At 36.6% G+C, this 72,089-nt stretch overlaps 1 protein-coding gene across 3 annotated transcripts; it reads right to left on the bottom strand.

Annotated features, from left to right (window-relative positions):
* Positions 1–24,598: 24,598 nt before the first annotated feature.
* Positions 24,599–59,894, bottom strand: LOC149568371 (UDP-N-acetylglucosamine transferase subunit ALG14-like protein). Of its 3 annotated transcripts, none has more exons than XM_089821312.1 (5): positions 59,613–59,894; positions 44,198–44,337; positions 29,525–29,671; positions 25,507–25,566; positions 24,599–25,333 (listed from the first exon to the last, which is right to left on the bottom strand). In XM_089821312.1, the coding sequence occupies exons 1-5, from the start codon at positions 59,755–59,757 to the stop codon at positions 25,157–25,159; spliced, it is 669 nt and encodes a 222-aa protein (XP_089677438.1). In that variant the 5' UTR covers positions 59,758–59,894; the 3' UTR covers positions 24,599–25,156. The 3 variants fall into 3 exon arrangements, with proteins under 3 accessions (XP_089677438.1, XP_089677440.1, XP_089677439.1); XM_089821314.1 differs by having other exon boundaries at positions 59,698–59,894; XM_089821313.1 differs by lacking the exon at positions 25,507–25,566.
* Positions 59,895–72,089: the final 12,195 nt, after the last annotated feature.

Genomic DNA, 72,089 nt, shown 5'->3' with positions numbered 1-72,089 from the left:
AATGGGTCAAAGAGGGTCATAGGTCACCCTATGACCCCCTTTGACCCATATGAACGATTTTGAATATGTCCCTAGGGGTTTGAGAACCCCTAGGGACATATGTCGTCATTTAATGGGTCAAAGAGGGTCATAGGTTACCCTATGACCCCATTTGACCCATATTACCCATTCGAATATGTCCCTAGGGGTCCTAGGACCCCTAGGGACATATGTCGTCGTTTAATGGGTCAAAGGGGGTCATAGGTCACCCTATGACCCCCTTTGACCCATATGAACAATTCGAATATGTCCCTAGGGGTCCAAGGACCCCTAGAGAAATATGTCGTCGTTTAATGAGTCAGAGAGGGTCATAGGTCACCCTATGACCCCCTTTGACCCATATTACCCATTCGAATATGTCCCTAGGGGTCCTAGGACCCCTAGAGACATATATCGTCGTTTAATGGGTCAAAGAGGGTCATAGGTCACCCTATGACCCCCTTTGACCCATATGAATGATTGGAATATGTCCCTAGGGGTTCTAGGACCCCTAGGGACATATGTCGTCGTTTAATGGGTCAAAGAGGGTCATAGGTCACCCTATGACCCTCTTTGACCCATATTACCCATTCGAATATGTCCCTAGAGGTCCTAGGACCCCTAGGGACATATGTCGTCGTTTAGTGGGTCAAAGGGGGTCATAGGTCACCCTATGACCCCCTTTGACCCATATGAATGATTCAACTATGTCTCTGGGGGTCCTAGGACCCCTAGAGACATATGTCATCATTTAATGGGTCAAATGGGGTCATAGGTCACCCTATGACCCCCTTTGACCCATATGAACGATTCAACTATGTCCCTAGGGGTCCTAGGACCCCTAGGGACATATGTCATCGTTTAATGGGTCAAAGAGGGTCATAGGTCACCCTATGACCCCCTTTGACCCATAATACCCATTCGAATATGTCCCTAGGGGTCCTAGGACCCCTAGAGACATATGTCATCGTTTAATGGGTCAAAGGGGGTCATAGATCACCCTATGACCCCCTTTGACCGATATGAACGATTCGGCTATGTCCGTGGGGGTCCTAGGGACATATGTCGTCCTTTAATGGGTCAAAAGGGACCCCTTTTGACCCATTAAATGACGAGATATGTCCCTAGGGGTCCTAGGACCCCTCGAGACATATATCGTCGTTTAATGGGTCAAAGAGGGTTATAGGTCACCCTATGACCCCCTTTGACTCTTATATATTAATAATATACATATTAATAATATACATATATATTAATAATATACATATCAATATAATTATATATATATATATATATATATATATACATATACATATTACATTATTATATTTAATAAAAATATTACGTTATTATATAAATATATTAATAACATACATATTAATATAATAATATTTATAATATATATTATATTTAATAAAAATATTACGTTGTTATATAAATATTATATTATTATACATATTAATATAATAATATATAATACATATTACATTTAATGAAAATATTACGTTATTATATTTAGTAAAAATAATAATAATATATATTATATTTATAGATTGTAATAAGATTAACATAAGATATTATTATATATTACTAGATTATATCTTGTATGTTTACATTACGTTATTTTATATATATATATATATATATATATATATATATATATATATATAATATATTAAAATATGCCTTTACATATTAATATAAGTGAAATAATTTAAAAATAAAAAACTAGAACGTTTAAATCGAATTTCCCTCCAAAATTTGAATATTTTTGGAATTTGACTACCGAGCCATATCGGATATCCGATTTTGAATCGGATATCCGATCAGGCTTGGTATTTACCAAGCCTGCCCGGTCAACCCCAAAGACGTGTTTATAGAGAGTTTTAGTGATACTCAGACTTCGGGTAGCCGTCTGACAATGTTATTTTGATCGAAATTGAATGAAACGAAATGAGTTTTTTAATATCGCTCTCTAGATTCCATCAATATAATTTTTGTCAAATTCTGAGTTCGATAAGTATTTATTAGTTAATTATCAATGAAGATTATTGTAAAGTGCTTATTGACATACTGAATGAAAAATAGCTATAACTTTCAAACGGTATAACATTTTTTAAATCTAAAAGTTGCATCACATTCTATACTTCGCCTAGTATAAGAAAAAAAGAAAAAAAGAAAAATTTGATCAAATTTTCTATTAGTTAGGGTGGTCAGACACGGGACTTTTTTTAATCCAAAATTTTTTTGGTAGAAAATTCATATTTAATTATTTATTTGGAATAAAAATATCAAAAAATATGCGTCACATCCAGGCATGAGTCTAGTTTTCATATCTATAATTATATTAAAAAAAATTATGATTTGATTTTGATTAAGGTGGTCAGACATACACCTACTTTTTATTTTCGCCCTGAAATTTTCTTAGTACTGCATTAAAATTCAAACTTTTGACCAATCAATTATTTTTTTCTCCTGATCAAGCCTAGTAGTTTAGAAACTACATTCAATTTTCTACAAATTATTTTCTTACAACTTTTTGATATAAAGTCCATAACCACTTCAAAATTATGTGTCAAGTTGACATAAACCTGATTTGCTGATTTTTCACTGCCACTTAAGGCCATAGTTTGGTACACCATGATCTTGCACATACCCTTGAGCACATTCAACAAATTAAAGATTGGAAAATTTACTTCTATTTAAGATAAACTAATTTCATTACAAATCTATTGTGTATCTATCCCCTTTAAATATTCATTTAAAATCATCAAACATATACATGATTGGAATTTGTAACACATATACAGTGAACAAAAATATTTTAAACCTTGTTTAGATTAATTTAACATTATTTCATTTTGGTAAGGCATTCAAATCTAAATAAAAATTTTAGTACAACATCCCCTTACTACATCAAGAATCATGTGTGTGTGTGTGTGTGTGTGTGTGTGTGTGTGTGTGTGTGTGTGTGTGTGTGTGTGTGTGTGTGAGAGAGAGAGAGAGAGAGAGAGAGAGAGAGAGAGAATATTTCAACAATTTAACTTAGTTTAAGTTTTTCTATACACATATAAGTAAACTTGTTATCCTATAGGTTTATTTTAAAATTTTAAGTTGTCCTTTTAACCTTTAAGATTTTCTATAAAGGTGGATCTGTATTAGGGGCATGTTGGTTAGAGATCTTTTCATTGTGCTTTGTTATTTCCCTCCCATTACTTCCCCTTACAAGGTCCATGGTTTCGAGGGGGACCCTTATGGTGACCTCAGTGACTAGATTGACAGGTTCTCTACCCTAGGGAATCTAATCATTTTAGGGAAATTCAATACTCACACTAGGAATCTTTAGACCCCTTTTCATGATCAGTGGACTGACTCTATGTGCACTTCCAAGTTTGACAAGGATGCTCTTAATCTACAGCATTCCTCTGAGGACATTGAGGGCCCTTTAACATGGTATGGTTAGCACCTCCTTCAGCTTTGTGAGTCTTCCTCTCTTGTGGTTCTTAACGATGTCTATTGCTTCCTTGATTCTGGTCATTTCACCTACTGGCCCCATTGTGGTAGGGCTAGTGTTGTTGACTATGTCATTTCTTGTACCTCCTTCATCCCCTTCATTAGTCACTTCTTTGTTTCCCACCTTCCCTTGGCAGACCACTCCCTTCTTTGTCTCACTCTCCATGCCCCTCTTCTCAACCCCCTTTCCTCTCCCACCTTACACCCCCACCCCCTTCCCTTTGGCTCTACCCTCGCCCACTTGCACCACCTTCTTCTTCATCAATGGCAATCTTGACCTCTTCCTCACCCACCTTTGGCACCTCCTTTCAGCTACTCCCTCACCAACCTGCCTTGTGCTTCTAGCATATTTGACCTTATCTCCATGATAATCCATGAGTCAACCACCCTCTCCCTCCCTCACTCCTCTGTCACCCTCGATGCTCGTCCCTCTTGCCCTAGTTCTTGTGCTTAGAATCAATGGTTTGATAATGATTGCAAGTCCTTCCAATGCCTACTTCATTCCACACACATTGCTCTAGATCCCTCCTTTCTCCTGGTCAGGCTCTCTTGCCATAGCTTTCTTCACTGGAAGAAGTGTCTCTTCTACCTTGAGCAATGCAAGTCTCTCAACTCCTCCCTTCGGGTCTCCGCGAAACCCTATACAACATCCCTAACTAGCCCCCTCTTTTCTTCATCTCCCCCCTCCATTTCCACATCTTTTTGTCTCTACCATCTCCTAGGATGCTAGAACCATTAGTTGTAGTAAGGTTGCTGATGAGGAAGGTTTCTACGTGGAACTATTCAAGATGGGGGTCTCGGTTCTTGGATCGTCTCTTTCTATTCTTTTCAATAGAGTGGTTTGCACTGGTTTTTCGCCTTCTTGGTCTAACCATGTTATCCACCTGATCCATAAGGTTTGTCTAACATATGATCTAGGTAACTATAAGACTATTATGATTAGGCATATCTTTGCCAAAATCTATGCCACAATGCTATGTATCGCTCTCACAAGACAGTTGGACAGTTTGGGTTGCAGGGCTAGAGGTCAGACAGGTTTCAGAGCAGATTTTAAGACTATCAACCATATTCTCACCCTTAGGGCCATTATTGAGGAGGCTCAGCACCACTCAATGAAAGTTTACTGCTACTTTGTTGACTTTTGCAAAGCTTTTGATTTAGTCCCCCAAGCAGTGTTATTTCAATGACTCAAAGATATTGGGGTTTCTAAGATTCTTCTCATTGCCAACATGAGACTTTACCAGAGTTTTGTTGGATGTCTTAGGACTCCACAAGGCTTATCTAACTTCATTCAGAGTTCTATCATTGTTAAGAAGGGCTTCCTTCTTCCCCTATGCTTTTCAACATCTATATTGATGAGCTTGAGACTTTCCTGAGGGGCTTTTCACATCCAGAGGATGGGTGTTACCTTCATGGGGCTCAAGTGTCCATCCTTCTCTTTGCAGATGATGTAGTGCTTTTTTCCTCCTCACCTGATGGGTCACAGTGGCTTTTGGATGGTTTGGCCTCCTTTTGTGATTCTTGGTAGTTCGTGGTCAACTTGGGCAAGACCTAAGTTAAGGTTTTTAATAGCTTGAAGACCTTTGATCGCCAATTCTTTTTTAGGGGAACCAAGATCAAGAGGACCTCCAATCACACCTATTTGGGCTTCTTTTTTGGGACAACATTTTAGTTTGAGACTAACCATGATGCTGTGAGTAAATAAGGAGCTAGGTTTATTGGTCTTGCTTGAGCGACAATGCTTCAAACACCATTTTCAGGACACTACGTCTCAGATGTCTATCTCAGACTCCTTGGTTAGACCTACTATCCTTTATGGTTCAACCAGACTGGGCTTCGGTGGAGAGAGTCTAGACTCTCCTTCTATGGCACCTCATCCATTTTCAATCGACTACTCCTACTAGTATTATCTTAGCCAAGTTCAGTGCTCATCCCTTCAGACTCTGCACAATATTTGATCTATTTTGGTTACTTCAAAGACTTAGAGGTTTTGTGGACTCTATTGATGGAAGATACTATTATTTGTACCTGGCTTACTATTCCTCATCTTTGATTGCTACCTCGGATCCAACTAGTCATGCTCGTTGCTAGTATGCTCAAGTCTCTAGGCTCCTCAGCACTGTTGGTATTGATATTGATCACCCTCCCACTTTTCAGTATTTGTTGGACATGTTTTCTCATGTCCTTCCCCCTCAGTCAGAGTTGAACAAGATTACCAGGATGGACATCTACAGGATGTGTATCCAAGTGACTTGGGTCAACCCGTTGGGGGGTCTTTGTCCTTGTATGGCCTTCTATGCAAAGCACTTTATTGACATCTAGGATGGTATCATTGTTCATCCTTATTACTCTTCTCAACAATGGCCCCATGCCTTATACAGTTGGGTTCCTTCCGAGCAAGTTCTCATCATCTTTGACGAGATACATTTTATATTCTACTGTCACATATACTATGAGATTAGAGGGAGGTTTCATAGTTTTTTCAGAGAGTGCAGGTCCTTGTCCTCCTTTTTTAGGTATGAGGACTAGTGGTGCCTTGCTCTTTATCTATAGGAGGCTGTCCATCTTTGAGATTTCACCCTTCGGGAGTTATCCACCTCTAGGTTTGCATCTCTTTATTTGCTTATTACTTCTTTTTTTTCACTCTAGTTACCTCTCCTAGGAGAACCAAGCAACCTTGATGCCCGTCCACAGATACTCACACCAGATTGAGGAGACCATGTAGAGACCATTTGCACCACTAGCAGCTATGTACCTCCTCTCTCCGACATCAGGCTTGGATTTCTCTACACACAACTAGTTAACCTTCTATCCTAAGCTACTTTTCCATGGTTACGAATTGTTGGTTTTGTAGTTTCATAACACCCTTTTGTTGTTTTTCCTCTTTCTTTCCTTCTTGCTCTGCTTGTTTCCATTTTATTTTATTTTGTACTTGGACACTATTTGGCGGCCTTGCTTCCTTCTAGCCCTTGTTTGTATTTTCAGTCCCTTAGACCCATTTGTGGTCTCCTGTTGGACATTAATAAATTATCTTATCTTATAGCTAGATATAGCTTAAAATATTTTCAAAATAAAGTTCATTTAACTAAACTTTAAACAAACATATTCAAGAACATTCAAATGCGTTTCAAAATAAGTATTTTTTACATAAAATAAACATAAATCAATAATTATTTGAGGATTAAAGGTTTGAGTTTAAGCTTAGTAAATTTAAAGGTTTAAGTTCCAAGTTTCAAGTTTGAAGGTTGAAGGTTTAAGTTTGAAGTTTCATGGTTATGTTTCAAGTTTTAGAATTAATATTCTATTTAAATAAAGGCTACATTACATTACAAATAAAAGTTTAGATAAACTATTTTTAAAATATTTTTCCTACATAACATTACAAAAAAAATGACACTTTCAACTAATTACAAATTTAAAAATTAGATTTTAACTATTATATAAATAAATAAAAAAGGGTCCCTACCTAGTACTCGACTAAATGTCATCACTTTTCTCTCCTCTACTCTCTTAGTCCCTCAATGCTCAAATGAGGGGCTAAGGGTAAAATTTAAGGCATATATGGTGCCAAGGGGGAACTCAACCGAGTGGGACTTGACCAAATCCTACTCGGTTGGGTCCCCCTGGGTACGTCAATGCCAAATGGATCCTACACGGACTTAGTTGAGAGGGACTCAACCGAATTCATTGAGTTATCCTAAACTACAAAACTTGATTGTGTTTTTTAAATAGGTATCCATCTTCGTATAATCAATAGGGTTTTTACCCCCACTTTAAACTTTTTTCACATTGATGGTAGTAACACATTCCTTAAAAATGATCAAACTTTATTACTTTTCCCTTTGGATAAGATGAAATTGTTTGTTGGTAGTGCAACTAGAAAAGAAATTACCCACTTTAAAACAATAGTGGAAAACTATAGAAGATTTTTCTTTTTTTATGTATTGCACCCAAACAAAAGGTTTGGATGAAAAAAGTAATTTGAGTGGGGAGATCCTTGATTTACTTCAAAAGAAAAGAAAAAAAAGAGCAAAAATAAAACAATTATTAAAACTTGTGAATGAATTTGCATACAAGTGTTGGCCAAATGTGTGTGATATAAGCATAAAAGCTTCCTCATTTTAGTAATTTGAAAGGCAACCTTGACATTGATAATCCACATAAGAAACATGATAGAACTCTCACTCATAGGAAGAAAACTCAAAGACCACTTTTTAGAACAAGCATCATTCTATCCCAAGCACCAAAGACCATTAAAAAGATCTAGAGCAATCATCAAGAATAAATAATTTTTAATGAACAATTGTAATATAAATATTATTTGAATATATAAATAGAACATTTAGACAAATAAAAATAGCATGTAGCTAAATTTTTGAAACCAACAAACTTTACTTAGTGAACCTAAAGTTATATGAAAATTTATACAGCTTGTAAAAAAATAAAATTGAAATTGAATTATCATTTTTTTTAATACATTTATTTAATCTTGTTAGGAATAAGGTGTCTCAACCTTGTATAATTCCTATTCTTATTATTATTTGTTTTGTAAAATGTATTTTTGCAAATAATATGTAAATGTGAGTGTACATGTCTAGTTGGCATGTTGATCACTTACATGTGTCGGCATCTTGAAGTGTGTGAAGGAGATCATGGTTGAAATGGTTATGACGGATTCCTATGACGCGTAAGAGCTATTTAAGGAATGAGCTATGATAGGTGCAAGAGCATCTTATGAAATGAGGCCTATTTGGGCGCCCAAGAATGAGTGGTTGGTGTGTGTAAGAGAATATGCCAAAAATAGGTTGGTATGATGGATTCCCTTACACTTCTCTTGTGACCGCTATTTTTGGCATATTCTATGACAAGCTGTCATTGTCTATTCAAGGGATGGACACCCTTTTCTTGGTATTGGATGTACATGTGGCATTGTGCATGTTTCTTGGTGGTTGAGCCATGAAAAATGCCCAACTCCATTATGGGCATTTTGTTGGGTCTTAAGATGTTCATAAAATGGGTATTGCATGTTGTAATGCAATAGTGTGATAGATGAAAGTTTTCAGGTACTGAGGTGTTGTTGGAGTCTTCTATTGTTGATGTTGAACTTGCATTGCAAGTGTATTGTAATCTTGTGTTGAAGATAATACATTGTGCAGGTTCTGGAGGGGTGGGGTTGTTTTACCAAAAGGTTTTTCCCCACCGGAAAATCTTTGTGTTATGTGTTCTTTCTCTATCTAATTTATGTATGCATGGTTGGTTGCAATAATGTTGTATACATGATATTGAATCTGTAAGTGTAGAAGATTTCAAAAGGATTTGCACCATACTTTCCTTATGAGATTAGTGTAGGAAGTTGTTTCCACACCTGAGTTTCCTTAAAAGTGGTATCAGAGCTTGATCAACTTTTGATCCTAGTTGTTGGGTAGGGTTTTTTTAGCTAATCTCAAGTTGAGTGGGAGTCTTGTGCAGAGCATCCTGAATCTTATTGCAGATTGAGATGGAGAGTTCATCATATGGAAGAAGGGAGGTGGAGAAATTTAATGGCACTAATTTTGAGTTGTGGAAACTCAAGATGGAAGACATGTTGGAAGATCGTGACCTATGAGAAGCGACTACAAGTGCTACAAGACCAGCAACTATAACTCAAGCAGATTGGGATATCAAAGATCGTAAAGCTAAGGGTCTCATAAGACTCTGTTTAACCGATGCAGTCCTTCTGAATGTTCTAGATGAGAAAACCACATATAGTTTGTGGGAGAGACTTGGGGCCGTGTATCAAGCCAAATCTCTGGTGAACAAGTTGTTCCTAAGGAAGAAGTTTTATTCTCTGCGAATGGAGGAAGGTGGATCCTTAACGGATCATTTAAATGCATTTAATCTACTGGCTGCACAGTTGACATCTGCTGGTGTGAAGTTAGAGGAGGAGGATTGTTGCTACAAAATTTTGTGTTCTTTACCGGATTCATGGGACCATCTTGTGATGGCTCTTGGAAGCACATTAGTCACCTTCAAAATGGATAATGTGGTGTCTTCGCTGCTATCAGAGGAGATGTGGAGAAAGGCTTCCGTTTCGAAAAAAGAAGCCCTTGTTGTTCGTGGGAGATCCACAGAAAGAGGAAAGAAAAATAACAATAAGTCTGACAATAAGGGTAGATCCAAATCCCGTGGGAAGTCAAAGACTTCCAATAAGTCCAAGGCAAAATGTTGGAACTGTGGAAAGACTGGGCACTTCCTTTAAGACTGTAAAGAGCCTAAGAAGAAGAAGAAAGCCTCAGATTCTGGTTCTGAAAAATCTCAAGAAGATGGTGATGCATTCATTGTAGCTTTGGCAGCCCACCCATCTGATGATGTGTGGTTGGTTGACTCAGGTGCATCTTTTCACATGACCTCTCATCGAAACTGGTTCTCAAGATATGAAGAGTTCAATGGTGGAAAGGTGTACTTGGGTGATGATTCTCACCTGAAGATAGTTGGACACGGAAGGGTCACTATCAAATTTCCTGATGGACGAGTAAAGGGAATCAATGGAGTTATGCACACTCCAGGCTTGGCACAAAACCTATTATCTATAAGTATGCTGAACGATGTAGGTGTGCAAGTTGTTTTTCGAAAGAAGGATGTAAGATGATTAGAGGATCGATGGTGCTTGCTAAGGGTACTAGGAGAGGTACTTTGTTTCAGATAGATGCATGTATTCCTCTATGTAACAGTTCTTCATCCTCACCATCTGAACGAGCAATGAAGAATTCTATGGTTATTGGTTCCGATGGCAATGTAAACACTTTGGAAGGTAAGCTTCCTGCAAAAAAGACAATGTTGTGGCATATGAGACTTGGCCACATTGGTGAGAAGGGTCTCAGAACCCTGAAAAAGAAAAATCTCGTTGAGGGGTTAAATGATTGCAATCTCGAGTTTGACTTCTGTGAACACTGTGTATATGGTAAACAAAATCGTGTTCAATTTTACTCTAGTTCTCACAAATCTTCTGATGTTTTGGATCTTATTCATTTTGATGTATTTGGTCCTGTAAAAGTTCCTTCGATCTCCAAGTCTATATTTTTTGTATCTTTCATAGATGATTATAGTAGAAGGACATGGATTTATTTCCTTAAAAGTAAGACACAAGTCTTTAGTCGATTCAAGGAATTTAAAGCCCTTGTAGAGAATCAGACTAGTAAGAAGATTAAGTGTGTGAGAACTGACAATGGTGGTGAGTTTTGCTCAGCAGAGTTTGAACAATTTTGTAAAGAACAAGGTATCGAGAGGCATAAGAAAACTCCTTATACCCGGAGCAAAATGGAGTTGCAGAGAGAATGAATAGGACACTGATGGAGAAGGCTAGGAGTATGCTTAGTGGAGCTGGTTTAGAACAAAGGTTTTGGGCCGAAGCTGTGGCCACTGCTTGCTATCTAGTTAATAGATCTCCTACATCAGCCCTTGTTGGTAACACACCCATGGAGGTGTGGTCTAGTAAGAAGCCTTCAATTAGACATCTTTGTGTTTTTGGTTGTGAAGCTTATGCATATGTTCCAAAGGAGAAAAGATCTAAGTTGAAAAACAAAGTTGTTAAATGTATTTTCATCAGGTACAGTGTTGGTGTGAAAGGATAAAGCTTTGGGATCCTGTGACTAGTAAGGTGTTGTATAGCAAAAATGTTATTTTTAGAGAGCTAACATCTTCTCCTATTGTGCTACAACCAGATGAAAAAGAAAAGAAAAAAGATGTTGTTCAGTTGCCTCCTACCCCTGAGAAGACTAAACAGAGAGACCATGTCGGGTCTAATGATGAGGAGAGCTCTAGTAGCTCTGATAGTTTAGAAGAAGAGGAAGAACAAACTCAACCTTAGCCCTTGAGGAGATCCACGAGAGAAAGAAAGCAACCAGAAAGGTTTGGTTATTCTATGTTAGATTCTAGTTGTGCTTTTGCTTTGATTACTAACACTGATGAGCCTAGATCTGTGAAAGAGGCTTTGGGCATGGAAGATGCAGGTTCCTAGATTGAGGCTATGGATGATGAGATGGCTTCATTAGAGAAAAACAAAACTTGGGACCTTGTACCTTTGCCTAAAGGGAGAAAACCTGTTGGCTGTAAATGGGTGTTCAAGAAGAAATTATGTGCAGATGGTAGTGTTGAAAGGTACAAAGCTAGATTGGTTGCAAAGGGGTATTCACAGGTAGAGGGAATAGATTATGGTAAAATATTCTCTCCTGTTGCAAAGTTGACATCCATTAGATTTCTGTTATCTCTTGCTACATCATATGATTTAGAGATAGAACAGATGGATGTGAAGACAACTTTCCTTCATGGTGATTTGGAAGAAGAGATTTATATGTCATAGCCTGAGCACTATATTGTTAAAGGTAAAGAATCCTTTATATGCAGATTGAAGAAATCTCTATATGGTTTGAAGCAATCTCCTAGGATGTGGTACCTTAAGTTTGATGCCTTTGTGTTGTCAATTGGATTTGTAAGATCGAAATCAGATCATTGTGTTTATTTCAGAGTTGAAAATGATCGCCTTCTTATTGTTGCATTATATGTTGATGATATGTTGCTATTTGGGAAGGGTAAGGGTATGATTTATGATTTTAAATCTCAGTTGTTAGCACAGTTTGAGATGAAAGATCTTGGGGAAGCTAGGTACATCTTGGGTATGGAAATCAGTAGAGACAGGTCTAACAGAAAACTTTGGTTGAGTCAGAGTAAGTATGTGAAGTCTGTGTTGGACAGGTTTAGCATGGCAGATTGTAGACCACTATGTGTTCCTATTCCTGTGGGAACAAAGTTATCTATAGATGATTGTCCAAAATCTTCTAGTGAGGTGGAGGACATGAGTAGAGTACCTTATGCTAGTGCAGTTGGCAGTCTTATGTATGCTATAGTCTGTACTAGACCAGACATTGCCCAAGCAGTGGGAGTCCTAAGTTGGTTTATGGCTAATCCTGGATGGATACATTGGGATGCAGTTAAGCGAGTATTCAGATATTTGATGGGTACATCAGATTACTTCATATGTTATCATGGTAACTCTTCTGGATCTCCGCATTCAGTTTGTATTCATGGGCTTGTGGATTCAAATTGGGCAGGTGATATTGATTGCAGGAGATCCACCAGTGGTTATGTGTTCACTATGTTTGGTGGTGCCATCAGTTGGATGAGTAAGCGACAACCTATGGTTGCTTTGTCCACTACAGAAGCTGAGTACATGGCTGCTACTCATGCTCGTAAGGAAGCCATTTGGCTTAAGAGATTGTGTTTTGATGTTGGTGTTGATGCAGAATAGATTACTATTTGGTGTGACAGTCAGAGTGCTATTTGCCTTGCGAAGAATCCAACTTTTCATGCCAGAACGAAGCACATTGATGTGCAGTTTCACTTTGTGAGAGATATGGTGGAAGATGGAAAGGTAAATTTGGAAGAGGTAGATACTGTGAAGAATGTTGCAGATGCATTAACGAAACCAGTGGGCACTGAGAAGTTCAGATGGTGTTCGGAGTCTATGGGCCTTTCGGCCTATAACGGTTAGTTCCTGTTATGTTCCTGATTGCTCTTACAAGGTGTTCGACAAGTGGGAGAATGTTAGGAATAAGGTGTCTCAACCTTGTATAATTCCTATTCTTATTATTGTTTGTTCTGTAAAATGTATTTTTGCAAATAATATGTAAATGTGAGTGTACATGTCTAGTTGGCATGTTGATCACTTACATGTGTCGACATCTTGAAGTGTGTGAAGGAGATCATGGCTGAAATGGTTATGACAGATTCCTATGACGCGTAAGAGTTATTTAAGGAATGAGCTATGACAGGTGTAAGAGCATCTTATGACATGAGGCCTATTTGGGCGCCCAAGAATGAGTGGTTGGTGTGTGTAAGAGAATATGCCAAAAATAGGTTGGTATGATGGATTCCCTTACACTTCTCTTGTGACCGCTATTTTTGGCGGATTCTATGACAAGTTGTCATTGTCTATTCAAGGGATGGACACCCTTTTCTTGGTATTGGATGTGCATGTGGCATTGTGCATATTTCTTGGTGGTTGAGCCATGAAAAATGCCCAACTCCATTATGGGCATTTTGTTGGGTCTTAAGATGTTCATAAAATGGGTATTGCATGTTGTAATGCAATAGTGTGATAGATGAAAGTTTGCAGGTACTGAGGTGTTGCTGGAGTCTTCTATTGTTGATGTTGAACTTGCATTGCAAGCGTATTGTAATCTTGTGTTGAAGATAATATATTGTGCAGGTTCTGGAGGGGTGGGGTTGTTTTACCAAAAGGTTTTTCCCCACGGACAAATCTTTGTGTTATGTGTTCTTTTTCTATCTAATTTTTGTATGCATGGTTGGCTGCAATAATGTTGTTTACATGATATTGAATTTGTAAGTGTAGAAGATTTTAAAAGGATTTGCACCATACTTTCCTTATGAGATTAGTGTAGGAAGTTGTTTCCGCCCCTGAGTTTCCTTACAAATCTTTCATCATAATAGTTTTAAATCACTTTATTTTAATTTTCTACATAATTTTTTTTAGAGTAATTAGAATAATATTAAATTCTAATGATAATATAATTTGTAAATAACAAAAATATTTTCTTTTCCAAGTGGACTTTACAATCTAATAATGTCCTACAAATTTTTAAAAGATGTTGTAATTATATAAAGAGTCAATAAGCTTGAGGGATAATATTAGTTGTACAAATTGTAAAATGTCTAAAAGTAAATAATTTGTAATTACTAGAACTTAACATTTTACAACTTATAAAACTAATATTATCCACTAAAACTAAGTGTTATGTATGACTTCAATCACAATAGTCAACAATTTTATGCATTGTATCTACTAACTTTAATAAATGTAATAGTTACATTAATCAATTGTATGACTATAACATATTTCAAATTATTCACATTATGCTAATAAGGATATATATATTTAAACACAAAAAATTCTAAATTTAAAATCTTATGTAGTAAAATTTTATAAATACTTTCAATAAAAAATATAATTATATTTGTAAGAAAATATTGCTATTGATTATTAATAATATTATAATATTTTGTTTTTGTTTTGTGTTTAAGTATTCTTACAAAAGATTTTGAAGTGAAAAATTCAATTTAAAAACTAAAATAAAATAATTTAAAACTAAAGTAAATAAATGTATTTTAAAAATATATGATAATTATTTTTTAAAATAATTTTCAAATACTTTTTTTTCGCAAGTATAAATTATTTAGTTGAACAAACTTTTTATTGAAATTTTTTTAATGGATATGTTTAAATAATATTTATTTCATTACTATCTATTAAAAATTTATTGAAAACAAAAAAATTCACAAAGAAATAAAAAGGAATAATGAATCAACTTCACCTCATAAATAAATTACAATGAAATACAAGTTGATAGTCATGTATTTGTTCCAGGGATAGAAATAACAAGGAATAAATAAATATTCAAGAGAAATAAAAAGAAACAATTTCACATGATAAATAAATATAAATAAAAAATCAAGTTGATAGTCATGTATTTATTGCGGGATAAAAAGGACATTTATGAGATGTTGATAGATCAAAACATAGCTCTGATACCACTACAGGTGTTCATGGTGTCAAAACACTCCTGCAGCAATTCAAACCACACAACTTTAGCAATAGTTGGACCATAGGCCCTAGTGTTAAACACAACTTTGATACCACATAGGAAAAACTATCTTCACAACTCGGTATGGACATTATGAGTTTATCGTCCTACCTTTTGGTCTAATGAGCGCACCTATAGCTTTTATTAAGTTTGCATATGTGACATTGTGTATGAAAATGCAATCTTTACATGTGGTATCAAAGTTGTGTTTAACACTATAGCCTATGGACCAACCGTTGCTAAAGTTGTGTGGTTTGAATTGGTGCAAGAGTGTTTTGACACAATGAATACTTATAGTTGCACTATAGGCAATGTCCCTTCTAACAACATCAATGTTAGAAGAATCTTTGAATGAGAGAGTTCCTAAGATAAGTTGTTGCCTTTGCAAAAAAGAGAATCAATGATACATCTTTCTATTTGACATGAGCTTAACAAAGACAACTAGGTGAAATGACCCAATACGTGAACACCTTCCAATGCTTGTGATAGAAGTCGATTTGATACTCACACTCATTGATTTAACATTCACACTTGATTTAAAATATCCAATTATTTTGACAACATTGCACCAATCATCGTGGCTTCAAAGTTGTTCGAACAGGTATGACTACCCATAATAGAATGAAATGCACATTTAGTTGTATAGAATAACAAATGATGTGAATTCACATTAGTTGTGCAACTATGGGTACCCTTTTTGCACAACCATTGGTCTTACTTTTTATTTGGGTGCTTGGATATCTTGGAAAAAGGTATGCTAATGTGGCATATTTGATTATGCAAACTTGAAAACTTAGTTATAAGCAGATGATTTGCCAAAGGAGTGATTTGAAATGTTCACATAAGTTTTTTGATAAGCACGAAGTTAGAGTGTTCAAGTATCGGGTCCTCCCTTATATCAAACTTATCACTTGTAGGTGGCTCAATAAACAAAGTAACAAACTTACTCCCACCTATGCAAGTACCCTCTCCATCAAAGCTAACAACCTTCTTACAACTCTATCTAGATTCTCTCTTGCAACCTCTGCAATAGGAGTAGCAAGCTCATACCAATTAGAATATATCCTTAAAGGCAATCCCTTTGTGAAATAGGCCACCAACCTCAACACACAATTTAATGGGATGCTAACAAGGATCGCTTACGTCATCCTGGGTGTAATTTTGATCAACCCTAGACATGCAAATAGGACTCACAACAAAGTTAAAAGGAAAAGCTTCATCAAACTCTAAAATTTTTGGGAGTTGGAACATAAAATCCTTGTTTAGGGTAAGCCTCAAGTCCAAGCTCTTGCAAAGATTTTTCTTTTAAAACAATAGAGTGACAACATGCATTGACATGGTTTGACTACTTCCATTACAAGAAGTGCCATCATTACCCAGATTGGGAAAACAATAAAAAAATGTAGTTTATTTAAAATGTTGATCACATGTTCACCCAATCACAATCATACGCATCATTGTCCTCAATAGGGTTGTCATCTTCATACTCGCCATACTTATCTACACCATCTACACTTTTGCAATGTGCAAGTCAAGCTAGCCCTCCCCTACATGCACACTCATTCTTGAACACGTGTAGCCACAATCAACTTATATATATATATATATATATATATATATATATATAAAGTTTTCCACATAAAAAATTAAGCATTTCCTTGCTACAATTCAATTATATAGACTATGGCGGTTTTAATTTTTTTTACAAGATTTTGTACCACTTTTAATATGAAATTTAGTTAAGTGACCAAAATTAAGGTGCAAATCCATTTATATAGAGCTTGAGATGCAACTTATCATACACATACAGCTTTTTTTTATGAACTTGCTCTATGTTTCTTTCAATATCATGTAAATGTCTTTTCCATAATCTCTCATTTCCAAGTTAATATTTTGCTTTTAACAAGTTATAACAAGACCTTTCGACTTCCTGTTTGGGTCCGCCTGCCGCGACTTCCTTTGGAGTTCTAGCGTGAGGATATCTTGCGACAGATTGCCACTGTGCTCGGAAAGCCGACTGCTATAGCCCACCAATCTATGGACAAAAAGGTTATTTTCGATGCTCGTATTTGTGTTGAAATTGATTTAAATAATCCTTTGCCAGATTCTCTAAAAATTTGTCTTGGCTCTTCTTGTTGGATCCCTTCCATTGCTGCCTTTGTCATGTGTATGGTCATTTATAGCATCAATGCCCTCAAGCCTCCAAAGGCAATGGTACTCTTGTTGGGTTTTTTGGCCCAAGGATGGCTAATGATGGTAAGGGGAATGGTCAAAATGTTAGTGGAAAAGGAAATGCTTAGTCTGATAGTGTAGGTAAAGGGAAAGCTCATATGAATACTTCAAGTCAGGGGCCAGGGCCATCCAGTTCTACTGGTCCTGATAAGGATGGTTTTATCCCGGCTCGAAACCGTGCTAAGGAGCAGGCTAAAAAATGATCTCATCTAGATCGGCAAGTGGACTCAGGGTTTAATCGTTTTGAGGTTCTTGACAATATGGTTTTAGAAGAAGGTATTCCTGCAGAGGCTCAGGGTGCAGCTACTGGTTTAGAGGGGAGGAATTCTACTCTTAGTGGCAACCAGGATGTTGTAGTTCAGCATTTTCCGGAGACTTCTATTGGCCCCGAGTCTAGTGCCCTTGCAGTTTCTCCTGCTCCACAGGAAAAGGACGTTCTTCTGGCAGATTGGTTAAAGATGTGTTTGCCTCTAGTAAAGGAAAGGGATCTTCTCTTGCTTTGGACCTGATGCAAAGACCATTTAAGAAAGTCTCTTTTACTACTCCCTTAAGAGTTGGGCGAAAGCAGGATCAAGAAAAAATTAAACTTACAGGAGATTTATTGGTAGAGTTTGGGGTTGTCAAGACCTTGGATGAGCATTTTCCCCACTCTACTCAATGATTATTCTCTCATGGAATGTGAGGGGGTTGAATAGCATCCTCAGACAAAAAGCTATTCACGATCTTGTGGTTGAGCATTCTCCGGATATCCTTTGTATCCAGGAGACCAAGCTTTCAGTGGACTCCATGTTTAGATGTGCTCCTAACATTTGGTTTCTAGGCCAATGTCAGTGTATTGGTGCTTTGGGGAGCTCTAGTGGTCTTGCCATCAGCTGGGATCCTAGGAAAGTTACGCCACTTTACTGGGTCTCTTGCCTCTCGGCTCTTTCAATGGTTGCTTCCTCTCTAGAGACTGGAGAGATGATTCTTGTTACTAATGTATATGCTCCTATTGATCTCCCTAGCAAGTCTAAGCTCTGGGATCATATTAAGCATGTCAGAAGCTGTCATCCTTTCTTGCCTTGGATTGTGGCTGGAGACTTCAACTCTGTTCTCAATTTAGAGGAGAAGAGGGGTGGACTAGCTCGCTTGGGTTCTTCTTCTGAGCTTCTTTGACAAAATATTGATCTTTTACATCTCTCTGATGTCAAACCTCTCAATGGGATCTTTACTTGGAACAATCGAAGGGTTGGTAATGATGCTATCTCAGAACGCTTGGACAGGTTCCTTATTTCCTGCTTTTGGAATTTTGGTTCTCTTTTGCTCTCTTTTGAAATTCTTGATTGGAGAGGTTCTGACCACTGGCCTATTAAGCTCACAGCTAGTTATGTTGTTGTCCCCAAGAACCCTCCCTTTAAGCACCAGCTAATGTGGCTTCGAGACTCTTTCGTCATGACTTAATGGCTCACTAGTGGAGACAGGGAGGCCCTACCTATGGCATTGCTATGTTCTCCTTCTCTAAAAAACTTCAATTTGTTAAAAGGAAGTTGAAGCATTGGAACAAGAATTGTTTTGGTAATCTCCATATTATGAAGAAGAGGACTCAAGATTGTCTTGATGTTATTACCAGGCAGATTCGGGATTTGGGTTTTTTCGAAGCTCTTGGCATTGCTGAGTCCCGAGCTTCTGCTGATTTAGCTGAGTGGGATCTTAGAGAAGAAATTTATTGGAAACAGAAGGCTCGAGTTGACTGGCTTCAAGAAGGGGACAAGAACACTGCATTTTTCCATAAATATGTGTAGGCTCGACGTAACAAGAGTTACATTTCTTCTCTTGTTACTTCTGATGGGACGCGTCTAACTTCCTCTCAAGCTATTTCCACAGAAGCTATTCAGTTTTACTCTACTCTGTTTTCAGATGATTTACCTCCAACAGAGATTGAGGAGAATACTATCTTGTCTTGTATTCCCTCTGTTGTGACCAGGGAGATGAATGATTCTCTTATGAGGCCACTTAGTATGTCTGAATTGGAGGGGGTGGTCTTCAACTTGCGGAAGGGCAAAGCTCCGAGGCCAGACGGTTTCCCTGTTGAATTCTTTTAAGAATTTTGGGATATTATCAATCATGACATTTTGGATGTGGTTCAGGAGTCCTTTTCCAACAAAGAAATGCTTCGGGCCTTGAATGCTACTTTCTTAGTCCTTATTCCGAAGAAGGAAGAGGCTAATCAGTTGGACTTTTTTAGGCCCGTTGCTCTTTGTAATGTGGTTTATAAAATCATCACTAAGCTCCTAGCAGAGAGGCTTAAAGTTTTCCTTCCTATGGTTATCTCTGAGGAACAAGGAGGTTTTGTGGCAGGAAAACCAATTTTGGATGGGGTGGTTATTGCTTCTGAAGCTATTCACTCTGTGTACTTCTAGGGAATGTGCTATGTTTATTAAGCTTGATATGGCTAAGGCTTATGATAGAATCAATTGGGATTTCTTGTGGAAAGTTCTTCTTGCTTTTGGCTTCAGTCAGGATTGGGTTAGATGGGTTCTTAGCTGTGTTACTACTCCTTCCTTCTCGGTCCTTCTTAATGGTGAACTGACAGAGCTTTTTGGGGCTTCTAGAGGTCTTCGTCAGGGAGATCCCATCTCGCCTTATTTGTTTATCATTATGGCTGAGGGACTTAGTAGACTTCTCAAGTTTCATGTTTCCCAAAATTTGATTCAAGGATGGCAATGGGGAAATGGTTTGCCTACTCTTTCTCACCTTCAGTTTGTTGATGATACTACCCTTGCTGGGAGAGCTCGGATTCAGGAAGCTAAAGCCTTTCAGCTCACCTTGGATACTTATTTGATTGTCTCTGGGCAGAAAATTAATGACCACAAGTCCTCTATTTTTTTCTTCAACACTCTTGAGCTAATCCAGTAGAGGATTGCTACTATCTTGAGATTTCAAATTGCGTCTCTCCCTCTGACTTACTTGGGGGTCCCTATTGTGGTGGGTAGACAGCCTAGGCTTTTCTGGCAAAGCTTGCTTGACAAACTTCGACAAAGGGTCAATAATTGGACTCACAAGTGGCTTTCTACTGCTAGTAGGGTGACACTCCTTCAATTTGTTATTCAAGCTCTTCCCATATACAAAAGCATGGTTCAAGCTGCCCCAGTGTATTTTCTTAAGGAATTTGATGCCCTCTCCTGTCAATTTCTTTGGAGTGGTAATTTGCAACATACCAAATTGAGCCTCATCAATTGGGATATTGTATGCAAGCCAAAAAAGGAAGGAGGCCTTGGCCTTCGGTCTGCTATCTTGTGTTGTCAAGCTCTTGCTGCCAGACTCTATTGGCGTTGGTGTACTAGTCAGTCTCAGCTTTGGGCTTGTATCTTGTCACACAAGTATTTACTTGGTGTTGAACCCTTGGAAGTTTCGAGGTTTTCTCTTGAGGGAAGAGGCTCTATGATGTGGAATACCCTCAAGATTGGTGCTCACCTGGTCAAGAGAAGTTTATTTTGGATCTACAACAAAGGCACTAAGGCTCTATTTTGGAGTGATTCTTGGAATGGGCATCCTCCTCTCCTTTCCTCTCATCCTCACTTGCAGGCTCTTTGTGATTCTTTCCTTTCTGCTGGATGGAATAAGGTGGCTCATTATAAGGAGGCTTTTAACATGGGCCTTGCTGTGGGTTATAAATGGAAGAATTCTTCTGATTGGTCGCTGGGTGGCTCACTGGGAGATCGGTTGGAACTATCTCAGATATTGGCTTCTAGGGAGTGCAACTTGTTGCAGGAACCTGATGTTTTGGCTTGGGAAGGTGCTTCTTCTGGTAAGTATTCTGTTTCTTTTGGGTACCTTGCGCTGACGAAGCAACTTTTTGGTGAGGTGGAGGTCTCTTGGTGGAAGAAAGTTTGGAATAGTTTTTCATGGCCTAAGTGTAACTTTTTCCTCTGGATTTTGGTTTACAATCGTTGTCTCGCTTGGGATAATCTCTGCAAGCGAGGCTTCCAAGGGCCTTCCATCTGTGTTCTTTGCCACAATAGTGAAGAGACTGTATCTCACCTTTTTTTCCAGTGCCCCTTTGCCAAACAGATTTGGCACCTCTAGTGGAGTGTGTGGGGATGCACGTGCCAGCATGTGTCGTCTTTGTCTGAATTCTAGGACCGTTTGGGCCATTCCCCTTCCAAGTCTTCTTTTCTTCAAGTTGCTTGGACTATCGGCCCTTCCCTTATTTTATGGCATGTTTGGCTTGAGAGGAATAGGAGGATCTTTCATGATTTGCAATTTGAGATCAGGCACCTGTGGGGGAGAATTGTTAATTCTCTTCAGGAAACACTCCTTGCTAAATGTGACATTGGTGGGGGTTTGGATCCTATTGATGTTGGTAATTACTCTCGCCTCTCCTTTTCTCTTCAAGGTTGCACTCTCTCGATCCCCCACACCGATCCCCCACACCCGCTCTGGGAATAGAGCTAAGCAACACTCTCAGCGTGTTAATCGTTTGGGACGTTGGTCTCCTCCTAAGGCGGGCACTCTTAAAATCAACACTAATGGTTCTTCTCAGAGAAATCTTGGTCCAGCTGGTATTGGGGGAGTTGGGCGTGATAATTCTGGTGATATCCAATTTCTGTTTTCTATTTACAAGGGTTCCCATACTAATAACCTCATGGAAGCCCTGGCTATCTTGGTTGCAGTGGAACAGTGTTTGTCTACGTGGCTGGAAAAGAATCATCTGTGAGATTGACTCGCAGGTGGTTGTGAACTTATTGCATAATAAGAACCTTGTGCATGTGGATTGGCATTTGGCTCTGATTATTCAACAAATCATTCAGTTATGCAATTTTCTGGATTCTGTGTCCTTTATGTATACCCCTCGTGAGTGGAACACTGTGGCTGATTGTCTGGCTAAATGGGGCTCTGAGCAAGAGCCGGCTTGGAACATTCTTGATCTTAGGATGCTCCCACTTGATTTATCTCAAATGTTGGTTCAACTTGTGGACCATGATAAAGCTATGTAGTTTTCTTTGTTTCTTGTGTTGTTCAGCTCTCTTTGATATTCAATAAAAAATTTACCTCTCTTTTAGTTTAAGAAAAAAAAAAAGATCTTTCGAATTCTTAAAAAATAAGTGCACTAAAATTGACTCTAAATTTCACTTCTTTTATCTACATGAGGAGAGATTCTTTTCATATTCCTGTTCTATGCATTTTTTTTAAAACAAGTTTATAACGTTATGTTTAGCTTAAAAGTAGAACATTTAACAGAATATGCTTTTCCTGTAATATAATCAGCATGGTATAATTCACAAGTGAAAAGTTTTAAGTTTATCATCTAAATAATATTTGTCTTTATTTATCCATTTATGGAGCATGGGGTAGTCTCATACACTAAAAGCCGTCTATTTACTCAAACTTAGATCATCCGATCTTATGGAGTAAAATGAATCCAGGTATACAAGCCTTGTTTGTAAATTAGTAGTACAGTTTGACTTAGGCGCCTCTTGCGAACTCATATGATAAAACCATCTGTTGAGTTCAAACCAAATCACCTGATATTATGACCTATAAAACGAACCACATCAGGATCTATTGCTCTTCTACCGGTAAAACTCAGCAGGATTGAATTCTTTTAACTCATTCTAAACAAACGACACGTAAAAGCACGAGATACACGAAAAAGGAACAATATAATGAAAAACTTCAGGAAACACAGGCGGGTATTAAATGTCAGTGGGAATTTTTTAGTGCAGCTTTATACATAACGAACATAAGTAAATAGAATTTAGAAAATGGATCAGTCACCTAACTTGAAAGATCACAATCGAATACGCAAACAAGAAAAGCAACACAAGAAGATCAAAGTAGGTTCAGCTTGGTTTCCTGAATGTAACTTGAAAGAGTGAAAGAGCAAAAACGTGAATTTACGAGCATGAGCGAAATCACTGTTAATAAAGTAGCGAAATAAATCTGATAGTAATTAGAGGGATAAGCTCAGGGAAAGAACCATTGGCACCATAAACTGCGCATTGAACAGAGGAGCGGGCTACAAACATTAGGTAGATATTTTCAAGGAAAGCATGATGAGAATGAAGCATCCATACCTCCTAGACCAACCAATTTGACAAAAGTAATCTCCGTGTCACAATAGAAACGTTCACTATTGCCCACTGTATCTGATTCAGAATTTTTCCCACAAGTAGTGAAATGAAAATAGAAAACAAGATGTAAACATAATCACCAACAATCCTTCATCCCAGAACTAGTAAATCAGTACCTTTCAAAACTAGTCCGATAATAGCAGCATCGTCCATATACATGAGCAAAGTAGCCCGTCACAATTCATGACTATATTTTTTAAACTTCAGACACACAAAATAAAGAACCACTAGTAAACTGACAATACGCCCTATCCAAAGACCATGACAGAAACTCCATATCAAAACACCCATAAATCAATTAGAAGTTATAAATACTTTAGTCATTGTTTGCAAAATATGGTCAGCACAGTAAGTGAATTGTAGGATATCTTCAGAATGGATGACACTATTCAGATTCCCATTTTGACAGCCATAGATACACCATCTTTTACAGCTAACATAAAAGGAGTTTAAAAGAAATATATTATTTAAATGAGATGGACTGATGAAACTTGTTCAGAATCATTAAGCTAATAATGCCACAAATCAATTGAGTTGCACTAAATTGGGTTAGTCTGAAAATATCAACGATTTATAGACAATTAACAGTTGATAATCATAGCTTTTGAAAACTTAATTTCCGAGAATAAAGTAGGCAATTCAAGTGACCGAATACACCAGAGTAAAATATTTTAACACCAAATCCAATATGATACGAGTTCAGAATTTGGATGTATGAACACGCATATGAAGAGACACATCCTCCCCAAAATCCTGTGATGTTTCAGATAATTTGCATTTTCAATGATGAATACTGGATTTAGAATTTTCACAACTGTCGTATTTTTAGTCAGCTTCTAATGGTCATTGCTTGATTACGAATTTCACTAATAATAATCTAATTACAACCGTATACGATACAACACAGTTATCTCTAAAAACAATATCCAAATTACACCTAGCAAACTCGAAAAAGAAGCATGTAAAGACCAGGTCCCAGAGATGAAAGTGAGTTGAGCTGTCCAATAAAGAGTACCGGATGTGGCAACGCAAGTGGAAACACAGTAAACTGCATCTTAGGAGAAGACATAAATATACCCAGTATCATCAACTCCAAAATGTTCAGTAGGTTGTATTAAATAACGTAAATGAATCAGAACAATTTCCTTGGTGGTAAAGCAGGAAACCATCATTAGCAGCAAAGGGTTCGCCAGTATTGTCAAAATTATCACAAACTGGCAACCTTCTGCAAAGCAATTGTAATATAATGCTAAAGATCAAATTATATTTCTGCTCCACTCAGATTCCTGGTTGAGTTCATTACTAATTCAAGAATATTCATATTGTTAAAAAATTCCATAGATTTACTTGTGATTGCACCTTAGTTTGAACCTTGAACCTTATAAGAACCACAACTGTTAAAGCATAGTCCAGAAAAGGTCTCTTATAACCCTATATGTTCATCATAGGATAAAAATAGAGAAAACCTGAGGACCAGCTTTCAAAATGCAGAGTTTCAACATTAGAAACATTGTAACATGTAGCTTTTAGAGTTGGAAAATTAGATGAGAAGCACTAAGGTGGCCTTTTGTGTCAAAAATCAAAGTATTATACCAATCATTTTCATTCCTCCTTTCCCTGTCAACCACGAAAGGAAATTGGAAACTACATTAGTCGTCCCACATAGTGAGCTTTGGGATATTTTTGCTTCAGTTGTGGCCATTGGACAAATAGCTGATCAGCCAAATGTAGCTTGTATAACAGCCAGCCACTCAGAGACAGCTTTTTCACTCTCGCAATGCTTTCAACGTAGAATATCATTGCCCATTTTATACCAATGACCTGATATAAAAAAAAATTAATTAAATCGTAAATTTCCCCAGGCAACAATCACTAACAAAGCCATTCTTGTAAGTAAACCAATACAAACTCAAAGAAGATGGAAACGTTTCATAAATGGAATGTGTGCATACTAACATCATAACCACAGATAAGCAAATCTATAAGTTAGCTACCTTCAAACAGAATCCAGCTATGCATAAAGGGATGCAAGTTCCTGGACCATTGCACAATATCTGCCACATAACAAGGCAGAGTAAGCTTCTAGCCAAGGTTGCTTACTACCTCATCAACATTTACGTTCAAGAGAATTTATTTTAAATATGTTCAAGTAGAGAAAAGAGGTCCAGGTTCTCAATGGCAACCAGATCCTACCACAATTTTGATGTGTTTTTTTCTGTGAATACGTTTAAAATGTGGTTACCAGACTTGGAGTCAAGCTCAGATTCAGCCAAGACTTGCCAAATTGAAAAAACCACGAAATATAGAAAAAAAAATTAGCACGTTAAGCTTTTATTATGCCCTTACCAATAGACAAACTTTAAAGACATGGTAAACTAATTCAATAGAGCCACTTTGACCACAACGGAAGAAAACATCAATCAAATAAATACAAAAGCAGCTTTTAGCTGAAGGAAACATTTTTTTTTCATTATATCATCATAATACAAATATTGTCAAGTGTATTCAAAACTCATGGTTATAAGCCTACACCACTCATTCCAGCATCTGTAGCCACAAAGGAAATCCTGTGTGGGTGTTTAAGAAGGAATTCTTGATAACAACGCAGCCATGATATCTGTCTATGTATCAGTTACACCAACATCCAGAGAGTTTGCTTGTACTATATCCTCCTCTACCATGGCTACCGCCTCTGTCTCTAGATCTATTTGATCCACCCATGCAAGGTCATCCTCATTGAAGTTAGGATCTTCAACTTAAAAGACCCAATATATCAATGAATCAGCCTCCTTTAGAGTGGTGAGCGATAAGTCACTATGCAGAAGTTGCTTGTGATGGAAGTGATCTGTAATGTCCCCACTACTAGAGTTTAGCTTGGGACAAGTAATCCCTACAAAAGAAATGTTAGAATTAAATAAATAAATACTTATTTATTATATTCTACGTGTAAATGCTACCCCGATTGTAACCCAGACCTTGAGGACATCTCCAGATCAGGTTTCTTAACCCTTAGTTGTTTCACTGTCTTCTTTAAAATGCACCCCCTAAGGTTTCTTCTTGAAAGGGACATCATCTATCCAAGACCTATCACATATGCATATGTTCTCATCAGAATATTCTGGCACATCCAGATTATATAAATCTCATCTAGTCATTCATACAGGATTATACTAACCTCTCGCAGTAGCACTATTAGACATTCATACAGAAGTTGTACTAAGCTCCTGCACTAGCACTACTATCTCATCTTGCCATTCATATGGAGGCTATACACCTCACACTAGCACTATGATTATATTATATTCATTTAATGAATACCATATCAAATTTAATAATCATCTAAATATTATTCTTTTGAATTGATAATAATTTTCTCATTTATAAGTATATACATATATGTATATGTATGTGTAGATGCCTATAGTTATTTTAACATTGCACAAACATAGAAAAATACGCTTTTTATACATATATAGGTATTGCTTTTAGTCCTTCTCTTTCTATTTATTGTTCTTCGTTGCCACTCATGGTATCCACATTTTTGGGATGGAGCTTGTCTTTTATCACCTTTCGGTTCTCATATTATCTATTCCCTAACCTGTATTTGTTATTCAATCTCCCTTATCCATGAATTGTGAGCTGTATAGATACTCCTTTTCCTTACATTTTGACCCATGTTATATATGCTCGACTGTCTCATGTGTCACAGGTCGTGACCCTTCACTTGACCCATTTGTTTAAAGGTGACCACCGATTATCATTTAGTACCGTTTGGTTAATATTATTACTTGATATTGATTAATTATGATTGAGATTATCAATAATATATTGATTAATAATATTGCTTAATCAATATATTAGTTAATAATATGTTATTTAATTAATTATACTGGATGATAATATTATGTTGATTAATTATTAAGTAATAGTAGTAAGAAATTAATTATTGAAAACATTAAGGACTTAATTATTATTTTAGCAACATCTAGGCAAAGTGTATACATCGATTTGGGCTCATGATATGATGTAATGAACATAAACAAAATCATTTCAACCTTTTCATCAACCACCTATTGTGACTCTTGCTGTGTATCTACTATCTACTCGAACATACCCGAAATGTGCTTGTTGCGTCTTGAAGCATTGTATAGTTAATCAAAGCCACAAATTGCAATCCTCGTAATAGTTGGAATTTGGCACCAAACCTATCCCATCATCACTGCTGAGTGACTAAGTACTACTAGCAGGGCTCACTGGTTTCCACAGATCTGATCAAACTCACTAATGAACAAGTTCCCAGGTCATCCACCCTAGCCTAGCATGATCCATCTCAGGACTCACTGAATTTCTTAATTTTGATTTTACAAAAAATGAGCTAAACACATCAGATTCATGTAAATTTAATAAACTACAGAATATTGCAACAGAAAATCAGAACATACAACAGATGATAAGTGGGAGAATGCCAGATTGAGATAATTATTATTTTCCTTACATGAAAATACAATGAGAGGGAGCAAATTTTTCATCGAAGAAAAGTTATCAAATAAAAGTTCTAACCATTCATTTATTTCACAGGTTTTACCGGTACAAGAAATGCAGCCACACAAGAAAATGGTTCACGTAGTTACAACTAACAACTATTCTTCATGACTATCCAAAAGATACTGATATCATACCACAATTTGAACAGGACTTATATTATTATTTTTCAGTATTAGGTGGAAACGAGTCAGAGGCAAAGAACTTCAAGGTGCAGAGATTGCTCTGATTATCTTGTTTCATATTAACTTATTTATTTATTTTATTTATATTTATAGTCCTTTTAATATGTAGTCTGGGTGCAGAAGCGGGTTATTGTGCCCCAACATTTTTTATAAATTGAAGTATCTACAGAATAAATATTCTGGTATACATGTAATATTACATCAAAAATATAAAATTCATAAATTAGGTAATAGTTCCAATGATGATGTCTCTGCTCAAGTTTCTGACTCGGGCTTCTAGTCTTTTTCCCAATAGCTAGAATATAATCTGTCATTCAGAGACATTTATAAGGCTAGTTCATCTTTAGATTGTTGAAATTTCCCATTAAGGCAGGGGTCTCATGAGAGGGGGCTACAGGTCTATTTTTAAGTCTAAGTGGTCCGGTAAGAGTTTTTTGGAGGCTACAGGGTTAATTAGAATATTTTCCTTCAAAATAGGAGCCTCACTTTTTTAGGCCTCTTATTTTGAGCAGGTGAAAATGGGATGGGGCTGACAATAGCTCCACCAGCTTAGAGAAAAATTTAGCAACTTGTCAAAAAATGAAACACTATATTCTCGTCAAAATTTAATTTTTTTACCAAAATATTAAAATTAAGAAATATTTTCCTTAAACTTAGGAGCTGAAACTTCTCACTATGAAATTCATAGGACCGCTCACCGTACAATTTTCCTAAAAAATTCTCAGCAGGTGCAGCTCTATTTTTAAGGAAGCTGGCATCCATGGGACCCCAGCCTAAGAATCTTATGATGTGCCAAGATACTTGGCAATAGATGAAACAATTCTGAACGTGTAACACAGTTTTTTCACAATAATAAACAATTCATACCACAGAATACAGAATCTGAAAATCTGACAATAAGACAGAAAGCCATGCCAATGCCAATTTACAGGAAGATGATAGATATATGTAAATGTGAGATAATTATAATTCTGTAGTTAAGAATATGTAATCAATAAATTAACTTCATTACATACTAAATTTAGAAGTAATTTTTTATGCACAATTTACTATTTAATCAACAATCAGCCTTCACATGGGTCAAAGCACAACATACTAATATTTCTTGCTGTGCATATGATCATTTAGGTGCCGTGACCAAACTTTTGCAGCCTAAGAATCTGTTTGTAAACTTAAATATGAGTTATAGCAACAACAGCTTATACTCTCTCAGATCATATAACCAATAAGCACAAGAGAAGAAAAAGTTTGAAACTAATTTGAGGACTTCCCAGTGTTTACATACCACATCAGGCCTGATTTGGCAAATCAACCACATTGCATGTATCATGGCTACTAATGTTGTACCAATGGAAGTTAAATATGACTGGCCAACTTCCCTGCTTCGATAAATTTTCATATATTCTGCACCTTGGAATAACTTGGCTTCAACCTGGATGTCCAATGTAAGATTCAGAATTTAGTTAATGGAATGTCAAGTATAAAATTGCATTGAGTGTGCGTTAAAGAAAAATACATGAATGATATAAGCAACAAAATTCATAAATTGTTACAAACATTTTTATTAGATAAATGGGGTTTTTACTAGGGTAACGTGACTTGCGGCGAGTCACACGAGTCAGGCGAGTCAGCGAGCCACGCTGACCTCGCCGAGTCACAATGACTCGTGACTCGCGAGCGGCGAGTCACGAGGAGTGACTCGCGAGTCACCGAGTGACCCAGCCTGCTTGACTCGGCCGCGACAGGCATGAAACCGGGCCTTGAAAATATAATTTTTTACATGTTTTTTTTTTTACATATCTCACTCATATAACCCTAAAAGGGCTCCCATAACAGTCTATAGTGAAAAGAAGAAAGAGAGAGAGAGGTAGAAGAGAAATAGAGGTTTCTTGTTTTGCAACCAGTTGAAAGGAGGAGAAAAGCTTGCATTTGTGACATTGGAGCTTGCATTTAGATCATCAAGGAGTTTATAAGAGCTCTTCTCAACACTTCCCAAAGCATTTGAAAGAGATAAGACTTGATTGTTTAGATTTTGATGATTTTTTTGTCTATGCTTATGGGTTTTTTGCATGAATTTTTTTTGTTTGTTTATGAGTTTTTTTTTTACTTTAGATCTTCATAAAATGCAATGCTGAAATGGTAATATTTGGTCTAAAATGTCTTATTGCAGCAACCTTTACATTGTTCCTTAATTAAGTCATAATGGCTTCTGGAGGTAAAAAATCTAAGCTCTCTAAAGGCAACAAAAAAGATGAGTGTTGGAAGTTCACCATAGAATTTCCGGGTAGAAAGAGAACTCAAACAAAATGCCTATTTTGCAAAACTATTAATAGTGGGGGGATAAATAGATTAAAATACCATATTGTTGGCTTACGTGGTCATGATATTGAGCCTTGTCGAGTTGCAACTGTTGAGGCTCAACGTTTTTGTTATGTAGCCTTGGAAAAATATGAACAAGAAAAAGAATTAAAAAAAAAACAATTAGAAGAGTTAGCTTTGATTGGTTCTAGTTCCCTTCCACGCTCATCTGCAAATGTTTCTGAGTCAGTAGGCTGTGTTGGAGAAGGTTCTTCCCATCCCCCCTATCGTCCTAGTGCTTCTGTTGCTCGTGCTTCTTCTACATCTATTCCTTGCACTTCTAGTGATGCTACTACTGCTGCCCCTTCTACTAGTGCTGCTCTTCTTCGTTCTAGAGTCAGAAAATCTAATAAGTTGGACAACTTTTTTGTACCGCGTACTACTCCTGGTGCACAACCCTCACTTGAGAGCATGGACTGAAATAGGGAGATACATGAAGCTGGAGTAAGAGCAATTTGCAAGTTTTGGTTTTTCTGCGACATTCCATTTATAGCAGCCAGGTACTTCAAGTTTTCAACTTCATTTATATTTTGATTGTTTTACGTTTTAAGTTCTAAAATTTATATTCAATTTTATACTTTTAACTTGATGTTGAAAATTTGACATATGCTAATTAAAATGTTTTTATAAATGTAATAGGACTCTTTATTGGCAGGGGATGATTGATGCAGTTTCCATCTGTGGTGCGGGGTTCAAAGCCCCCACTGAAGATGAGTTGAGTGGCCCCCTCTTGCTAGATATGGTTGAGGAGATGAAACTTGAGTTGGAGGACCACAAAAAGATTTGGAGCCAAAAGGGGTGTACCATCATGACAGATGGATGGACAGATAGGAGGTCCAGAACCCTCCTAAATTTTCTTGTTTCTAGCAGAGGTAATTCATCATGCTCTACTTCTTGAAGTCTAAAATTTAATGTATACTATTATTGAATAACGAAAATTTTGCTTTATTGAGTATTGATTCTTGATTCTTGAATGATAATTATTTTGTTTAATTTTCACTTTTAGGATCCACCATATTTTTGAGGTCCATAGATGCTTCCTCATGTGTGAAAAATGCAAAATTCTTATGAGATAATGCAGCTAATTATGTTGCTACAGGTAAAATTTGAACTTCTAACTTTCTAAGTTCTACTTCTAAAAAAATTGTTTTAGTTTTTCATTAAATTTTGAAAATTAAAAGTTTTTTAATACATCAAAAATTTTCATTGTTTACTAACTAATTTAAAATTGCTGCAGGAAAACTATTGATGGAGAGACACCCAAAAATCTTTTGGACTCTATGTGCGGCCCATTGCATCGACCTCATGTTAGAGGATATTGGCAAGCTTGTATGGGTGAAATCATGTGTTACCAAGGCCAAAAATCTTTGCGAGTTCATCTATAATCATGCCTTGGTCCTCAGCACTATGAGGAAATACACGAAGGGAAAGGAGTTGGCTCGTCCTAGTATCACAAGATTTGCCTCTAACTTTATCACACTAAAATCCTTGCTGAGTTCAAGGTTAGAGTTGAGGTGCATGTTTGTTGGTCCAGAATGGAGTTCCTCCTCCTTTACGAGCAGCCCTGCAGGGATAGATGCAACAAAATGCATTTATGATGATGATGATTTTTGGGAGCCATGTTCGAAGATTGTGGAGGTAATTTAAAATTTAAATTTTAAATTTTAAAAGCTTAAGTCTTAAAATTTTATAAATTAATTTGTCTCGTACATATTTTTGTTTTATTTTCATTGTACAACTTTGCAAAGTTTCATCATTCACTAAATTGTTTTTATGTTTAATTGTTTTGTAGATCACCGAGCCCCTTGTAGCCCTCCTACGAGTTGCTGATGGCAAGAAACCCTCTATGGGCTACATTTATGAGGGCATGGATAGGGTCAAGGAGACTATTAAGGCCAAATATGTAGGAGTTGAGGAAAACTATGGCCTTGTTTGGGACATAATTGATAGGAGATGGCAAAATCAACTTCATAAGCCCATCCACGCAGCAGCCTATTACCTCAATCCAGCATACCGTTTCCTTGATGATTTTAAGGCAAATGAGGAGGTTCTTAGTGGCCTATACACGGTGCTATCGAAGATGTCCCCTCATCCCACAGATATATTGCTTGAGATGGATGCCTATAATAATGCATCAGGGCCCATTTTTTCAAGTCAAATTTGCAAAGAAGGTCGTACAAAATTGCAGCCAGGTAAAGATTGCAGCTTAAGCCTTATACAATCTAGTTTATAAATTTCTAGTTTTAAACTTAAAGTTCAAATTTTGAAATGAGACTAATATTTTTTGGTTTTCCTTTTTTCAAAATTCAGATAGATGGTGGCAAATGTTGGGCCCTCAACCAAAAACCTTCAGCAAATCGCCATCCGCATTTTGAGCTAGCCAAGTAGCGCTTTTGGATGTGAGCGCAACTGGAGCATGTTCGAGCACATCCACTCGAAGAGGCGTAATAGGTTGTCTATGCAGAAAATGAATAGTCTAGTCTTTGTGCACTACAACCTACGCATTAGGATTAGGAAGATTTTGGATAGTGACACCTCTCCAATTACTCTAGAGGAGGTTGATCCAGAGTCTGATTGGATCACTGAGGCTACTGATCCTGTCTTTGATGATGAGGACCTACAGTGGCTTGACCAGGCAGATAGAGAGGGCCAAGTTGAGGCTGTGGCTATGGCAGCAGAGGACCAGAGAGCTCCAGTTGTTCCTAGTGGCACCTCACAAACATTGGCAGAGCCAGAGGCAGAGAGTACAGTTGATCCTAGAGGCACCTCACGAGCTGATGCTATGGCTACTGAGACATCCAAGACCTACCTTAGATGCCTTACTAGAGGCATTTTGTAGATTATACTGAGCCTGAGCCTGAGGTTGAGGTTGAGGTTGAGGTTGGGGATGAGGATGAGGATGACGATGATGATGAGGATGACGATGAGGATGAGGATGATGATGAGGACTCCGACTAGGAGCCATAGCTGTAGACTTATAGTCTTGTTTTAACTTTTTGTTTAATAGTTTAACAGTAACTTAATATATGATCAGCATTTGGAACATTTGAATTTGATGATGACTATTGAATCTTGATGTGTTGGATTTCATAATGCATAAATGATAATACATATACATTTTGATGGTTTGCATGGATTTATCCTAGTTTGACTATAATTACTAGTAATATAGTATTTACTTTTAGCAATTTACCTTTGTAAGTTTGTAACTTTGTAGTTTGTAGTATTGTACATATGTAATCGATGTTTGACTTTTAAGTTTTAAGTTTTTAACTTTAAGTATGTGGCATGTGCATTATGGTCAAATTATCTTCTATTTAATGATGTTATTGTGTCTTTATGCTTTATTCAATAATGGGTGCATGGAATGTTCTTTAAATCCTAAAATATCTCAAAATTTCGAAGTTTTTTCACTTTGCCGAGTCACCGCCGAGCCAGGTCACGAGTCAGAGCCGGGTCACGAGTCAAGTTACCCTTGCCGAGTCCGAGTCTCATTACATTGGTTTTTACTGAGCCCTGAAAATTTTACTTCATATGAAAAATGAAGTTCAGAACAGCCGAGTATACTAGGTTCAAAGAATCAAAACAATACAGAAAAAAACTGGAGAAAACCATACAAAATCACTACTTTAATCCTAAAGACAAATGGTTAAAAAGGACCTTAACGGCACTGCTCTCAATGATAGTGTTGGCTCCTGATTTAACAGAGTTTTAACAACCAGGTAGCTGAAACAAAATATGACTAAGGGTAGCTAACTCCTATTATCAGCATACTTGAAAAGAACCTGGACCAACTAACAAGGCAACCCTTCCTCCTACTCTTTGAGCTCTGCAAAACTCAGGCGAGTACACCCAAGATTACTCCTATCTAAACTTGAATCATCGACATTTGTGCAGCAAAAAACGAAGTATAACAGCTACTCACAGAGTCTTTCAACCCACAAATAAGTAAAGGTCTACATTCAAGCCCTAAAACATAAAGGGAAACATGATTTAGATTTAAGTTGTTTCTCAAAAAGACCATGAAATGAAACAACAAAATCACATGTAAAGCTTCCAACACTGAGATCAATGCCTTATCCACACTGGACAACTGAGTCATGAAACACATGACAGAGCATAACAGATTTCAAACGATAGCTCAGATCCAAGAAACCATGCTAAAACAAGACTTTATTTCCATTAAGATTTTTGCTATCTCTGAATATACAATGCAAGACGTGACACAATACACTCAAAAGACTCATATGGACTCAACAATAGATCCAATATTTCTGCTCATAGGAAAACTATACAAGTGTTGCTCAATGCACAATGAACATGCTAAAAAAATGGTAGAAACACAAGTTATGGAGCTTCTCCAACAAGCTGGAACCAACCTATAGAAAGAAAGAGAAGAGGAAGATATAGGAGAACGAAAAGGGTCAGATCTGATCTGTAGATGCCAAATGTCACCTTCATTCTTCATCCACATGCTAAAGCAAAGCCTCTCTCCTCTCTCCTCAACTGAAAACCCAAACTGATCTTCATCATTGCTGCAACAATCTCCAATGATGAAAACAAACTCTGAAGAAAAACCCCAACTGCCTCCAAAACTGTTGATAAAATGCCTTCCAAAGTCTTGAAACAGAAAAATAGAAGTGTGGGGAGAACCTCCACCAAGTTTGGCACAAACACACTTGATGGTCTGACCTGAAATTGCCCAGAACTGTCACCAAAAAAGGCCATGAAAGATGCCCACCTGTGGTAAAAAAAAAAAAAAATGTAACAAAATAATCTTCATGCTGAAAGATACCACAGTGAAAACCCTTGGTTGTTGTAGAATATCCTTCATTATTTTATTCATCTTGTAGTTGCTCATGCATTCCTCTCCATTATAACGGACCTTCACTAAAAAATCATATAGTATACACTATATGATATTGGGGCATTTCCATAAAAAATCACACAAGCCTTAAAAAGTATTGCACGGGTTCTTAATAAAATAAAATGACTTTAAAAAACTGTGCAGGTCCAATCTTATTGATTGGGCTCTAACCAATAAAATACCTTTGAAAACCTCTTAAATCTGATTGGCCAGCACGTTTTCATCACGGGCCCCACTTTGCATTAAGTCTCCTCTTCATTTTACTTTATTTCCCCATGTTTTATTAATTCCTCTTCTTGTGCATTCACGTAGACATGAGAGAGCAATTTTTTATCATTTAATTGAAGACTTTGCAAAGCACCTTCCCTCCACTTCTCAGTCAAACGATCAACCTGGACACTGCCATGTGTCACCACCCCACTCGTCCACTTGGTCCAAGTCATTGCTCTATCAGCACTCTATTGTGGGACCTTGCCACGTGATGCTTCCTGATTGGCTCCAAGGTCCACCTCAACCTACCAAACGTACAGGCCAACCGAGTATCCTTGCCACGTGTTGTCATCTTGTATTTTCGCATCTCTGTGTCAAACTCTCAAAAGCATGTAATGTCGACACTTGGAACTTGCTTACATCATCGCTTGTTGGGTCCCTATGCTACGTATCCACTCCTAGTTAGTCGAACCCATCATGTCATCACCAACTCATCCTAGTAATCTCAGCATCTGTCGGGACCAGCGTGGCACGTGTCAACACCTTGCATTTTCGGAGGTCTAACACCACCTTGCGAAAACATGTCATTGGTCCACCTATCATGTTGTCTGCATCACCACATGCGGGTCCCAAGTGCCACATGGCACTCTATCGTGTTTTTGCATGTCTGACACAGGCTTCTTATGAAAATGCAATGCATTGACATGTGTTGGGCTTGCTGATGTTACCTGTTCAAGTCTCGCCTTGTTCCTTGTGCCACTTGTCATTCAACTATTGATCGATCATGTATGATGGAGCACTACATCATTTACCATCTCGTTCAAAATTCGGAAGGGGCCCACCATGTGACCCAAGCAATTACTTCACAGTTCGAGCCCACACACAAACACACATCACTTGCCAAAAAACTCATGGCCTTCTTGGCAACTAAGTAGTAGCGCAACTATACATAAAAATACATATAAGAACAACCCCACAAACAATGCAAAACGAACATTGTAAGGGAAAAACTTACACAGAATGACCCTGCAACCATTTATTTCCTCTTTCTTTCATCAAAGGTGGCTCCTACTGCGTGTGTTTTCTATTGTGCTCTGTCACAGAAAATATATGCCCAACTTCAACTAGTAGCGCCCCCTTCCTTTCAGCGGCACTCCCCAATAACATTCAAACTATGCCCAAATCTGCACACCACTTTAATTGTTCAGGGGTGCATAGCTAAAAACCAATAGACTCGATCCAATTACAAGCTCCTTTAATGGAAATGGTGCCTTATAAATGGTATTTTCAAACTCAACAACAAGGCCTTCTCCATTATTGTGCCCCCAATCATAGCATCAAAAACAATAAAATGGATCCTCAAATTGCTTGCATTGGAAGACGAAGTTTCTCAGATTCCTCATAATCTCAACCTGTGTTAAAAACAATTGCAGGTTCTTGTGCAAATTTCAAATACCCCCTTTGCATAGAAAGTTGGCGCCCTCTTTCAATCAATTTTCTCCTACAACATTGTTGTGAATGGCCATATTGGCCTCTGCCCAGAAATTGTGCGCTTGCAAATACATATGCCAAGGTCCCTTGTTTGAAAATGAACATTGCACCTCAATACTTTTGTCATCAGTGCCTTTCAACTCTGCATGAACTACGAAAAGGGCATTCCAAAACTGAAGTCACCCTTACTGCTGGCATGTGCCCGATGTAACCTGGTCGGTTTCAATTATGTGTCCAAAATAATTTTTTAGACATTCCCCATTTATGTCTTGCAATCCGCTTCTCTGTGTATACTTTCAACATAAGTACACTTGCATCAGCGAGCTCATTTTCTAAATCAGTGAGAAGATTTATCCGTGTTCACCTTTGATATGCGCCTCTCCGTACATCCCTCAAGAGGTCAACACAACATCTCCCCACAACCCGCATATCATATTTGTAAACGGCCAAGCGAGCCACTATCAAATTGCATTGGCTTGTCAAGGCATGCATGAATATAATATAGGGCAATTGAAACTTGAAAGAATCCATTTGTTTTCTTGAGTTTTTGTGTTACAATCATTATATGTGATGCACAACAGCCTCCAGGATTCAAGTTTTGTCCCAATAACAAAGAGCTCATAACACATTGTCTTAAGAGAAAGGTTTTAGACAACAGTCTCATAGGAAAGGTCATTGCTGAAGTGGACTTCAATAAGTGTGAGCATTGAGACCTCCTTGGCATGTTCAATTCCCTTCTTTATTGTTCACTGTGTATAATTCTACACACCCATTTGATTTTGAATGATGATGTGTGCATACTGAAACCAATCATGTCATTCCAAGCATTATCCCTTCATTTGATTTATTTTGCATTTGGCATTAATCATATAAGAGGAGCCTTAATTTAAAATTGAAAAGCTACAATTGTTCTCCAGTTCCCATACTCTTATGCAATACACCAAAGGAAAACCATTGTTTTATTATTCTTTGATATGAGATGTTACCCCTCTCGCATTGTCCAGCATAATAACTTATATCCATCATCAACAATATCATCCTTACCTTGCAATAGTTTAATGATCAAAATTAGTATAACCTCTTAAGACACCTTCACTCTCCAGACATTATCTTATCAATCTGATGAAAATCAGTAGGGTCCCAAAGTGGGCCCAGCTAAACAAAAAATTGAATTCATTCAACTGACCTCTGAGATATGTCTGACCAACCTCCCATATTGATTTGCAATGAAATTTGATTATTGGTTGATCACTTGAAAATCATTTTTCACCTTCTCTGAAAATTTGTCACTTTTGTGCTGAGAGGCCCAAAAACCGGCTTCAAAAACTGACAAGATCAAACAATTAGGACCTGACATTTTGCATTCATATTGTGTGTTACACAAAAATCTTGAATACAAAATTTCATCCCATGACAAGATTCAGGTCAAAAGATTTTAATCGTCAAAGTTGCACACTTCAAACTGTCATGTCACTGAACATATCAAAAACAGATAATTGCATTTAGATTTGGCTTTATAAACATATCCAACCATCACTTCAGAACTTGAAACCTAGGGCATAGATTCACTCTGATATAGAGAGTATGCGGGCAAAATTTGGGCTCATGACAAATAACTAGGTGTATTTGGCAAGCGTGCAAAGTTGGTTACTGGAAATTGCAGAACTGGACAACCTCGTGAAACATTGATTTTTGCATATGGAATGGCTTCAGAAAAGTGCTCAAATAAATTCATCAAGATTGGAAAACTAGCATGCATGGAGTATTTTCAGTGTAAAATACAAGGGTATCACTAGTTTGGCTTCATATATCACAAGTTCAAAAGATTTCTTCCAAGTGTCTAGGATAATACCTGAGCAGTAATTATATCTCAAATTTGGCTAAAACTGAGTCCAAAGAGCGGTATTAAATTCACTAAAAATCTTAAGCCAGTGCAAACCAGCAACACTGATTTTTCTCTGAGAATGAATGGTACATGAAAGTGAGCATTGCCTATGAAGTTATTATGTGGGGCAGAATGTTGAAGTAAGGCCTCAAAAAGTTTAAACTGAAGAGCACATGATTATATTGAGAGGGAGGTAGGGAGGGGATGAATCAGTATAATAACAAATTTGCCAATTTAAAACTTTTATCCAAACAATTAACTTCAAATGCTGAAATGAACAATTATGCACATAAACACAATAACAAAAAGATTTACATGGAAACCCAATGCAGGAGAAAACCACGACAAATAATTGTTTTTATATTAACTTGTTCTATTACATAGATTTGTAGGCTCCAACCCTAATATTTATAAGCACCGACTCACTGGAAGCTCCAGTTCCGACACTTAGCAGGCACCGACCTATTGGAAGTACCAATCCCCACTGCTATCTTTGTGAGCACCAACCCACTGCATGCAATATCTTTTTCCACCTTGACTATGTTGCTTGCTTCAACTGATGATGGATAGTTTAACTACACAACTATCTTTAGTCTGATATTATCTTATCTTGAATATAATTTTTATACATATCTCTTATTCCTTCTTATCTGCTGCTTCTAAATTTTCACATAGATTGAAATATATAAATTCAGAATAAATCTAGATATATATTATATTTCTTAGACCATTATTCTGCTCCACATTCTCTTTATTTCAAATATTTCTGCCTTAATATTCTCTTTTCCTTGTCCGCATACTTCTTACTGTAATGTCCCCTTTTTAGCATTCATAGCATGATGTTGTTGTTAGCCTATTTCCCCACGGTCCCGTAGACTAACCAAGACATTAATGGGACTTAGAGGCCATTTGGCCTAGATAGTTTCAGTTGCAAGTTTTTCTGAGGGGTTTTGAGGCAACTTTGGGCATACTTACTATTTATAGTAAGTCATCTTGGGCATGGGTGAACATCCAGTGGCAATGATATGTCGATGGTAATTGTTTAAAATCAACAAGAAGACTTGTTTATCACTGATAAGATTTGTTATGCATTGATAAAGCTATTTTATAAAGTTAAATTTAAATATTTAACTTTATTAATGCATAGACTATAGTTTGTGGGAAATATTTAAATTAAAAGAGTCCCCTTTATTTTATAACACATTGGAGACATAAGTTACATAAAGGGAGTTATGTTTTATCACACATTGAGAAAACGAAGGATGGAGCCCTTGTGAGAACACTATGAAAGAAATGGAAGAGCTTCTTTTAAGTATGCTTGGAAATATCAAAGAAATTGAGAAATTTTTTAGAGATTATGTCTCAATAGTTTGAAGGACGAAATCCGTTCAAGCTGAAAATTTTGACGCTATTGAAAGATATGGTCTTGAGATTCAACATGGTAGCAGTCCGAAAAAGCAGATACAAAAAAGCAGTTCGAAAAAGCGGAACCGAAAAAGCAGGCTGAAAAAGTAGTCCGTAAAAGCAGTCCGAAAAAGCGGAACCAAAAAAGTAGGCTGAAAAAGCAGTTCGTAAAAGCAGATCCGAAAAAGCAGTTCGAAAAAGCAAATCAGAAAAAGCAAAGCAGAAGGGGCAGCATTTAAGAAAATTATTACAGCCATCTACAACCAGGTTCCTTTATTAGTATTGCTTTTTAGGTGTTATAAGTTTCAGCTGTAAGTGTGCATTATACCAACATTATCATTTTGTAATCCATGTAAATGCCAAAAGTCTTGGCCATATTTCATGAGCATTGTATTAGAAATTTCATTGCAAATTAAGAAGATAATAGTTGTTGGTGTCATTTAAGCAATTCAATATCATTATATATCAGCTAGTTAGTTTGCATACCAACTGTTTGTAAAAATGTCAGTTGGCTGTAGGTATTCATTTCTCATGCTTAGATCATATATATGCACTGAATATTGCCAAAATTAGTAGCACACTCATGTTAGGTCATTGTGTCGTCCATTTGGAGTCTTCTAGCACAAGATTCTCATTGATGCAAATTGAAGAAAAAGTCATTTAAAGCAAGTTGAAATATTATATCAGTGATACATCCCTTGCATGTGAATTGTTTGATGAGATTCTTTGAGCTTTCATCAGCATTTTTTTGAGATCAGATTTGAGGAGGGTCATTATAGTGGTATCAAAGCGTGCTTGCAAAGTGTTTGACGAAATGTCAAACAACTTAAGTATAAAGATTTTTGGTGTTTGAAGTAGTTATAACCTATTGAGGTTATTACACTTACTCATATTTTTAAAATGATACATCTATCTTTTTATATATATATATCAAAAAGACACATCTCTTAGCAAAAGAGACTTCTTTGATGATAAGATTATATATATATATATATATATCAAAAAGACACATCTCTTAGCAAAAGAGACTTCTTTGATGTTAAATCTTATCATAACTATAATCTCATCTTTTCAATCATACCATGATTTATTTTACTTTAATCTCACCTTTTCATTTATATCATAAACATACTTTTAATGCACTTATTTTTTCCTCTTATACTTCTATCTTATGGTTTGAATAAATTGTTTTGTATAATGGAGGGCTGATTATAATTGACATGCATAAGCATGAACATTCTACCATATCTGAAATCCCTGCAATATATATATAGTTGGTTTAACATAAACATTCCAACACATGACGTCTTTCTAAATTTTATTTCTCCTTACACAGATTGCTGCCTTCATATATATCCTCCATACCTTTTTCTGTTTGTATTTTTTTGACCTGTTGTTACCAACAAAGACACCCGATACATATCTGCATTTTATTTGTCATAATGTTTCTAATGTTTCTTAATCCCCGTCTGCTGAATCTGCCAGCGCTTATGTTTCATCGGGCTTTGTCAACAACCAGACATGGTCTATAAAGACGTGGATTCCTGTCATGACTTTCAGCATTTTACCCATCTATTTCAACACCCGACTCCATCGTGGCTTGGTTTTTTATTAACATGCTTGACAGTCACTGTTTCTATTGTGCTATTCCTTTTGTATGACCGCCGCCACAGGTATAATCTTATTGCTTCAATTCAATCCAAATATGATTCACGTCGCTAGTATCATTCCAAAATTGCTGTGGTTACATCATTGCTAGATATTAATATATCACTCTTTTTTCATAGTTTTTCTTTTAGCCATTCGATAAATTACAGTCTTTGCCTTTGACCACCATGCTTATATATAAATATAGTTCATAGACTTCACCGTTTTACTGCTTTTGAATATTTTATCATCGTTGACATGTATTCATCGACCCTTACACCATTTATTGATTGCTGTTTGTTTTGAGATCATTGCTGGCTGAGAATGATTTGTGTTCAATATATGTATATCGTCGCTCTGCTTTTGTGTCTTTGTGTTTGTGCACTTCACCACTGAGTGGAATATTTCAAGCCATCATGACTCATCACTGACTTCCATCTTCCGAATCCAAGCTGCTCTGAGGCACAAACTCTTAGTTTGAATGTTGGTATTTATTTTACTCCCGTGATTGTATATTGAATCAATGTTTGAACTTCTTTCACTTTATAACTTTGCATTTCCTTCTTTCTATTCAATGCAAAAATTATACGTATATATATAGCATTATTCATTCCATCACCATTGCTGCTGGAGTGAATCAAAACTTTTAATAATATCAGGCCTTCACCAATTAGTATTGCTTCCGTGTACGGTCATTCACATTTTACCTCATACGGTGTCTAGCTTTCTTTTCTTGCAAATTACCATCTTCATGTAATTCTTCTGACAACACCAAATGAATAACACATCATTTGCCGTATGTTTGATATTCTTTGTATAATGTCTCTACAACTGTATGGGTAGACGGGCTTATCTGCAATTTATACTAGGAAAAGTACCTCTGTAAATAACTGGTTTGGAATGGATTTTCCTTCTAATATATCATAATATTTAAAGCTTTGCATAAATCAGGATATTAACTTTTCATTCAAGTAGTGATTCCATATACCTCCTCTTTATTACCGATGCTGAATCACTACTATAATTCTATTTGCTGCAACTTCTTTGAATTCTTATTTTCATTGATCTTGTTTGGACTAGCTTTGACATTGATGAGTTGTACTAACAATTTTGCCCATTTCTGACATCAATGACATATCTATCTCCTTAATTCCTTTGACATCAATGACAATACATCCATCATAAACAATGCATCTTATTGAATATTTTGCTTCTACTTCACCTAGAGGTATACTGATGCACTGGGAAAATGCATAAGAAGCATAAAGAAATAATCTAGCCATCAAAGTATATAGAGCAGTTATAGGAAATGCACCAAGGCCAGATTGAGTTCTTCACCTATAAGATAAAATCTTTGCTATTCCATTTTCTTCATTTCTAAATCTTAAATTCCTTGGAAAGAGTTAATATTTGTCTTGTAACTAATCCACTGTTCATATGGAAAAGTGCTTCTCATACTAACTAGTAAAGTACTCTGATACTTGACTTTAACAGACAAAACAAACCTTCAGCCATTCAAATCTGACTAGGTTGCACATAGTCAAGAGTGTGCCAGACCAGCCTTTGACTTAAGAATATGTTTTACTGTAGTGAAGTATATCAATGTTATGAAAATATGATGGATATTAGAAAATGATGCCTCCACATATGATAGATATTAGAAAATGATGCCGCCACATACAGACCTATATTTACATGAGAGATGAGAAACAACTTAATTGCTTTGAACCCCAAAATAAGTATAAAAGTTGCCCATAACCATATTCATGGTGTGGGCATACATTATATGGAGTTTTATCTGATATTACATGAGCCTTTCTTGACACGGCTATATTTAAGAACCTATGTACCACCAAATTCTCCTTTGAAGTGCAACAAGGAAAACTACAACTAAGATACAAGGAATATCTGTATAGGAAAATAGAATGGGGAGAGGACAGGGAAAGGGTTCCTTGTGGAACAGACCTAAGAACACAAAGGATAAGATGGCCGGCAATGATTGATGTCCTGACCGACCTCTGGACTCTAAACAATGCTGCAAAGACAGACTCCTGCATAAAAAAATCTGAGCTTCTGGAAAAAGCAAGGCAACATACCTGTTCTAATTGTGATTCTTCAGCTGTCCTGGCTCTCTCAAGGCTCATATTGTCAGTTGCAGCAGCGACATACCATCTAGGATGGAATCTTTCCTTCTTAAGAACAGCTACAAGGTTAAGCATCTCTGCTGTATGACCACCTACGGTAAAAGAAGTAAGATAGACTGTAGCTGTCAATCACTCCAAGAAAGAAAAATGCCCACAAAATGAAATTGCACATTAGAGGTGCTGAAATCCACAAGCAAGTGCAAAAGAAATATCTACTGACAATGGAAAAATCATTGAACAAAAATTTAAAAATGTAAATGCAATTATAGATTATAAATGCATAAGAATCAAATATCTTTCTTAAGTGAACATGATATCACCTTTAATGTAATTATTTTGATTTATAACAACCAATTATCCATTCTTGAACGATAAGTACAACAAAGAATGCTATACTAGGGTAAAAGGATACTTGAGAAGACTAGTTCATCACAGGATTATTTTAGCTCAATGTTTTGCTGGTACTAACACATAGGGGGGCAATATGGAATGCCAAGACACATTTAGAGCCTGTTGACCGATTGGATTACTAATAAATAGTACCACAATGACAAGTGGTGAAAGCTTCTAAAACTATAGATTTCCAAGGCCCTGATTTATTAAATCACAAAAACAAGGTTTCCTAAAAATAGAAGGATAATTTACAAGGTCTCCAATCAGGGGGATTTTATGAAAGAATAGAAGGGAAAGTTGAAAAACTCTAGAACTCCCTAATTTTCAATTATTTGTGCCTTTAAGCTTCATTGCAACAATGGTAAATGCTTGCCATGATAAAATTGTCAACATTATTACAAATATATTTCAATTTCAGTTATATTCTTCCAAAATTATGTCATTGCTTCAGATTTTCTTAATATTAAAAATTTGTTGGCTAAATACAATATATGTTTACCCTTGCCCATTTCTCCTGCCTGATGAGCTACTCAAACATGTCCATTAATTTTTGTACGGATAAATCAAGAAAAGTTATGGTATCGGCAAAGTTTGTTGAAGATTGTAGCTGCAATAGAGATCTTTCTCTTATTTTATGAAATAGAAATATGTTTGTTATTACCGTTATGGTAATATTCAGCTGAAAGAGGCATTTGTAATAATATTTAAAGATAATATTTTGTAAAAAGACGTGTCATACACCATTATAAGATGCATGCATATGGAAATATGAAGTGTTAAATATTTGGAATTCTGAAGGGTCTTTTATTTTGGAATTTGAAGAGACCGTGTTTGAGATCAAGAGTCTCTCTATGTGTTTTATATATCGCATTAAGCAAAAGGCATTGTATATTTGAACATTTTATTATCAATAAAGTGATATTTTGTTGTGTGGTTGGATTTTTCTCTTCAATTTTGGAAGGGTTTTCCTAGGGCATTTCTGTGTGTCTTATATCTATTTTGGCTATTCCTTATTGCTGTTTATCTTTGATTTCTGGGCTCAAAACTTAACATGGTATCAGAGCCAGGTTTATAGGATTATTGAGTTTTCTGGACAGCCATGTCAGATCCTACATTGTAAATCTCTTTGCGATGTGTTTTCTCAAGTAGATCTTTTCATGGGTAATGGATATTGTCATGCTTATACAATCTTGTTGGTTGCAAATTTTTTAAGGGAAAGGGTACAATGATTATCAAGTTCCAGCCAAGCATCTTTCTACTAGGGCTTGAACCTGCTACCTGCAAGCGGCATTTATCTCAACAAGAGAAAGACATTTATCAAAGATGTTGAACTAATATTGTTAGGTTGTGTTTTACGGAAGTGGACAATGAAGGAAACAATTTGTTTCTAGGAGACATAAAAATTGTCGTTCACATTCTCTGCAAGATACAAGCATGCTCTATAACAATGATAATGAGAATGAATTAAAATCCTTGCATGTTGTTCTGGTTGCAGAGTCGTCAGAGATTTAAATCGTTCAAGCTCTCCACCTTGTAGAATGAGGATCTAAGGTAGAATTTGAGAACATCATCAATGCATCTGTTGTTGCCACCATATTTGTGGTTTTGTTTTTGGCCTTATGTTGAGTAAGCTTCCTAGTTGCTTGGTGATTAGGAGGGCATTTGCTTACCGGTTATTATTCTTGGTAACGGCTCAGTCTCATGCCTTTTCTCCTTCCTCAGAATCTTTCAAGAAACTGATGTGAAATATTGTCTTTCTTTTGGAAGCACAGTGGTTCTGGTGATTGTTCGTGTTTTTATCTCAGTGCATGTATTTTCAGGTGGAGTCTAAGCGCGTGATCATTTCAATTCTCCGTCATCTGAAGAATACTTTTTATAGATTTTGTGTGCAGTGGTGGTCAGCGATTGTTGATATGGGTCAGCTGGCTGACTGTCTGTTAACTCTGGAATTACGACCACATATTTGTAATATATCGTTCAGCATCTCTTGTGGTGGATGGTCATCATTCTGAAGATGATGATTCTACATGTTGAGTATGTGAGGTCTCAGCCTTGACATGTTTTTCTTCTTGCCACACGCTTGTGTTATCTCAGTTGTATCAACATTTTGGTTCTTGTCTACGGTTTATGCTTCATGAGCTATTGAGGCCGTTGTCATCATGCGTGTGATCTTCATTTTTTTTTTGAAACGCCAATGTTTCAGGTGTTCACTCAGTATTACACCATTTTGATTTTCCCAGTTTCAATGGATTCTCTGGAATGTGGGAATGTGTTGTTGGGTGGAGACAAAGAAGAATCTCTATACATTTGGGAGGCTATAGAGAAGTGACACTTTAAAAGAGTCAAAGACTTATATTCTACCATGAACAACCAATTTCAAGGAAATTTCAAGGAATCACTCAAACAAGAGTTGGTTACACTATCACATGAGGTACAGAAAGCATTTTTTGTTGAGAATGGTTAAGCTCTATCCTCCTAAAGTTGGGTGTAACGACAAGGAATAAATAATTAGAATCAAAATAATTTTTGTTAAAATTGCAAGGCAAAGAATGAGATAATAAGGTGGCTATTCTCAAGAACTTGGAAAAGGAGTTGCAAAAGGAACCAACGAACTGGGCAAGGATTGGCTGCTAGAGAAATCGACTGCTATCTTTGTATTATACCCAATGTTTATTACAGAAAAGACCTCGAGAGATGTTATTTTCGTAGTGCCTTTGGATTTGACAATTACAAATCATTATCTATTATGGTTAATGTAGCAAAAGATCGACACATCAGAAGCCAATAAAAGACTTAAAGATAACATTCTAAAGAGTCTCGGCTTCACAGTTAGGAGTGCGGAGTCATCTCTATCTTCACTCAGAGATAAGAATAGGTAGAAGGGACTGAATTGAAGGGGGTGATTATTGTTTTGGACGATGAAGCATATTGCATGTCAAGTGTGGGGTGTTCGTTGCAGCGCAGTCAAGAGCCTCTGAGGATTGCAGAAAACAACGTGACTTTACCTTTTCTATATTGGACGATATGTGATTGTCAGAAACCTGGATAATCCTCTAGAGTCATTTGTTTATGGTGAGCATTCATATCTTGCAACTGTGGCTCGGTTATCCTCCAATGGTGAGTAAATTGCATCAGGAGACTCATCAAACTCAGCAAGGGTCTAAGAAAGATATGGAGACCACAGTCTCAAATTGGAAGGATTGATGATCTTGAATGGTCATCTAACAGACAAAGAGTTGTGGTCTTTGCATCTTCAGATTAGTTGTTTTATTTGAGTCCTCATGTCAAAACATTTAGATTATTTATCGACAAAATTGGAATTCCTTGGTAGTCTCATGTTCAGCAAAGATCCTCAGACCAAAAGGAACTAAAATTTTCAAGGTTTAATGCTTACTAATTGTAAAAACAAACTTCTCTTACATGATCTTATCTTGGTATGTATATTTCTCAGGGCACTAAAGATGGTAGAAAGATTCAAATGAGCATTGCTAATGTCCGATGGAGATGATGATCATAGTGGTGCAACAAATCACATGGAAGTAAATAAAGGTTTTAGGCATCTGGGCGACATTTCATGAGCATGCTTTGGTTGTCAAAATAGTTGTCCCTTTTTCTCTTTCAACAATTTTGAGATCTTTGAACCTATTATAGTGAGATAGCGTTTGAAGGGAAGTTACTTTCCTTTCTATTGTGCTTCTGCTCTATTTTTTAGTCTTGAAGTATGAGCTTTCTCATGGATACTGATATCGGTCAAATTCCTTGACCAATCTTGTTCTTCTCTAAGGTTGTTTGAAGGGACAAGGATCCTGTGGCAAATTTTATCTGTTGGGTTGTAGGCAATCAAGGTGTCCTGAAGTTGGCTTATTGGCGATAAGAACCTTCTTTCATTGAGAATTGGAAGGTTTTGCAACCAGTAAGAAAGGGAGGAATCCTTGAAGCTGGATTAATGGACAATGTTGTACTGTAATGCGTAATGCACCAACATGGGGAGGGGGGAAGTGTTACCTCGTCATAATGACTGCTCTCTTCTTCTGACCTTATGTTTAGATTTCGACTTATCATGAGCTTCAGTAACAGGGTTATTGTTCTTCAGATTTTAGTAAGGACCCTGAGCAGTTGTGGTTAGGTGGGTGGTCTTGCTGGTATTGGCAGTGATTGTTGACATGACAATATGCGCTATAAGCTATCATGTTATGCCTGGAAATAACTTTAAAAACTCTCGTTGCTTAATATATGTCATGCCAAGCCATGAGGATTCGTGAAGCCATAACAAGTCCTACCAACTCATATTCCCCTGCGTCATAGCCATTTGTGTAAACATCAATTTCTAGTTAATGAGAGTCCATTCTAAAACACTGGAGTCTGAGATCAAAGCAGTGTATGAGGTATCGATAGCTGGACACCAGCATCAGGAAAGTTCTTTTGTTTCCTCTCTTTATAGCTTTTCATTTAGGAGTATCTATTGAGCATGTTTTCTGATTTATTTATTTATACATGCTTATTATATGTTCTGACTTAGATATTATGCAAGAACTTTAGACTTCTAACAAGGTTATTAAAACAACTTCAAGGCTATAGACTTGGAGATTTGATTGATATAAATTAAATTTGTTTTGATGGAATGCTAAGGATGTGTGACAACTTTATCTCATTCAGATATATATAGAGAGTCTAATGAGATTTTTTTGAGATATAATTCCTTACCGTTGAGGTAAACTCTGAGATCATATTTTATTTTGAGTATTATATTACTTGTGTTCATTGACTCTGATTTATATTTTGTATCATTTGTATACTGACTTAATTTTGTGCAAAAGCCTATGATTAGACTGATAGGTTATTCTAGAACATGTCAATTCTCATTTTCCTTTATGGTAAAATCTTTAATAACACATTTTGTTCAACAAAGTTTGATGATTACCATATGAATGCTAGTCCGCGCTTATTCAAATTTTTCTTCATATTGTGTGTGTGATGAGATTAGACTTCAAAGAGATAAGTATTCTATGATGTTTGTACATATCTGAAATAGAGTATATCTTTGCATTGATCTCTACGATAAAATGATCTTATGAATCTCTCTTAGTTGCAGAATCCAATGGGATGATGAGAGATTATGCAATGTTGTTTTTAGTCTTGATACTAAACCAGTGGCACATTATTACAAGAGGAAGATCATATTTAGAGTGAGGGCCTATTCAGCATGGTCATAATAATCCAAGGGACTAGGGTTTTTTGTGAGAATGGCTATGTTTGGGCGTCATCTCTGTCCTTCACTAAGTAGTAGTGGCCAGATGTTATAGGGTAGTGGGCAGTCTAGTGATATAGTGTATGTTGAAGGCTGGTTGCCATTTTGTTTGTTCTATGCGCTTGCCATGAATAATCCTTCTGCCCATTCAGAGGCTGGTGATGCAACTTTTTTTATTTTAATATAAACAGGTGTAGCCCAATAGAGTCACATTTACCTATCAAAAGACAAAAACATTCTTAAATAATTGTCATTTATCTTTTCTTGCTCCCACATCAAGTTTTCCCGTGAAAAAGTCCCAAGAATTTTATACAATTGCTTAAACAATATTTTCACCAATAAAATTGCAATTTCCAGTTGTTATATATATATATATATATAGGTGAGAAACTCAGAATCGGGAATAACTTGGCTGACCCAAATAATTTCAATAACTTGGCAAATATTTCAAACGTAAAAAATACATAAAATTTATAATTTGTTAAAAATATTCTTCAGAAACATACATACTAGTGAATTCAGGGAACATATTACTGATTTAATTGGCATATAGATCAAATCAATACACATCATAGACCAAAAAATCAATTCAACATCATCTCCATCTCCATTATCATCATTTAACTTGGGCCAATAAAAATTTTAAGCTACAAATTAAAATAGGCATATAAAACTGTAATGTCCCCCTTTTAGCAGATTCTTGCAGTTGGCTTGGTCAGTTCATCATTGTGACCCCCATGAACTCATAGTGGAATTTGAGGGTCTCAATTGTGATTATTAGGCTTTCTAATGGCCTATGGTGAGTTTTGGCTCCATTTTGAGGGACTTACTATTTTTAGTAAGTCAACAGTTGGTTTCGATGAGCTCACTTGAGTTAGAGGAGTTGAGTGATGCGCTATTTTTATTTCTAGCTTCTAGTTTGGGCTCCAAGAATCTTGGAGGGAGCGTATATTTTTAGCAAGCCACCACGTTAGGTTCATTCATCATTTTTCTTCATCAGGATCACTCCAATGTTGTCAGATTTTGATTATGATGCTTCTTTAGTCATTTTCGCAAGATGAGTGAACTATTATTATTATTCAACTAAATATGTTAGGTTGCTATGTTTGTTGGTATTGTATGTTGGCCACCTCAGTGTCATAGCTCGTTGAAACCAGGTTGAAAAGTTTTAAATCTTGGGCGCAAGAAACAATGACCTCGAATGTCAAAATATCATGATATGGTTGAAAAGGTCATTTTTGGGAGCCAAAAAGAAATTAATAAATTATATTATGTGCTTAAGTATAAAGCAAAAAGGCCTCTAAGTGAAAGTTGCATAGTTGAAGCTAAATTGCACAATGGAGATTGTAAATATGGCTCCCATTATGAGAACTGATCATCCAATTGTCTAATTCACTTTCGTTGCTTGGTTGAGAGAGTTTTCTAATTTGTGAATTCAATTCCCTTGCTGAGGTATAAGGGTTTTAAGGCTGAGGTATCACTCCATTACTAAAGTATAGTGGAGTCTGGAATTTGGGAATACTGAGAATTTAATTGTGGCTTCTACTATTTTTACTGTACTTATGAAGTCAATCATTTGGTGGCAAATCTGGAGTTATTGTTAACTTTTTTATCAAGTGTTGAAGGGGTTCAATTTGTTGCAGAGATTGATTTTGCACTAAACATACATGCATTGCTGGCTAGGAGGGTTTGTTTTGGTGTCTGAGTGCACTGTCGTCATTTTACTAGGCAGCATCTGACATTTCCATTGGCTGCCATTACTGTTTTATGGCAGCAATTCAATCCTTGGACAGGCCGAGATCACTTTGGAGGTACCTGCAATCTAAACAAGCTTGCATTTGGTATTTGTACCTGCATTTTGACGTGCTATGACTGTGAAATCATATAGAGGTTGCGTTAGCATTTGATGGGAATCACCTTGTATTTTGAAGTCCCATTTGTCTCCAAGAAAAGCCGCATACAATCACATCAGCCTGCATTTCAATGGTGGAGATAAATTTGCATTACCAAGTTCTTGTCAGTGATTAAAACGTTGTTGCAGCATATTGTTTGGTTAGTGCAGATTGACAAATTTGAAGTTGATGTATACAAATTCTCTTGCAATTTATTTCCAAGTTCGTCTTAGCGTTACTTTTCAATTTTTATATACATATTTTTGGAGAGCACAAAAGAGCAGATAAATTGAAAACACAAAAAATTGAAAACAAACACCAAGCACCGAAAAATTCATCATTGCTTACCAACAGAGATAGTTAAGTGTCATTACAGTGGTATCAGAGTGGTTTCCTGCCATCGTGTGGGGTAGGAGAAAATTATTAATCTTGATCTTTTGTTGTTAATTGGGAGTGACAAGCACTCTCACATTTGATGGGTATGGACAGACACAAGAGGACTAGTAGTGATGGGAGTCGGCGGAGCAATGTGGAAAATGGTGAGAAAATAATCAAAAGAGATTGGAGGAGGGATTGTTGTATCTTATGATAGTAGATAGGGCAGCGAGATACATGGTTTTTGTTTTTAGTAGACCGGCACCAAGAATGCAAGGTAGAAGGCTTGAGTTCTTTGCGGCAGGCATTCATGATTCAAATAAGCCTATGTTTGGTACAGCAATCACTAGTCCTATTTGTACTCATGATGATGGACTTTCTACTCAGGGCCACATGGATGTGTGAGTGTCTTTGGTGGTAAGTAGCACTAAGCTTCAATGGTTTGAGGACTCCAAAGATGGTGCTTTGGATAGTGTGGGTGCAGTCGAGGCAGTTGTTACCACTAATTGTTTAAACTCTCTTGAGGAGGGAGTTGTTATTAGAGATTGTGCAGAGAGTGTGAACACAGATTTAAATGATAGTTGTCGCAGTGTTGTTTCAAAGCAAGAGGCAACATCTTTCTCAAGTGAGATAGACAAGAGTATGGGGCTACCCAGCTATGGTACTTGTGATCTGAGTGTTACAACAAACTCTATTGATACTGGATTATGCTCCAGTTTTATTGATTCATAGCAAGACATTGAGTCATGTGTGCTAAGTCAGGTGATAGCAGTGGATGTTCAGTCAGGAGTTGTGGATACAGATAGTACGGGCACCCCTGATGGTTCGTTTGAGGATCCTATGAGTTGTTGTGGGTTTGATATTCCTTGCCATATGTTAGATGATGATTCTGAAGAGTTCTTGGATGGGTCCCAGGATCAATATATATAGGGATTTGCTATTGAGGGGGAAGTAGGGACATGAGGAGTTCAATAAAACTAGGCTTCCACCTCTTCGGAGGAGGTGTTGGTAGAGGTACTCGATAGCAGTACCTCAATTGTGCATGCATGCAAGGATGGCAACACACATGAGGTGAGTGATCTTGTGGTGAGCAGTTCTATTATAGTTTCCTAAGAAAGTATAGTTAGCAAAACATGAGGTGCGTGATCTTGTGGTGAGCAGTTCTATTACAGTTTCCTAACAAAGTGTAGTTAGAAAGACAAAGAGCTTGCAAAGGAATCAGGGTTACAAAGGCATTATGTGACTAGTCAGTTGAAGGTAAGTGATAGTGACATCTCTTCAGCTCTTAAGCATTATGATGTTATTCATCAAATGTTACCTACATCTGGTTGGGGTGCTCCTATGTCAAATGAGCACGGTGAAAATAGCCTTCCCCTAGTAGAGGTTCATGTGCTTCAAGAGGCTATCGAGATCTTGAAGCATAATTATTCTCAATTGGTAGCTAACAAGGATTACCTTCTAGAGTGGGGTAGCACCTATTATCAGGCACTGTTAGGAAAAGATGAGGAGGTTGTTGAGCGCACCAAGAAGCTTGAGGTGACTTTGAACTGTACTCAATGTACTCAATTGCCTCTCCAAGAATTACAATCATGTTTGGATGAGGTCAATGTGGAGTTGGAGTTGGTTAGTCCACCCCGGCCCCAAATCCAATTCTATTACACATAGTGGTGATCAGTGGTGGGTTTACTTCCACGGGTAGGGAGGATGGATGTGGTGATGAGGCAGATACAACTGTCTGGGATAGATGTGCAGTGGATATAGAAGAGGTGAGAACATTAACAGAGGGCTACGCAGTGATCCCTATTGTGCCAAGTTCTTCAGTAGTTAGCATGGCAGCGAGGGACACTTCAAAGGAATGTGTGCCAGTTTCTGACACTACTCCCTCTTCTTCTCAGGATTTGGGTAGGGGACCACTTGATGTGGAGAGGTGCTCTCATGGAAATTTGTTTCCTTTTGTCAAAAGCAAATTTATTATTTCATCTCATACAACTAATAGCATTGAACAATTAGCAATGTCACGATTTCAGAGGGATCAGTTGTGGATTGCAGGGGAGCAGGTTGACGCTTCCACATATAATTTCTACTACACAAAGTCTTTCACAAAGTATCTATTGCAAAGTTTGGATTTGCGGGAGGGACCATACGAAGTTTCTAAGGGTAATCTCATCTAGGCTCTCATAGTATTCGGCAAATGGTGGAAAAGATTGTAGAGAACTTAGCTATAATGCTTCCCCACAAGGATATTGTCATAGTTACACTGCCCTGGGGGACGGGGGGACAACGGAACGAGGGGACAAGTTTCCAGAACGAGGGGACAAAGGGACCTTAATTTGGGGACAATGGGAGGACGATGGACGAACGGCGGGGGGACGGTGGCATTGGGATGGTAGGGGTTGTCTATAATATACATATGGTAGTTAAAATGCTAGTTATGAAAAGATGTGTTTCAATATAAGATATAAAGATGTAAAGGAGTAAATACTTGAACATTGCATTGGATTGGAATGTTGACCATTGAACAACAATAGCCAAATCAACAAATAGTCAATACCAAGACGTCCCCCCATCCTCAGCACAATTAGCGAGATTTGGTGGGCACCGCCAGGGATAAGGGAACGGAATCCCCAACTCCCTGATGCATCCTTGCCTTCGGGATGTGGGGCAAAAAGGCATCCCTGTGTTACTATGGATATTGTGGTTGGGTTTGTAGAGAGGGTTTCCCAAGATCCTGCTTGATGAATAGCTCGAAATCAGAGATTGGAGTTGTCTTCTAATTCCGAGTTTGGTACTAATGAGCCATTGACAGAGATTGAGGCTTTTTACTGGCATTACATAATGAGGAGTGCTCATTATTTTGCTTTTGACCCACAGGCAGAGGATTTGGTTTCATGTCAGTGTGGGTTGGGTCCAAGTTCATACCATTCATTATGGAATGGGTTAGCACCATCTTTTGCAAATAGAATCAGCAGCTGCGAGTTAGATCACTTGCAGTAACCCCACAACTAAGACAGTTTGGCAAAGGTTGGAGTTGGTGGTAGTGTTTCAAGTACCTATGGTTGTTACAATCTCCACAATACAATTGGGTGTGAGTGCCTGTTTGATGGGGACTCACGTACTAACAAAGTTGGTGTTTTGGTTGGGTTGAGTCAAGTGAGTTATTTTCTTCATCAATGCCTACAATTGGGTTTCAGATGACTATTATTGATGTCAATTATACGGGTGTTGGTGCTACAAGAGTTGGTAGTGCACAACAAGGATATCACAAAGTTTTACCCTTGCGATCTAGGCGGACTGTGGTGTTTGTTTTGCTTCAAGATTGCTTGGGTTCAAGCAATCTTAGGGAGGGAGGACTGTAATATCCCTATTTTTAGCTTGGCCAGTTCATCATTGCGACACGCATGAAAAGACAGTGGGATTTGAGGGTCTCTGTTGTGGAGCTATTAGGCTTTCCAGTAGCCTATGGTAAGTTTTGGCTCCGCTTTGAGGGACTTACTGTTTATAGTAAGTCAACAATTGGTTCTGATGAGTTTAGTTAAGTTAGAGGAGTTGAGTGATGTTCTTAGTTTTTATTCTTGGCTTCTAGTTTGGGTTCCAAGAATCTTGGAGAGAGAATTATCAAGTTCATTCATCATTTTTCTTCATCAGGATCACTCTTGTGTTGTCAAATTCCAATTTTGACGCTTCTTCAATCATTTTGCAATACGAGTGAATTATTATTATTCAACTAAATATGTTGATGTTTCTATTTTTGATGGTATTGTATGTTGGCCACCTTAGTATCATAGGTCATTGGAACCAGGTTGAAAAGTTTTAAATCTTGGACACAAGAAACAATAACCTCACGTATAAATATATCATGATATAGTTGAAAAGGTTATTCTTGGGAGCCAAAAGGAAATCAATAAATTATATTATGTGCCTAAGTATAAAGCAAAAGGGCTTTTAAGTGAAAGGAGTGTAGTTGAAGCTAAGTTGCACAATGTAGATTATAAATATGGCTCCCATTATGAGAATTGATCATCCAACTGTCTAATTTGCTTTTGTTGCTTGGATAAGAGAGTTTTCTGATTTGTGAATTCAATTCCCTTGCTGGAGTAGGGTTTGAAGGCTGAGGTATTACTCCATTGCTGAAGTATAGCGGAGTTTGGAATTTGGGAACACCGAGAATTTCATTGTGGCTTCTCCTACTGTTTTTACTGTACCTGAGAAGTCAATCATTTGGTGGCAAATCTGGAGTTATTGTTAATTTCTTTATCCAGTGCTGAAGGGGTTTGATATGTTGGAAAGATTGACTTTGCACTAAAGATACCTGCATTCATGGCTGGGAGGGTTTGTTTTGGTGTCTGGGTGAGCTGCTGACATTTAACTAGGCAGCGTTTGGCATTTCCATTGGCTGCCATTACTGTTTTATGGCAGCAATTTATTCCTTAGACAGGCTGTGATCGCTTTGGAGGTACCTGTGACCTCAAATTACAGGCCTGCATTTGGCATTTGTACCTGCATTTTGACATGCTGGGACTATGAATTCATACAGAGGTTTTGTTAGCATTTGATGGGAATCGCCTTGTATTTTGAAATCCCATTTGTCTCTGAGAAAGGCCGCATACAATCACAGTAGCCCGCATTTTAATGGTGGAGATAAATTTGTGTTACCAGGTTCTTGTCATTAATTAAATCTTTGTTGCTGCATATTGTTTGGTTAGTGCATATTGAGGAATTCGAGGTTGAAGAATACAAATTCTCTTGCAATTTATTTCCAAGTTCGTCTTAGCATTGCATTTCAATTTTTATATACATATTTTAGCAGAAAAAAGCATATAAACTAAAAATGCAAAAAAAATGAAAACAAACATTAAGCGGCAAAAAAATCATCTTCGCTTACCAGCATTACAGGAGAGACAGTTAAGGGTCATTGCAAAGATACATTAGAAGTTGAAGTAAATAGATTTTAATCTTATTAGTCCCTGCCTATATAGAACTAATGTTTTCATCTGCCCAAATTTTAATAATACCTCAAAAAAATAGTCGAGTTCTAATGTTTTAGAACTCTTTTATTTTAAAAATATTTTTTTAATCATTATTTTTCTATTGGCTATTCCCAATTTAGAAAGGAATTTATTATTTTTTTTAATTCAAAAATTTAACCAAAATCTCTTGCATTCATCTCGAAGCTTCTGCTATTCCTGTTCTTGCTGCAATGCTCTGGAAGCTTTGTGTGCTTTTACTGTACCTTCTAACTCCATATCGAGATTCGGTTGATCTACCACCAGCGATGAAGGTAGCAGCACTGACAGCCAAAATAAAGGTGTAGGCAAAGACAGGAAGGTCACAACATTTGAGGAGACCCCTTTCAATAGTAGGGCTCCAACCTCAGATCCCGCAGCAAAAGAAGAAGAGGCAATAGACTGTAGCAGGGTCTCTGGTTGGGAGTTCAAGTTGCAGAGCTAGCTGATGATGCTGGTGAACCAGCACCAGTAGATCTTGTTAAATACATTTTTTGAAATTTTCTACAAACTTTGTGTTATATATAGCTGCAATTTTATTTTTTATTCCATTCCTCTCTGCATTTCAACCAAAGCTGTTCACGTGCTTGGTTTTGGAATTTGTCCTTACAACTGCATAATAAGCATTTGCTTGAAAGTTTCTCAAGCCTTTTCACCAAATATCACAGCAATAATTGCATCTACAGAGACTACATTTCTAATAGGCAGCTTGCCTGTACTTTCACATTTTGCACACATCTTCCAAGGTGGCTGCAACTTCATCATCTAGCAAAATTTGCCGATTTCTCTACCTTCACGAAAGTTGATACCCTGTTCAATGCTCTGCAGATACACAGGAAGCACGCCTCTGCAACTGTTCTGATTGGTTTCTAAACAATTAAAATTTAGGATGTCTTCAAATGTCTGCAGTCTTCAACCAGCATACTAAGTGCACCAAGAGCAGAAGGCTAACAATGTTATTATATGTTTCCAGGTGCTTCATTAATCCTACAACTTTAAGAGCGTCCACATTAAATCTATTTTGACCATATTTGAGTTTAAATTTGTATGTTTAATACATACCTATTTTCTTCTCCTATTTTTAAAATTTCACAGTTTCTCTTGCGGTCAGAATGTGTGGAAAGAAAACAATATTTACAAGTACACTAACTGCTGGCATGAAGCAGAGACGGAGACAGAACCAAAATAAGAGCTGTAGGAGAGATGACCCAATACTTGAGCGCATTCCAATGGTTGTGACGGGAGTTGTTCATTTGATACCCACACTTAATGATTTAATATCCATATTTATTATCTTAATGCCCAACTTTTTTAACAATATTGTACCAAAAATTAAGACTTTACAGTTGTTAGTACAATAATAACTACCCATTATTGAATGAAATGTACCCTTAGTTATAAAAAACAACCAATATGTGATGGCGCATCAGCTGTGCAAGTATGAGAACCCTTTTTGCATGACCATTGGTCTAACTTTTTATTTGGGTTGTTTTGGACAACTTGGCAAAAACCAAGCTGATGTGGCATCATAATTGATGATGTGGACCTGAAACCTTAATTATAAGCAGACGACTTGCCAAGTAAGCTGCTGTAAAAAATTGAGATGTTTTTGAAATTTAGACAGAGAATTTTGATAAGCACAATTTTAGGGTGCTCAAGTACTAGGTCCTCTCACCTAGTTGCCTTGATAGACATTTCTGCCATTGGTCTATGTTACCCACCAACTCTTTAGTTCTCTTTTAAGCAAAAACTCAAAGAGGAATCGATGAATTATCATATTAGTACGCTGGGTTCAAATTATGTTTTTTCTCTTGTTACAAAATCAGCTGATTAAAACAAAAACAATTGTGCACCCACCAAAGGCAGGGACTCCAGCTCAACCAGGGCTCTTGTTAAAAATGTATTTGGAAAAAAAGTATAGAAAACACATAGATGGAAGTTATTCTGTCTTATCAACATGGAGATTCTGCAATGAGCTTTCTTGGCTAGGATCGAAGACGGGAGTCCCCAATATTTCACAGAGGCGACCACGCGGATTTGTAAGGTGGTGTTTGTGGTGGCACTGTGCGCCAAGTCAGTGGTAAGTAAAAGGTAGGGAAAAAGTTCGAGGGATTTTTGCAAGCAAACAGGCCATGCATATTTCTGCAGTAAATCATCCATATCGTTGCTAAATCCCACAAACTCGGCCATGTTACTCTTGTTGATCTTTCAGCTTTGATTATTCAATTTTTAACCCTAATTTCGCCAAATAAATCACAGGGATTCTCAGATATTTAAAAGATAAATTGGAAAATCATGTCTGCAATTACAAAACTCGCATAAATTTGGTGTCCAATTGAGCTGTAGATATAGTAGAATTCAATATTAACGCTGTAGGTGTAATTTACTGCAAGTCGATTTATCTAAACAAGACAAGAAGAAGCATGGGTTGCAAAACGAATATTAAAATTAAAAACCTGATCCGAGAACTATGAGTGTTTTGACAGAAGAAGGAGAATGATTATTGGATAGGGGTTTCCCGACGAGGAAGAGCACACACACCAATCGAGTCAATCCGATTAGCACAATCGCCATCACCAAAAATGACAAAGCCACAGCCATTGCGAATATTGATTTACTGCTCAAAATTTGATGTTCTCAGCGAACACGATTTTCATTCTTCGCCATTTTTCTACAGTTCAGTAACAGCATATGCGTAGAATGTGCAGTCCATGCAAGATTCAAATGCACCATATCGTAGATAGTGTGCAGATACCACACTTTCATTTAACATCCGTTTGTGTAGTTTTCCATATACATTTTTCATTTTTAACAAGATTAATTTCTGTCATGTGAATATCAGCATTTAACTATGTGATTTTTGAGTCAAACTCGATGACCCATGTTTCATGAGTAGTGATTCAACATGAATCCATCTCTCATGAGAATAAATGGAACACTTAGCACTCATTGGATCTAGGTGATGCTCACAGGGGTGAAGCACCGGGACTTCTCGGGAGGTCATCTCCTACTTATCAAGATTAATTTCATAAATTTAAAATTTTATTTTAGAGACAAAACACTATAATACATCATTTTTCATTTTTAACAAGATTAATTTCATAAATTTAAAATTTTATTTTAGAGACAAAACATTATAATACATCTAAATTATTACCCCATGTCCCCATGTGGCTGCTTATGCTTGTTTTGTGCTTAAAAAAAAGCATAAAGTGTCCCCATGCAAATTGTTAATTAGCAGAAAAGGATAATTTCGAATCTTCTCCTATTTTCATGGAGTAGTAGTTGCTTAACAATTACAAATAAAGCTATTGAAAATAGGAGGGGCTGAAGTTAAGCAGCAACTGCATCCTGAAAAAATAGACCAAGTGTCTTCATAGTTTTTCTTCCCTCCATTTTATATTTCCCTCCAATTTTCTCTTTCTATTTTTACGTTTCCCTCCGATTTTCTCCCTCCAAAATTTATATATATAAATCATTATAAATTGAAAATGATTTGTTCAATGAATAATATATATATTTTTTCAATTATATATTACTTGTTATATCTGAAACTTCATATATTTTCAATTATATAGTACTTGTTATATCTGAATTTTTTTCCAGCTTTGAGGTGGTGTTAGCTTAAAATGGGTCTTCTAGCTTCTACAATCAGCAAATTGTTATATGAGAATTTTAGTTGTTACAAGATTGTTTGATGTAGTTCTGTTTTAAATTGTTTCTGGAAATGATTTTCCACTGACTTCTTTAGTCAGCATAAAAAGGTGCAAATATTGATATAAAAATATATTAATTTTGATGACACATAACTTCAAAAATATAAGCAGATTTAAAAATTCCATGAGCCACCTGCTAATAAAAGGTTCTTTAAAATGTGGAGCAGCAGCTACTAGCCAAATTAAGCTTAGCAGTCGCATGGGGACCTCCTCTTAGCAGGTAATGCGTATATAAAATCTTACCTTGATGTTGTAATTGCTATAATTTTCTAATTTTAATGTTTTATTTTAAGTATTTGCTGGTATTGAACTATGTAAAAGAATATATTATATAGAAGAAGACAATTATCTAGTTGTGAAGAAAAAAATGACTAAAATTTAAAAAATTGTTGTTGTCCATTTTTGTGGTGCAATCTTTTTAGCCAAAATCAGGTGTATGACTTGTATACAATTTTGAAATGCAATGAATATGAAATGTATCATTCTAAAGTAATAATAAAATGTAAATCATAACTTGTTTTTGATAAATAAGCAACCAATAAGGACGTTGACCCACACAAACAAGGAACTGTAGCAAAACTAGAGTTCAAGAAAAGCAATATATTAATAGTAGAAGAAGAATTATAAATGTACTAATGAATCCCACACCTACCACTTACTTATCCTCTACCACTATCAAAGAAATTCATAACCATCTAACCCAATTGCAACTAATAAGTAAAATTATTAAATTGGAATTACCAAAAGAAGTCTTATTTATCATCATTACAGTATAAAGTTTGTAATTAAAAACACTAGTAACCAAAATATTAACATGTTCAAGCTACCACATAGGGCTTAACCACATAAAAGTACCAACAATTTTAGTAATATTACTAAAACACTTTATTGTGCCCCTCCCAACTAAGGAGAAGGTCCACCAGAAGTACCAAAAACAAAACTCATGAGCAAACATACTCATTTCTTATGCTCGATGGGTCCAAATAATAACATGATCATCCAGTCCTCAACTAGGAACTTGAAGAGCTCCTTCTTTGAATCACCTCTTTGGTTTTTCTAGGAGGCAGAGAGTAGACATTGAGGGGTGCATCACTTTTGACCACAAAATGATACATTGTGTTAAAACATTTTGCATCACTTATAACTCTTGATTGAGAATCTTCAACTCATTCTCATTAGACATGTACGACTCATAGCATCAACCTCCTTGCCTTTGACTTTCGTTGTGACCTCCAAACCTGTAATGACATTTTTACTTTTACCTTTGGAGAGGGGTAGGGGAGGTAATCTAAAGAGGGATATCTCTTTTCTTTTAACTCATAGTTTTCCAGGGTTTCCGTGATTCTTTCCAAGGTGTCAGTGATTTCGTCCATTTTTATAATGGCAAACATTTAGATGAGTACTTGTCTTTGACCCTACATTAATTTCAGACTCATTCATTCCATTTTTAAAACCATAATTATCCCTCGTTGCTTCCTCTTTCATCCTAGGTTTATTAGCAATTCTGGAGAATCTACGGGGCATTTTCTCTTCAACCTCTAAGTCCACAAGGTGCACTTGGGGTTCAGATTTAGGCTTTTCAGTAGGTTTGGAAGATTCACCTTTCTCCATTTTAATCTTTTTAGAAATTTATAGTTGGGAACCCAAGACTGGTGAATCTATGGCGGAGGTGTTATTATTCTTTGGTCTTTTTTGCCCTTTCCCCCCAGGTAGGTCAATAATGGGAGGGTTTGGAGAGGGAGGAGCAACATAGATAGTAATCACTTGGGGAGGGCAAAAGGCTAAGTGAAAATGATAAAGCCTAAACATCAACCCCTGGTGAAAAATAATATCATTCTTCCCTAGCTTCCTACAGTCCCTAACATCACCAACAATGGATTCCAATGAATGCAACAAGCAAAATAGAATAGAAATCAAGTGAGATTGGTAAAAAAGGTTCAAGAAAGAAAATGATAATAATAATAAACCTTGTTTTCACCCTCAAGGGTAATTATTTCATGACTAGGATTACCCACGCAGCTTCATAGGTTTAGGTTGTCTTTGTAGAAGAATCGTCTAGGACTATCCTCATTAGTAACTCTACTAGTCTTCTTCCACTTTCTCCCTTATTTGGACAACCTTGTAGCTTTGGCTATTACCTCTTCATCAATTTCAAACTAACACTCCCAATAGTCACCCTTCTTTCCTTCTAAATGGTAACAAATTGCTGAGAAAGGTTGAGGTTGAATCTAGTCATGGCTTCCATGTAGGAAACCATTCCTCCTTCATCCATAACCATCCATAGTTTAAGGTTGTTGTGAGTAGTATCTTCAATTTTGTCTTCAACCCTAGCCAACTCCCCACCCATCTTCTCACTTCTACTATTGTCACTAAAGCTTCATCTTCTTCATAGTATAGAACTCCTTCAAAATAAAACCCTTCTCATGTGATTCTCTCAGACCTTCCTTAATATCACCTTTAAAGGGTGAAAAAATAGTTGAGTTAATAACATGTAAGGCCTTGTCTAAGGCATAAGAAAGTCATCCTATTCTATCATAAATTTTGTTCTTTCACTCACAAGTGTCCTTAAAATCATTCCAAAGAGTAGTGAAAAGATAAGGGTTTGCATGAGTGATAGATATGACACAATATTTAACAATACACAATATTTAACAATCTCAAATTCCCAATGTTCAAATATGATAGAACTGAGCATTTCTCATTCATAATTACCTTTGATGTGACCCTTTCCAAAATCCAAAATGTGGATGAAGCTCAAGTGGACCCTGTCAGCATTGTAATGTTTCATGTCAACTTTATTTTTTAAACTTCCTTTTTTTTCATTTCATCTCCTTCTTGTCTTTATTCCTCTCACTCCTATATTTATCGTCTATTTTCTTCATTATTTATCACCTTTCTTTATTTCTTAGCTATGAGGGCTCTTATGCTTTCTAGTATGCTTGACATGTTTCTCCAACAACAAAGGCCCTCATAACCAAGTCCAAACTCCACCATCGTATATGTCATTGTGTTGAATTCCCTATATATGTGTTGGATATTGTAATCCTTAAAGGACCTTAAAATAGATCTATGATTGTTGATAGTGTTGACCAAACTCTAACCTCCATTTATCCTACCATAATCAGCATAGAATCCCTTGCTATGCATATCTTGTTAACTCCTATGGAGGTGATGAATGTTGGATCCCACAATAGGGCCATAGCTTTCTCTTGGTTGTTGGTAGTCATTTCCAAATTTCTCACATAGGAAAGTAGAGAAGAGTTTGTATGATCCCTTATTATCCCACCTCTCATCGTTCTTACATTCCTAGCTGCCTCATCAAAATTGAGCCTAACCCATAAGAAGGATGTGTAATGCCTATCCCTACTTGACTTTTTCTGATTGTATTATCGAATTCTTTTAGGCCAATTTTCTAATTTTGTTTTATGTTTAGCAATTTTGGGTTACCGGAATTGATTAATTGTATTTCATATTCAGTTAATATATGTGTTGAGTTACTTTAGTACTAGTTATTTCAGTTATTTCATGATTGTTTCGATGATGATATATATGTTCATTTAGTGACTTTCAGTTATTTAATGATGTTAGTTAGACAAATGATTTTTATGTGGTTTCTATGGATACTTACCACATACTTGCATGTATATGGTGTGTGTGTATGTTTTCTTTATGTTTGACGATTCTGATGTGGTTGAGGAAGGGAGTCGTAGTCACCTGCTAGTTGGGATCTACACAATGCATCACTTCCTGCCATTACCTGTTTAGTTTAGAATATTATGTTTGTACTGTTATCTCCAAAATCTGCACCCTGAAATTTGCTTTAAGTCCTAAAAATCGCAGCGATTTTGGAGAAACATGGGATCAGCCAAAAGTTGTGGGTAACTTATAACTTGGTTGAACCTCCGAATCCTAGGGCGATTCTTGTATAATATATCTAATACCTTATTTATACTAATGGAAATGTGAAAAAATTTCAGATGGAAAAGGGTAAAAAGATGACCTAAAACACAGAAAAACTTTAAAAAGTAAGGTGATACACCAAAATTGATAACACAGATTACTGCTATACTTGAGACACAATGAAAGATTTTACAAGACATTCACAAGAAACCTTATTTGAAAATCTGCTAATTCACATCAATAATTTAATAGAAGGTCTATGAACTTTGAAAATATACGAAAGGAATTTGATCACAATCGAATACATCAATAATTTAAACACAACTCAAAACTTATGAACAACTATTTATAAAGAAGGTACAAGATAAGACATCATTCAGAAAGGCCTATAATTAAAACACAATTTGAATAACATCAATCACCTTAACGCACACAACTAAATTTGTCAACTCCAAAATCGGTTCCAATAAAAACTCTATTTTCATCAAAGGTCCTCAAAACAGTACATCTGCATAATGGATCAGAATCATAAAAAATTACACTTAAGGATCAAATCACATAAGCGTCCTCCCTCAAAATCTGAACCCCTTCCTCAAAAATAAGAGGAGTATATATAAACAATACAACTGCCTCAAAGCAGAAAAGCTGGGTCGAAATAATGAGTTAACTCATTATTAAGCACCTCTGAAAAGTCTAAAGACATGCTCAAAATATCCCGAACTGAGGTTCCACCATCCATGCATGAGAAAAATCCAAAAAAGCCCCCCCAAACTAGAAAAAATCACTCCATAATGCACTCTAAAGTCTTTCCGTTTGAACTATGGCCTCTAAAAATAAGAACTGCAGTTGTTTCCTTGAAATTTGGCATATATAAAAATACCAACTTCCCTTTCTTAACTCCATTTATTTGCATGATTTTTACCTTTGGACTTTACTATTATTATCATTATTATTTTATTGTATGAATGTTTTATTATTATTATTATTTTAAATGCAATTAAAAATAATAATAATAATAATAATAGTAAAGTCTAGACTTAAGAGTAAAATTGCATAAATATTCATTATCTTTAAATTGATTACAAAAGAATCAACTAAAGTATAATGACTTGAAATATATTCATGCAAAAATTAACTCAAAAAATGCAAATGCATTCTAATAATCCCATGCAAAAGATAAATATCTCCATCCTCTAAATATATGCAATCGGACCCGAAAGTTTATGAAATACATCAAATAAAGCAACTTATGCATTTTATTTATGTAATCGAATGCCTTGGTTAAAATAGAAAAGGGAAGGAAAACACGGGTAAGGCTTTTCCCTCAAACCCTAGCCGCCTGCACTCTTTCTTTGTGATTTTTCCTCTCAGTCGCATCGTTTCCTAGTATTCTTCTTCATTTTGGAAGGCGTAATGAGGGTCCTTTTTGCTGTTATGGGCATGAGTATGTGCGTTTTTTGGTTGCCGACTAGTTTTTGTTGGAGTCGTGAATGCTTAACCTTGGCATAAGAAAAGCTTCTGAAGCCACCGACTGGTGATTAAATCTGTCCTTTTCCTCTTTTATGGCTTTATCTTTTTGTGAACGAATTTCATCTTGAACCCTTTTCTTTCCTTTGTTGTTTCTATTACGACTGCTTTATAATATGGGGGTTTTTCTTCCATAGCTTGCTCGGTTTGAAACTTTGTCTTGTCTCTGCAATAAAAGAAAACGCCTGGAGACTCACAGGCTAATATGAAGGATGGCTGCTTTTCTTTCTTGTCGTGGTTCGTATGGCATTTGATGTACACTGGAAGTGTTTTTTTCTGTGTGGGTTTCTTCTCTCCTCCTCAGCTGGCATACTATGAAGCATCTTCGCTCTATGGGTATGTAGAAAAAATGACTCATGCTTTTCATCTTTTCCTTCTTTAGCTGTACATGAAATGTTTATAAAAATATCTGCAATAAATCTATAGCTAATGGTTGACTTGATAGAGGTTATCAAATAGGTGTCGTCTTCTATTTTTTCTTGGCAGCATACCCGTGATATATCTCAGATTTATGATTTATCATGAGGATTTTTGGCTTGTTTAACGTTATCTCTTCCTTTTGACCCTGCTAGAACTACTTATGCATGAAGACATCGTATATAGCTCAGATCTATGATCTTTGGAAGGTTATGAAAAGAAAATACATGATGACTTCTTATTACAGCAAGGTGCTAGTATAGATTTATTTCTTCTTCAGATCTGTACCATGCTTTTGTAAGGGTTCTCTGTTTGCATGCTAACTCTCTTATTCTTCTTTCACCGTTCGTTTCAGTTGGAAGTATCATGTATATAGACACTATTTTTGCTTTGTCATTTCATTGATCTGCTGTATGTTAATCATTCTTAGATATTTGCAAGAACTGATACAAACAACTATTTTGATTACCTTGCTGAAAGTAACTCTAATACCAGATCTCTCTGTCACTGGCTCTTTGCTTGAAGTCTCCTTCCAGATCATTATAAGAAATATTGTGAATAATGATTCCTTTGCTGAAAACATTCTTTCCATATTTTGTATTTGCTTGGAGAACTAGACATCTTGTTTACATCTGCTACATATAAAGTATGAAAATCCATCTTTACTATCTTTCCATGTTTTGCCAATAACTTTAAATGCTCTTGTTATCTCCATGTAGAAAATGTTGATTTAAGGTTAGAGCTACAAATTTTCTTACATTTGAACTTGAAGAAAGTTGCTTCTGAATTCCACTATAAAGTATATCATATACAAGTGGCACTCAAACCAGATAGTTTGTTTGATAGCGCTTCAGATCCTCCTTCAAGTTCTTCACATTAGTATATACTTGCTCAACCCCACGAGCGAATGTAAAATATTCTGCTGCACGGTCATACATATGCCATGGTGGAAGAAGACTGAGAAATTTGTCTCCAGGAATAACAGGCACTCTCTCCCCTAGGTGCATAATCTGATGCAACAAATTCTTATGGGTAAGCATGACACCTTTTGGAGTCCCAGTTGTTCCACTTGTATACACCAGTGTTGCAACATCATCTAATTTAATGGCCTCGTATCTTAAGCAATGACAACATTGCCTTTGGTGACAGACTGTATAGCCTGTTTCTTTGAACCCTTGATAGGAAAGCATCTTGAATTATTGGGGGGAACAATGTAAGCACCAGAAGTCTCATACATTCTTTTTGCAGTGTTTCCATCATTTGAATTATACCAACAAAGTAACTGATTTATAGGCAAGACAACATTATTATGATGATTCCTGATCTCCTTCAGCAGCTCTGTAAATTTTTGAAAATGCAAGCTGAATCCTTGTTGATTCCACAGTTATTTCTCCATTGATATGTTTTGGCTTGCTGCCTCTCTCTTTGCACATTCAAAAATCAATCTTGAAGCTCCATATAATGTTGTATTTTATTTTTACTGCGACTGATAACTCCTTTGTAAACTAGTACTGATGAACACTATTTGTTTCTATCATTGTTATGACTTGCATCTGCTACCTTTATGACGCATTTTTGTCACTGGCTGAAAATGGTTATTTTCTGTAATAAATAACTCCACCTGTAGCTTTTTGCATATGTGAAACAAAAGGTTTCAAAATTTTAAATTTTGTCCCTTTGATTGTTTCATTTTCTGTTATTTGTATGCATATCAATTCCATCTGCTACGCCTGTCCTGCTCTCTTCTTTTATAAGCAAAAGGTTTCAAAACAAAAATGAATTGTCCCTTTAATACTTTTATTCTACATGATCAACCCTTCTATTTGCTGATGTACGCCTGTATTTTACTAAGATGAATAGCACGTAGGATGGTAAATATGAGATTTGAGTGAGTCATCAACATTGCTTAGATCCATTGGATCTAAACCATTCTATTCTTTGTGAATACAGGGATTGGAAGCACGGAACGGGCGATGTCTGGAGCAGCAAGAGGATGGATGCAGTCGGACGCCATATCACCAGTCATTATAGGCAATGACTGGTGCCCATGATCCTTTCTCCTTTTACCCTTCTATTCAATTATTGGTTTCAGTAGGATATAGATGTATGTCAGCATGTAGAGACTACTCTCACAGTCAGATGTGTGAGAGAATTTTACTTTCAGCATTTAATTTTTGTCATGATTTACTCCATCATGCAAATATTGAACATTATTTCAAAATGAATAAAATACTTTTTTTTGATGTATTTTTTGAAAATTACTTTGAAAGTAATAAGCATATATTCCTTCATTTGAACATGTGTGAAAAATGAACAACATTTTGGCGACCTTTGCTGACTGTCTGCCTGGTAGACACTTGATCAATTGCTTTTGACATCCATTGGGCATTAGAGTCTGAAAATATGAATTCCTTGGACCTAAACCAGACCTGACACAACCCCTAAAGTTGCTGGTATGGGCTGGGATGTATGCAAATGAGTCTAATGATAACTGACAGGTTATTATTAGACTCATTTTTATGCATGATCAGACTGTAGCATCAACTTTAGAAGTCGAATTCATAGTTATCCATCTCAATCATGCATAAAAATGTGTGAATTGGATGGGTGCATGTGATTAGTATACGTGTGTGTGTGTGTATGGTTATGGCTGCCAGGTATGTATGAAAGTGGGACTGAAATGTCATGAAAAATGCAGCCCTAAGCGTATGCATATGCATGCATGTACTAACCTATATGTATGCATTCAATCCATACATTAGTGTGCATGATTGAGGTGGGTGAGTATGATATGAAACAACCAAACCAGCAACTTGACACCCCTAAAAACCTAAAGAACAAAACAGGAAACTAATCTAGGAAAAGAAACTAAAACCGACATGTGCTTGGACAACACTTAGGGAAAACTTAAACTAATATGCAGATGCATTTATTGAAAGCATGAAACCTAACCTAGAAAACAAAACAGAAAATAAATCATACCTCAAAGCAAGCCTTGAGGTGAATCCTGTTAACAGGAATCGGTAGAACATCTCCTTGACGAGTGGCAAGCTGGAACGCATTGTGTTCCTTGCACTCAACAATCTGAAAAGGGCCTTCCCAAAAATGATCAAACTTAACATGTTGCCCGGGTCTTGTCTTAAGTACGTCCCACTTTAGCACCATATCTCCTTCTTTGAAATGACGATCTTTTGCCTTTCTATCGAATGTTCTCTTCACCTGTAACTGTTGGTATTCCATTTCCTGCAGTGCCTTGCTCCTTTTCTCTTCTAACTCCATCAATTTAGCAAACCTTAGCTTAAGAGGATCCTGTTCTTCAAACAATATCAGCTGATCAACAAGCTGTAACGCAAGAAATTCAGTAGTAACAGGTAACTTGGCCTCTTTCCCGTATACTAGAACGTAAGGAGATGTTCCAATAATTCGTTTAGGAGTAATCCTATCCAACCATAAGGTAGATTTCAACTTTGCATGCCAATTTCTTTTATTCTCCTCTAACGCTCTTTTAATAATCCTTAAAAGGTTCTTATTTGTACTTTCAACCAAACCATTACCTTGAGGGTAATAGTTTGATGAGGTATTCAGACATATACCTTTCTTTAGCGCCCATTCAGACACTCTTGCTCCCATAAAGGCTAATGCGTTATCAGAAATGATCGAATCGGGGACACCGAACCTTGTAGTCAAATCGTCATAAAAATTAAGTACAACTGATTCATTTGCCTCTCTTAATGCTACTGCTTCAGTCCATCTTGTAAAATAATCCGCAGCTGTAATGATCCACTTGTGACCTGAACTAGAGTTTGGATTAATTGGGCCTATGAAATCAATACCCCACTTCATGAATGGCTGCTCAACCAAAATCGGTTTCAAGGGTAAGGCTGTCAGCCTTTCCTTGCTGGCAAATAATGCACATTTTTGACATTTTCTTGACCAACTATGGGCGTCTTTGAACAGATCAGGCCAATAGAATCCTGCCCTCAACACTTTATAAGCTATTGTCTTTGGGGAAAAGTGACCCCCTTCATCATGAAACTGTTCCAGGATCTTGCTGGTCTGATCAACACTTATGCAACGTAATAACATGACACTATGGTCGTTTCTAAACAAAACATCATGAACCAAGACATAAGGAATTGATTGAAGTCTAAAACACTTGAGTTTCGCTCTATCCAACCTCAAAGGACACTCCCCTATTTGTAGAAAATGTGTCATTTCAGTCAACCAGCAGTCTGGTTGATTACCTTCAGCTTGATTATTATCAACCAGCAACAGATTTTGTTTGATTTCTACCTCTTGAAAGCTATTATTTGCCAATTGTTCACATAATCCCTTGCCCCTAACCAGTTTGGTGATATGGATATCAACATCATACTCTATCACCCGAGTAATCCAGCCTGCTCTTTTTTCATTTAAATCTTTGCTTAACAAAAATTCTTTCACGCTTGGATGAGAAACCATTAGATGAATTTTGCTGTTGGAAACCAGGGGTCTGAATTTTTTTAGACTTTTAATGACAGCAAAAACATGCTTTTCAACAAAGTTGTACCTTTGTTCGAAATCTTGCAAACCTTTGCTGAAAAATGCGATAGGTTGCTCCAAACCTTCATCATTTTTTTGTACCAGCATTGCTGAAATGGCGTCAAAACTGCCATAGGCCTACAATATAAAATCCTTAGTAAAATCTGGATTAATCAAGGTAGGGGCAGCGGACAAGGCCTCTTTAATTGCTTCAAAACAACGCTTTCCCTCTTTTGTCCAGCTGTAAACTGTATTTTTCTTTAACATTGTTGTTAAAGGCTTCAAAAGATTAGCAATATCAGGTATGAAACGTCTCACAAAATTTATCCTACCAAGAAAACTTTGTAAACCCTTCTTGTGGCTGGGTAGTGGTAACTCTAAAATTGCTTGAACTCTCTAGGGATCTATAGTAGTACCATGCTTTGAAACAATATAACTTAGAAGTTTACCTTCATGAACATCAAATACAGATTTCTTTGGATTAAGAGAAATATCGAACTCCCTGCATCTTTCTAACACTTGTCTAAGATGAAAAATGTGATCCTTAGCTTCCTTGTTGAAAACAGTAATGTCATCCAGATATACCAGCACTATCTTGTACATTAAATTTTGAAACACCATGTCCATAGCCTTTTGAAACGTAGCTCCAGCATTCGCTAGCCCAAAAGGCATCCTTCTGTAAGCCATGGTTCCCCATTTAGTGGTGAATGCTGTCTTGAACTAATCTTCATCTTTTACCAGCACTTGATTATAACCAGAATAACCATCTAACAAAGAAAACCTTTCAGAACCTGAAATGTATTGTAAAATCTGTTCCATAGATGGTAAGGGATGCCTGTCTTTTAATGAAGC

This window comes from Cupressus sempervirens, chromosome 3, assembly GCF_028749045.1.
Source record: "Cupressus sempervirens isolate cs-2001-9-10 chromosome 3, ASM2874904v1, whole genome shotgun sequence".
Taxonomy (NCBI): domain Eukaryota; kingdom Viridiplantae; phylum Streptophyta; class Pinopsida; order Cupressales; family Cupressaceae; genus Cupressus; species Cupressus sempervirens.
The sequence above is the reverse complement of the archived record's forward strand: the minus strand, read 5'-3'. Positions and strand labels throughout refer to the sequence as shown.

What these genes read in the sequence shown, in the direction of transcription:
- LOC149568371 (XM_089821312.1), bottom strand. Translation starts at nt 59,757, where the DNA reads ATGGCTGTGGCTTTGTCATTTTTGGTGATGGCGATTGTGCTAATCGGA. An exon ending in AAGAATCACAATTAGAACAG is followed by an intron (nt 29,672 to 44,197) that starts GTATGTTGCCTT and finishes TTGGACATCCAG; the next exon opens with GTTGAAGCCAAGTTATTCCA. An exon ending in GCCAAATCAGGCCTGATGTG is followed by an intron (nt 25,567 to 29,524) that starts GTATGTAAACAC and finishes GTTATGTGGCAG; the next exon opens with ATATTGTGCAATGGTCCAGG.